The sequence below is a fragment of the Poromitra crassiceps genome, assembly GCF_964638095.1.
Source record: "Poromitra crassiceps genome assembly, chromosome: 8".
Taxonomy (NCBI): domain Eukaryota; kingdom Metazoa; phylum Chordata; class Actinopteri; order Beryciformes; family Melamphaidae; genus Poromitra; species Poromitra crassiceps.
The window spans coordinates 17,296,033-17,368,121 of NC_139629.1; the positions used below are offsets into that span (position 1 = coordinate 17,296,033).

At 46.1% G+C, this 72,089-nt stretch overlaps 3 protein-coding genes and 1 long non-coding RNA gene across 4 annotated transcripts in view; 2 read left to right on the top strand and 2 right to left on the bottom strand.

The window, feature by feature from the left end:
- LOC310780517 (uncharacterized protein) overlaps positions 1-3,882 on the top strand; it is a gene marked incomplete at both ends in the record, with an annotated part of 4,843 nt that extends 961 nt beyond the window's left edge. Inside the window, one exon of the mRNA XM_083641083.1 lies at positions 2,903-3,882. Coding sequence (XP_083497209.1) covers positions 2,903-3,882 — 980 coding nt within the window. The remainder of the gene's footprint in view (positions 1-2,902) is intronic.
- Positions 3,883-4,740: 858 nt separating this feature from the next.
- On the bottom strand, positions 4,741-41,039 carry arsb (arylsulfatase B). The gene is made up of 8 exons (XM_083641524.1): positions 40,594-41,039; positions 39,498-39,684; positions 37,994-38,184; positions 37,268-37,475; positions 31,293-31,536; positions 22,875-22,945; positions 6,516-6,647; positions 4,741-5,508 (listed from the first exon to the last, which is right to left on the bottom strand). Exons 1-8 carry the CDS (start codon positions 40,855-40,857, stop codon positions 5,240-5,242), a joined length of 1,566 nt encoding a protein of 521 aa, XP_083497650.1. The 5' UTR covers positions 40,858-41,039; the 3' UTR covers positions 4,741-5,239.
- Positions 41,040-46,540: 5,501 nt separating this feature from the next.
- LOC310781049 lies at positions 46,541-48,364 on the top strand. The gene is made up of 2 exons (XR_014552946.1): positions 46,541-46,651; positions 47,140-48,364. It is a non-coding gene; the product is annotated as an uncharacterized lncRNA (long non-coding RNA).
- Positions 48,365-48,804: 440 nt separating this feature from the next.
- Positions 48,805-72,089, bottom strand: part of dmgdh (dimethylglycine dehydrogenase) — a gene marked incomplete at its 5' end in the record, with an annotated part of 29,016 nt that continues 5,731 nt past the window's right edge. Inside the window, 11 exons of the mRNA XM_083641349.1 lie at positions 48,805-50,136; positions 50,702-50,836; positions 50,997-51,056; positions 51,583-51,740; positions 51,835-52,052; positions 54,136-54,266; positions 55,916-56,081; positions 57,333-57,486; positions 57,686-57,855; positions 58,458-58,656; positions 60,315-60,563. Coding sequence (XP_083497475.1) covers positions 49,924-50,136; positions 50,702-50,836; positions 50,997-51,056; positions 51,583-51,740; positions 51,835-52,052; positions 54,136-54,266; positions 55,916-56,081; positions 57,333-57,486; positions 57,686-57,855; positions 58,458-58,656; positions 60,315-60,563 — 1,853 coding nt within the window. The 3' untranslated portion in view covers positions 48,805-49,923. The remainder of the gene's footprint in view (positions 50,137-50,701; positions 50,837-50,996; positions 51,057-51,582; positions 51,741-51,834; positions 52,053-54,135; positions 54,267-55,915; positions 56,082-57,332; positions 57,487-57,685; positions 57,856-58,457; positions 58,657-60,314; positions 60,564-72,089) is intronic.

Here is a 72,089-nt window from a genome sequence, read left to right on the forward strand (position 1 = left end):
GTGCCGTGTTGTGTCAAGAGCAAGAGGGAAAGCTACGTGTCATCGCTTATGCATCCCGCACACTAACCAAAGCCGAGAAAAATTATCATCTCCATTCAGGGAAACTCGAATTCCTAGCTCTGAAGTGGGCCGTTACTGAGCGGTTTCGTGATTATTTGATTAGTTCCTCTTGCACCAAAAGCAGCTAATCTCAAGCTCAGAGAGAGGATCAGATCATTGGCCCTGTCATAGACTGCAAACAGTCAGATAAAAGACCTGTGGGACAGCAGCTGAAAGCATTCAGCGCACAGAGCAAGTGTTTACTCCGTGACTGGGGAAAGCTCAACTTGGATGGAGATGGGATACTTCACAGAAAGACTTCTATGAGAACACAACTTGTGCTGCCAGAGCAGTATAAGACAACAGTCTTGAAACAACTCCATGACCAAATGGGACATCAAGGTGTGGAACGCACAACATCACTCGTTCGAGATCGATTCTTCTGGCCGCACATGCAGAGAGAGATAGAGCACTACGTGTCTCAAGCCTGTGCCTGCTTAAAACAGAAAAAGCCCAGTAGAGAAACAAGAGCTCCTCTTACCTCCATTGTCACAACCCAACCATTTGAACTAGTATCCATTGACTTTTTGCATTTAGACAAGTGTAAAGGGGGATATGAATATATTTTGGTGATAGTCGATCATTACACACGCTTTTCACAGGCCTATGCCACAACATCCCAGCAAACATCGTCTTGACCGCGACGTCACCAGACGATAGAATTGTGGTTTGGCATCTACCATCTAAGTCTGACCTTCTCTCCACGTTCCTCCAAAGTAACGTTTAGACTGTCACTTCAAAACAAAAAATATTGATCTCATATTGCTTTGAAAACACCACATGTAGGTGTCTTTTGTGTTTTTGTTGAATAAAATGACATTTGATTGACAATTTACCTGTTGTGTGATCAGATAGTCATGCACTCCACCTGCAATGACGACTTTTATTGAACACCCTTTTCTTTTTTTAATATGAAAACACGTTTATGTCATATAAGTGCAAGTGTCTCTTGCTATGGGCTTGTATTTATCACAAACTTCCTGAATCCTGTGGTATTGTCCCATTTCTCTTGCCGTAACTAAACGCAGTGTTGTGGGTTTTGGATGCTGTCTGCTAAAGTCGCGTTGGTTACATTATCGTAAATGATATAATGTAACCTGTCTCATCGCTGGTTGAAATCATGAAACAGAATTAGCGAGGCAGCTAGCCTATCAATGCAACTTCCAGTAGAGACCGTCATGTCAAAATCCCAAGTGCTCAATGTTAAGTATCTCTATATATGACCAAATCCAAAGTATTTGTAACTAATTCCGTGGCCTAATGGATAAGACACATGACTGCGATGCGCAGGATCGAATCCCCCATGAGGTGCTATCTCTTTTATTTCGATGTAGCAAAAATCGTTGAATCTGGACACGTTGTGGGGAAGTAGAGGAATTACGTCGCTAAGATTTCCATTTGGGATATATAATTAGACCCTGACTAGATGTAGTGGTTTGACGTGCAGCAGACGGTCGTTATACGTGAAAATGTTTGCTGGGATCTAAAACTGCTAAAACTGTTAAAACGTTACAATAATGATTAATACCCCGTTAACGTTACTTGAGCTTACCTTTGATGAAATGTTGGCCGCAAAGAGCAAAGACGTGTGTACTTTGATGGTAGAAAAAAAAGCAATTTTTTTTGCCCTCGCCAGCGACTGAACCACGTCGCACAAATCCACAACCTCCTCCTTTCTTTCTCCAACGGGATTCTGTAAAACACAAGCCAGGCGTGTCTCCTCGTCGGTTTAGTGCAACCGATAGCACAAAAGGTAGGCTATCCGGCACTTTGGCTGAACAAACAGCGTGAGTCGACTCTCAGGCAACGGAATGAACAAGTTTTTTTTGACCGCCAGGTGGGCGTTCCCGGCAGCACGTAACGCCCCTTGAAAGCTATGAATAGGGGGGAAGTCTCGCGCTGCTCAGTCATTAAACTGAGACGCATGAGACCATGAGACGCAACACCGCTTCCATTTTCTTCTCTCGTTTATCCGCCCCTCTACAGGTAAGAAGTTAAGAACGTTGTCTGTCTGTAACATGTTTTGACGGTATATGCACGGTGTTTTATGCTCTCTGTGTTGCAAGGAACACGATGATTGTGAAATATCCGGGTTTAGACTGATCGTAACAACTTTATCAGTAGTAAAACATCAAAGGGTTTGCCGACTGCAGGACCGCGCTAATCAGTCACATAGTATCTGCACGTGTGTGAGTCACGTAGTATTCTTAGTTTGGGCCACATAGATACAACGTGATAGAGACGTTACGTGATTATCACAATGCAGCAGTAACGTAGGTTGTGACTCACGTGACAGTATTTATTGTGTATGATTAAAATACAGCAGTGATGTCAAGGTGTTTCAGGTCAATCGATACAGTGTTTGTTTCATGTCTGTATAGCTAGGCTACTACTGTATGTATGATACATTTAAAGAATAAGAATAATTGTACTTTAGTCTAAGTGAAGGACAGTGCCATTAATAATTTCATTTATGTTGTCGGTTTACTTTAAAGGTGCAATGCAGGTATTTCTGTGGTTTCTTAAAAAGACATTACATAGGATCTACTATTTGTCTAAAAGGCTAAAAGGATGTCGTTTATTGAAGACACAGTATATATTTACATGTGTGTTTTGATAAAAGAGATATATTTAACTATGTGTGTTTTGATAAGAGATATATATGTTTTCTTGTACTTTACTTTCAAAAGCTAAATGTTTATTGATTGTGATAACTTTACTGCTTTTAATTGTTTATTAAGTCATTAAACTGAGATGCAACACCGCTTCCATTTTCTTCTCTCGTTTATCCGCCCCTCTACAGGGGGCGTAACATTCGCTCTGCTCTTCGTGGACCGGATCGAGTCATGGGTCACCTCTATGAGTATGAGCACCGCGCTGGAGCCGCACGACGCTGGCATCGACCCCCTACAGAGCCTCCCTCTCCCTCCCACCAGACCCGAGGAGTTCCTGCTCATGCCCAGCCCGCTTGTCTGCCAGCGTGCCAAGCCATACCTCATCACCATGGTCACCTCGGCTCCTGCCAACCAGAGAGCACGCCAGGCTATAAGGGACACCTGGGGTGGGGAGGTGGAGGTGAGGGCCCGCCGGGTCATGACCTTGTTCATGGTGGGTGTGGCATCTGACCCAGGACTGGCCAAGCTGCTGATAGAGGAGGCCCGCGAGCGAGGAGACCTGATCCAGGGCCGTTTTGTGGACACCTACTCCAACCTGACGCTGAAGACCCTGTCCATGCTGGGCTGGGCCCGCAGGTTCTGCCCTCAGGCCCACTTCATGGCCAAAGTGGACGACGACGTCCTGTTCAACCCCAGTGCCCTGCTGCACTTCCTGAACAGGAGCCGAAACCCCTACGAACAAGGAGACCTGTACCTGGGCAGGGTGCATCTCCACGTGGCTCCCTCTGTCTTTCCAGACTATTGCAGTGGTACAGCCTACGTCTTGTCCTGCTCCACGTTGCTCAAAGTGTCTCTGGCAGCCGCTGCGTCGTCTCTATCCACGCCGCTGCCCCCCGAGGATGTGTTTGTGGGACTGTGTGCCCGTACGGCCGGGGTGCTGCCCTCGCACTGTCTGCTTTTTTCTGGTGGACCGGCTGTGCCGTACGGGCGCTGCTGCTATCAGGCCATGGTGTCCATCCATCACATCCCACCCAGGGAGATGCTGCGCTACTGGGCTGATGTGCATTCGCCACCCCGCTGCTCCTGGCTGAGCCTACGCGCTTCCTTGGGAGTCTGCAAAGTCAAGGCCATGATCGGGACAGCCTTGGGGCTGGAGCAGGAGCTGTGAGGGAGTGCAGACTGCCTTGGAGCAGGGGCTGTGAGGGAATGCCGACTGCCTTTTAGCAGGGGCTGTGAGGGGAGGAGCAGGGGCTGTGAGGGGAGTGCAGACTGTTAACAGTATCTTGCAATGTTACTGTTCCAAGTAGGCCTGTTCATCTGTGCCGTGTGTGCCAGTAGGCTACTGTTAATCAGCATATAAGCGGTATCTGAGGAATGTTTTTGTTTAGTCTACTGGAAGATTCAACTTGTTTTCGTTTTGTTAATCTTTATTAATCGATTTATTAATGATATTTTTCATTTTGTAAAATGATTTTTGTTCATGAGAAAGACCGGCTACCATTTATTTAAACATTTAGGGCGGTTATTTAGTAATATTCTTCATGTCGGCCATCTTTATTTGATTCTTATGTTGATTCCTATCCTCTGCTTTTCTCTGGTGGACCGGCTGTGCCTTCAGAATTTATTCTGCTGCTGTTGTCAGCAGTTGCATCGTCAATAAATACAAGGGAACCAGTTCCATTGACAGTCATACATGTCCACGCGTGGGCATGTATGACTGTTCATAGAACTGATTCCCTGCATTTATTGATGATGTGACTACTGACAACAGCAGCAGGATGAATTCTGACATGTTTCTAGCAATATTATCTGCTCATATTCAACCAAATGCTTCAGAACTCATTGGATGATTGTTAGTTTGTCCAATTACTTTTGGTCCCTTAAAAAGGGGGGGGCATATTTAGAAACTGTTGTAATTCCTACACTGTTCACCTGATTTAGATGTAAATACCCTCAAATTAAAGATGGAAATCTGCAGTTAAAGCACATCCTGATTGTTTAATTTCAAATCCATTGTGGTGGTGTACAGAGCCAAACTGATGAAGACTGTGTCCAATGTCCAAATATATATGGACCTGACTGTTAAGAGAAATATTTCCTTCAAAAGAAATGGCATAATAAGGTTAAGATGTGTAGTAAAACGGTGAATAACACCACTTATTCTTTCATAAAATTTGATTTTCTAAGGCACAATGGCAAGTGATAGAAATTGTAGAAAAATAGTAAATGGTAAATGGTAAATGGCCTGCATTTATATAGCGCTTTTATCCAAAGCGCTTTACAATCAGTAGGTAGTCTACATTCACCCATTCATACACCGATGGCGGCAGGCTGCCACGCAGGGTGCCTACACACCATCGGGAGCAAGGAGGGTTAAGTGTCTTGCCCAAGGACACAACGACAGCAGCTGGGAGGGAGCGGGGATCGAACCGCCAACCCTTGCGTCATTGGCCGACCCGCTCTACCTCCTGAGCTAAAGCCACTTCCACTGGGCAGCCATTGCTGACAATACGCATCATCACCACCTAAGCCCAGGGTCCCCAGGCTCCAGCGGGGCCCGGGTCGCACCCGGGGTCATTATCGGGGAAGGCGATCGGCGAGGCAGTGCGCTGGTGGTGGTGCAGCCGACCGAGGAGAAAATCCACCACTGTGGGGAACTGGTCCGAGACCTCGTTCCTCTCCTCCGGATCCTTTTCGATGTCAAACAGCATCACAGGCTTCAGTGGATCCGCCTCGGAAACATCCCACCCAGAGGCCTTGCCCTTGGCGGGCCGGGGGAACCAGACGTCACAGCCTGGAGGAGATGGGGGAGAGGGGACAATTCAGTTCAGTTCAGTTCAGTTCAGTTCATAGCCCCATATCACAAGCATGTCTCAAAGGGCTTCACATAGCAACATCATCACAGTCATATACTAAATCATATATCTATACACAACATAAAAAATAAAATAAAAACTCTCGTAACGGGACAAGCCCGTCTTTTATTGTCACACGAACACCACAATACATGCATGCGGCCACAACACACATGCTGATGGTGGCCGGTGAAAAGTGTCCTCTGCATTTAACCCATCCAGGCATGTCCTTTCCTCCGAGGGGCAGGCCAGGAGCAGTGGTCGCTCTTTCTTTCCAGCGCCCGGGGACCAACTTCGGATGTTGTCGTCACTGGTCGGATGACGACGACGATCTGATCTTCTGCATGTTTTTAGTGGGCGGGTTATATACGGAGGAACCCCCTGGGGGAGCACGGGGAGAACATGCAAACTCCACACAGAGAGAAAGGCCCTTACGACGAGATAACCCACCTGGGCAGTAGGCACTGAAGATATGGGGGGAACACAACCACAGCGCCCACAGTGTCCCAGGCGAGAATCGAACTCAGGACCTTCTAACTGTGAGGCGACAGCGCTACCGACTGCGCTAGGTTACAATTGGCATATACATACTATACATTTGACTAGATTACAGTATATACATTACAATTACAAACACAGCATATCTTTGGACTGTGCGAGGAAACCCGAGCACCCGGAGGAAACCCACGCAAACATGGGGAGAACATGCAAACTCCAGACAGAAAGGACCGAGGTGGAGATTCGAACCCACGACCTTCTCGCTGTGAGGCGACAGTCCTACCCCACTGAGCCACCGTGCCGGACACTTGAGTAAGCGGAGATAAAGGACAGATGCGTGGGCTAAATGTAACACTTTCAACCAAACGCGCCTGTACAAGGGACAGCGCGTCCGCTACCCCTCCCCTCCTCAGACTAAACATGTCATTATGGGTGAGAGGATACTGACCTGGGTAGCCAGTCAGCAGCTTCCAGTTTGAGGATCGGATGGCCGCGTGAATGGACACATTGAAGGCAGAATTGGCCCGGGAGCCTCCGCTGACCGCCGCAGCCAAAGTCAACCGACGGTCCCTGCCAGGGCCTGGGGAGAGCGGAGGAGAGGGCTGATAATGGAAGGCAGGCGTCCATCTTAAAGAACCGGGGAATCGCTGATGAAGAGGATATTGGACTACAAAACCTCCTCTATGGGTGTCGAGCAGTTAGCGGGCCTGGGACTGAAGCTCAGCGCAAACTTGGGAGTCACAGCCTGGCTATCCAGTGCAGAGTAAGGTGTGAAAATAAATATAGCGGTAAGAAAGAGCTCTTTATTTTATGTCAAATAATCAACAATGAAACGGCAGGAATGGAGCGGTTCATACAGTGGCGGGAAAAAAATCTAATAAAAAAATTACCAAAACAATGCAACCCCTGCTCTAAAAAAAAAACAGAAATAATTGCCCCCGCCAACAGAGTTGGACCTCTCAGGAAGTTATAAACAAATATGTAGAAAACTTTGTAAGGTTGGTCATGGGTTAGGGGTTAGAGTTAGGCAGGGGGTGTAGCTTCTCACTATCTTTTTCCAAGACTTTCAGTGGAAGAAGCGGCCCTAATAGAAACAGAGCTGATTGGTAATGTGATGTTTGAGGTAATTCATTGGGTAAAATGCTTGTCTAGAATTTTGAACGGGCAGATCTCACGTCTCATTCCAGGTCCAGTGATGAGAATGCTGCATCTCCTGATGTGAAACAAGTTGCTAATGTGGGTATTGAGTTCATTCCGTTTTGGTGAAAATCCGACACGTGGAACTGGCATATCTTATATATCTGGCATTGGTGGAGGTATGCGCTCTACTGAGGGCCATCTAATTCTAGGCATGGAATTTATTCAACACCCAATCCAGGGAAGTTCAGGTCTGGAAGAATTTGACCTTCAATTTGACAACAATGGTGGTAATGTGGTCGACTCCGCCAGCTTTCTATTTCTGCCAAGCACAATGAATCATTTGCCATTACTGCAGAAGTGGGAAATCTCTTGACAAGGTCAAGCTGAATGAGGAACAAGTGTCACAGTTACCAAAATGGGATGATTTCACCAGTCTTATAAAAGGCACAAGTAAACAATTAACAAAAATAATGTATTGTGCTCAAGTTAAAGGAGAAGTTCACCCAAAAATGAAAATTCTGTGATTATCTACTGACCCCCGTGCCGATGCCGTGACGTTTTTTAGTCCACAAAACATTTGTGGGGTTTCACAGCAAAACACCGTTGCAGAATTCTCCTAAACATTTCAAGTGGATGGTGACCAACTTTCACACATAGAAAAACAACAGGAGAGGGAAAGAAATATAAAATGCCTCCGTACTGCTCATCTGGTGTAATCCAAGTCCCCACAAGCCCTGAGATGCCAACTTGACTTGAAATACGTCATTTACGTTTTTATCCCCTGCCCTGGCTCCAGTGAAGATTTTGGCTAAAACAGGGTGTAACTGTAAATTATGTCTTTTCAAGTCAACTTGACATCTCTGGGCTTCTGGAGACTTGGAATATGGCAGGTGAGCAGTATGGAGCATGTATGGAGTCATTTTATTTTATTTTACAAATGTTTTCTGGACTAAAAAACTCTACCTGTCCAGGCATGGGGGTGAGTAGATAATGACTGAATTAAAATTTTTGGGGGAACTAATCCTTTAAGAACCTTTTCTTCTGTATTTATTGGACTGGGAGGGTGGGGGGAGGGGGGTGACATGTGACAAAGGTCCTGGGCCGGATTGGCACCCAGGAAGTTGCGTTAATGTGCTACACACCTTAGATCCACCAGGAGGCCCCGCGAGGTACTAAGATCTGAGGGTGTTTCGCAAACGTCTGTCACCTCGTGACACGAGCTTACCTCTGCTCTCTTACGGGAAAACGTCTTCGTGAAGCGAAACGCACATGTCTCAGAAGGGGAGACGTAGCCTTGGAGAGCATTCTCAGGTTCAGGCCGTGGTTGACCCTGGCAATATGGTCCTGATTAGACCGATTTGCAAGTAATTGCTGCCTCCTAACGCTGTCAAAAACAAGTCTTTCCTCACATTCTTTGCATATACACAAATCCCTCTTTATCTCTTCGTGAGCACAACCATCGGTCCCATCGGGGCTCATTTTATAGACCCGATTCCACAGCAAGATGACTGGTGAATTAAGACATTTCCCATTGCAGCGCTCATAGAACCACATGATAAAAGTTTTGACATTGAATGCTTCACCCAATGGCAAGTGGGCATTTTAATTTCTCTCACATGCATACGTTTAGGCTATAACAACAGCCAGACTTACAGAGCCAATATCTATATCTATATCTATATCTATATATATCTATATGGTATATATATATATATACGGTGTATATATATACATATATAGAAAGGTAACACCGGTGTTGTTCTCGACTTGACAGATTCAGGTGTGTGAAGACAACTGGGTGAGCAGGTAGGATGGTCGATGTTTTGGAGTTGTGGGAACATGAGGGTTTGATTTTGTAGCACACATACCGAGGCTTGTTCTGAAGCACTCTGGTCCTACTCTCTCTCTTGAAAAGGGGCCTCAACCAAGGGGCAACCTCCACGGCTGAAAAAGGAAGCTAATGCGTTAGTGCCTTAAAACAGCATTATTTTTAATGGCCAGCAGGGGGCGACTCCAGCGGCAGCAAAAATAAGTCAAGATTGGATGGAAATCAATGGGAGAATGAACCCGACTTCTCACTTGATTTATGACCTCAGTAAACACTTTCCTAATGAGTTGATGATCTCAATCACTAGTTTCAAGTCTTCCTCAATACAGCACAATGTTCATTTTGTCAATTAAGGTCTCATTTTTAGTACAATAGATGATAAAGCAGAGTATGCTTTGGGGCGTGATTGACAGGTCACCTGTCCAGTGATTGTGCAGCTCACCGATGATGGACCAATAGCAGGTGGCGCAGCAGCTCTGTGGGAAACCCCTGGGCCTCCCCCCAGCTGCTTCTGGCTCCCCCCCAAAAAACAAGACTGATGTAAAATAATTCAAGCAACATTTCTTGAGTTAGAGGTTGGGCTTACTTGAATATATTTAATGTGATTTAAGGTCTCACGAGATTAAGAGGTGATTAAGAGAACAAGCATCAAGGGTGCCTGCATACAATTCTTCGACGAGGAAGTGATTGATAGTCTTTGATGTGGTGCTATGATGTACAGAGACATCATAATGTCGAGAGGTTAGCACTGATACAGAGGCATTGTACAGTACAGTAAGCTACAGAGATTACATGTGTGATGAACAACAAGCGTTCAAGGAGGCAGCTGACATGGGAGGACAACAGGACAGGACATGAGAGATTGGGATTTCTGTGAGGTCAGAGGCTATCAACCAGGAACAGGATTAGATTAGATTGAGAGTAGATTTAGGGCCTATGGCCGTGTGTCCATCTAGCGTCTTTTTCCGACCGTTAAACGCTGGAAGTACGCTGGGAAGCACTGATCTCAGCGCACAATAATACAAGGAAGCAGTCTGAAACTAACGTTAGTTCAGTGCGGTAGTAGCTTAATAGCTGACAGCTAACATTAGCAAACAACACACATACAGTGATTTAGCTCAACACTCACCAGAAATATGAAGTGTCTAGCCAATCTGCTCCCACAATTGAGCCTTTATGTCTCTGTTGCGATAGTTTCTCCATATGATTAGTTGCCAGAAAAGGAGCACCCGACACCAGCGTCTTTCTGAAAAGTAAAAATATTTTCAGCTGGAAGCGCTGGGAGTCAGACGAACAAAAACGCCGGAGCGCTCTGAAAATAGACGCTGGGCGCAGCGCACTTTCTCTAGACGTCTGTGTGCGCCCGCATACACTCTCCCCCCATTGGAAACAACTGAAAAAAGACGCCGGAGCTGATGAAAAGACGCTAGATGGACACAGGCCCTATGAGTGAATTATTTGGGTCGGTATCTTTCCATGCTAGTTTCGTTTGTTGAACTGATCATAAGCGGACATGGCGGACACCTGCTGTATCTAAGTAAATATCGCCCAGCTGTGCTGCGCAATTACGCAGAGCCATTCGCAGAAAGGTTGGCCGGAGTGCTGTTGGCTATGCGTTCGCGTGCGTGTCCTGCATCCGTTTGGAGCGTCGGCCGTGCACATCCAAATCGCTATGCATACATACTAGGGATGGGCATTTCTAGCAAAAACACTATTCGAAATTCGCTGGCCAAAGTCGACTTTTAATCGAAATTCGGAAAAAAAAAAAAAAAAGTAAAAAAAAAAAAAAAAAAGTACCGTATTTTTTTTTTTTTTTTTTTTTGTGAGTGAAATGTTGCATTGTCTCCCCTGATTCTAAGTCTAAGGCTTTATTAATTAATAGAAAAAGCTTCTGCTGTGGATTTTTACCTCAAACAAGCATTGCACCACTGAAGTAAAGAACATGTTACATGACATTGACATTTTCGAAAATAAAAAACAGTTTTGACAATCATGAGTGGTTCATTCAATATTTAGTAGGCTGAGGTCTGAGTGCCAAAGGGGTGCCAAAGTCACCCCCTCTCCCTCTTCATGGGATTTCATCCGCCATTCATTTTTCCATAAACCTTGCTTAAAATGCTTATAAAAATTGTTTTACTTGCTCAAACCAAGCGATTCGACTATACTTAGAATCAGGGGAGACTATGCAACATTTCACTCATTTTCTTTTCTTTTTTTTTTCTTTTTTTTCTTTTCCGAATTTCGACTTTCAATAATAAAAGTCGACCTTGATAATAACAACGATTATTCGAAAATTCGAAATTCGATGCCCATCCCTAATACATACGCTCCAAACGGACGCAGGAAGCGTACGTCAGGAAATGCAGCCATCATGCACACGTGAACGAGTAGTTAAAAGCATGTATCTCCGCCAAGGACGTCAGCTGGTTTCCATCAGTGTTTTGACAGGCAGTGTAGCCTACAGTATGGGACAAACAAAATCAACACGCACAGGCTGACTGGATGAATGAGAGACACAGACACTACAAAGTTACACTCATTATGCAAAAATGATTTGGGGATCTAACGGTAAGCACCCCGAAATCTCTCTCTCACACACACACACATCCATTCTTATTTCAACCCTTCACATGAGGACAGGACAATGGCAGCTCCAGGCAGGACCTTCTTCGGCAGGAGAATTCACAAACAGGCTCAAGAGGAGGGAGGAGAGGGGGAGGAAGCGTGGGTTAGAGACCCAGTGAGAGCGGAGGAACAGAAGCGAGGAGAGGAGTAGAAGGGACATTCTGGCTGATTTTAAAGGCTTGGGACCACCACTCCAGGGTTTCTCTCGCCAGACAAGCGAGAAGTTCAGAGACCCTCTGTGACCCATTTAGACGGGACCCTGGTCCTCACATGTGACCCATTTAGACGGAACCCCTGTCCTCACATGTGACCCATTTAGACGGGACCCCTCTCCTCACATGTGACCCATTTAGACGGGACCCCTCTCCTCACATGTGACCCATTTAGACGGGACCCCTCTCCTCATGATGTGACCCATTTAGACGGGACCCCTCTCCTCACATGTGACCCATTTAGACGGGACCCCTCTCCTCACATGTGACCCATTTAGACGGGACCCCTCTCCTCACATGTGACCCATTTAGACGGGACCCCTCTCCTCACATGTGACCCATTTAGACGGAACCCCTCTCCTCATGATGTGACCCATTTAGACGGGACCCCTCTCCTCATGATGTGACCCATTTAGACGGGACCCCTCTCCTCACATGTGACCCATTTAGACGGGACCCCTGTCCTCACATGTGACCCATTTAGACGGGACCCCTGTCCTCACATGTGACCCATTTAGACGGGACCCCTCTCCTCATGATGTGACCCATTTAGACGGGACCCCTCTCCTCATGATGTGACCCATTTAGACGGGACCCCTCTCCTCATGATGTGACCCATTTAGACGGGACCCCTCTCCTCACATGTGACCCATTTAGACGGGACCCCTGTCCTCACATGTGACCCATTTAGACTAGGGATGGGCATTTCTAGCAAAAACACTATTCGAAATTCGCTGGCCAAAGTCGACTTTTAATCGAAATTCGAAAATAAAATAAAAAATGTAAAAAAATAAAAAATAATTTTTTTTTTTTTTTGTGAGTGAAATGTTGCATTGTCTCCCCTGATTCTAAATCTAAGGCTTTATTAATTAATAGAAAAAGCTTCTGCTGTGGATTTTTAGCTCAAACAAGCATTGCACCACTGAAGTAAAGAACATGTTACATGACATTGACATTTTCGAAAATAAAAAACAGTTTTGACAATCATGAGTGGTTCATTAAATATTTAGTAGGCTCAGGTCTGAGTGCCAAAGGGGTGCCAAAGTCACCCCCTCTCCCTCTTCATGGGATTTCATCCGCCATTCATTTTTCCATAAACCTTGCTTAAAATGCTTATAAAATGGTTTTACTTGCTCAAACCAAGCGATTCGACTATACTTAGAATCAGGGGAGACAATGCAACATTTCACTCAAAAAAAAAAGGATGCCCATCCCTAATTTAGACGGGACCCCTCTCCTCACATGTGACCCATTTAGACGGGACCCCTCTCCTCACATGTGACCCATTTAGACGGGACCCCTCTCCTCACATGTGACCCATTTAGACGGGACCCCTCTCCTCACATTGAGAGCAAAGGAGAGGGAGTTTGAAAAGTCATTTGAGAAAATTAACCCAAAGAAGCAGGAAGAATGGCCGAGAGAAAGAGAGAAGAAAAGTAGAGAACTGGGTTTCAAAAGGAGGTTGGGTTAAATAGGAAAGAAAGAACGACAGGGACCAAGAAAGAAAAAGGGAATGTCAGCGTGGAATGTGCCAAAGAAAGCTGGTTGTCACCATGGTGGCAAATGTTTTATACTAAATAATAAAACATTAGGTGGAAGTGTTGCAAGGCGCCGCTGTTCTTCTTATCTTCCAAATGATTGAACAGTCAACTTTGAGGATAATTTGAGGATTACAGGCTCAAGCTGTTAGACGTTAATGTATCGGAGTGTCGTTTCATGACAAATGTACTGCATCAGTGTTTGGACTCGCCTGGCCCAAACGGATGTATTTATTCAAACAAAATCAGGGCTCTCTAAATCCCTCCACTCTGACTCCAGTCAGACTCCACTCTGACTCCAGTTAGAAGAACATGATCAGGCCAGATAAGGTGGCGGCATAATCCTCCACGTTAGTGATTTTCCTCTTTGATCTTCATGTCTACAAATCAAGCCCCGACCGTCGGTTCTGAAAAAATGAAGCCAACACCAAAAACTGCAGTTCCTTTAATGGTCACTTGAGGCTGGCTCCAACAGGGAGTCATTCCCCATTAATCGCCATGTTAAAAGCCCATGTTTACAGCAGAAATAAACATGTTTACAGCCTGGTTAAAAATACGTAACCACAATTTAGCTCCCAACTGGACAGGCTGTTTGCTGCCCACTTCTACTAACTTTTCAACCAGCTAAAATGCGGTCACAACATTGTGTCACAAATTTGTTTAATCTTACTTGATCTTACTAATATAATAGGGCAGGTGGCGGCACACATGAACAGAGGGCGACAACCCACATGAACACAATCAACATCCTCCATCCTGACATCATCAGTGATGTCATAGACATTGTGACATCATCAGTTGTGACATGATCAGTGATGTGACAGACATCAACAGTGATCACAATCAACATCCACCATTCTATGACATCATAGGGATCATCAGTGATGTCAGACATTGTGACATCATGAGTGATGTCAGATTTGTGACATCATCAGTAATGTCGTCATAGACAATGTAAAACTTAAACAGTCTCAAGGAGGCCAGACGATGGCTTCCGCCCCTGTAAATCTGTAAATCAGATAAGAGTATGTCATGAAAAATGTCATTAAGTTACAATTACACTACTCTGCATAAGCTTTTACTTTGAAAATCTGGATACACGCCGGTCAGCCGAAGCCAACGCCTACTATGCCCCACTCTGTCTCTGATTGGCTTAGCCTGATAGTCTTATCCAGAGCTACTCTGGTCTTATCCAATACGAACCAGCCCAGAAACAAAGGGTACGTGTACTGTCCAATCAGAGGCAGAGTAGGACAGCAAATGCCTCGCTGAAATAAAAACATTATTTGCGAGCGGAGTGGGTCGCATCATGTGTGCATGAAAAGAAAAAAGAATCTACTCCTTGAGGATGCTGGCGTCTGCGGCCGATATGACTGGATTTCAGAGGCTGTAATGGATATGACTGTATTTCAGAGGCTGTAATGGATATGACTATTTCAGAGGCTGTAATGGATATGACTATTTCAGAGGCTGTAATGGATATGACTATTTCAGAGGCTGTAATGGATATGACTATTTCAGAGGCTGTAATGGATATGACTATTTCAGAGGCTGTAATGGATATGACTATTTCAGAGGCTGTAATGGATATGACTGTATTTCAGAGGCTGTAGTGGATATGACTGTATTTCAGAGGCTGTAATGGATATGACTGTATTTCAGAGGCTGTAGTGGATATGACTGTATTTCAGAGGCTGTAATGGATATGACTGTATTTCAGAGGCTGGAATGGATATGACTGTATTTCAGAGGCTGTAATGGATATGACTGTATTTCAGAGGCTGTAATGGATATGACTATTTCAGAGGCTGTAATGGATATGACTGTATTTCAGAGGCTGTAATGGATATGACTGTATTTCAGAGGCTGTAATGGGCTGGTTGTTAAAGGCAGAGTGAAGATCCCTGCTTTGAAACTAGAAGACGTCCTAAGGCATCCATATACTGTACCAATCTTCTCATCCATATACTGTACCAATCTTCTCATGCTAGCATGAACGGGACTAAATCATACTCCAAAGTAAGGCAACATTTTGGCGAGAGGAAGATCTGAAATTTGGGTTGCGACTCAATGGCTAAGGGAAATATGGGTCGTGAGGCTAGACCAGTTGAGAACCACTAGTTTAAGGCACTTCCGTGTTTGCTTCACTTTCCAGCGCAGGAGGCTGCTTCTTGTATGAAACACCCTTGTACCAGTTATGAGGCCTAATCAAGCAACAAAAACAAAGAAACACTTTGAACCAACCATCTTCCAACAGATTTCAAGAGTGAAAGCAAACTGCTTTTTCCATCATGTCGACATTGTGAAGCGTGTTGAGACTGTAGCTGTGATTAAGGGCTATGAAAATAAACTTCCCTGGACTTAATAGCAATTAGTGTATTTGAACACATGGCGGCTTTCCTTTGGATCCACTAATTCTCCTCCAAAGTACTAGAAAGCAGGTCAAGTCGCATTCCCTGGCATAGCCCAGCTTCCTCTAAATCACCAAAATGTCTTTCTGCATTACAGAGCAAATCTTAGACGTGACGACACTGCATAGAGGCGGTTTTAACAGAATTGTGTTGCTAGGGAACCGTTTGGAACCTAGCTGATGTCCTGTCAGTTATTGTACTAGCAAACACTGCAACAGGAAGCAAACTGGGGGAAGGGGGGTTAGAATGTTTATGTTGTGGAGTTGAAACCGTCTATAAGCTGAGCTGCCTGGTCTGCCAGAACTTCATGAAACAAGCGCCATGTGTTCAAATCTAAATACGTGCTCGGTGCGTGCATGAGAAGTGAGAGAATTACATTTTTCAACACAAAATGAATATGTGAAGAAATAAAGACGGAGTAGAAACAGACAGTAAAGCAGCGCAGTGGGACATACGTACATAAAGGTGTCTGGAGGTGGACATTCCTCAACCAAATCAATCGACTACAGGCCAGAATTGAAAACCATAAGCCTGAAACGTTGGAGAAGAGATACGGCAGCCCCCCCCCCCAAAAAAAATCCACCGCTGTGCAACTGGGTGAAGAGAACACAATATAAGCGGCCGCACAGTCAGGAGCACTGGCCTCCAACCAGGGCCCCAGCACCTCCTCTGAGATGCTCCAACCAGGGCCCCAGCACCTCCTCCAGATGCTCCAACCAGGGCCCCAGCACCTCCTCTGAGATGCTCCAACCAGGGCCCCAGCACCTCCTCTGAGATGCTCCAACCAGGGCCCCAGCACCTCCTCCAGATGCTCCAACCAGGGCCCCAGCACCTCCTCTGAGATGCTCCAACCAGGGCCCCAGCACCTCCTCTGAGATGCTCCAACCAGGGCCCCAGCACCTCCTCTGAGATGCTCCAACCAGGGCCCCAGCACCTCCTCTGAGATGCTCCAACCAGGGCCCCAGCACCTCCTCTGAGATGCTCCAACCAGGGCCCCAGCACCTCCTCTGAGATGCTCCAACCAGGGCCCCAGCACCTCCTCTGAGATGCTCCAACCAGGGCCCCAGCACCTCCTCTGAGATGCTCCAACCAGGGCCCCAGCACCTCCTCTGAGATGCTCCAACCAGGGCCCCAGCACCTCCTCTGAGATGCTCCAACCAGGGCCCCAGCACCTCCTCTGAGATGCTCCAACCAGGGCCCCAGCACCTCCTCTGAGATGCTCCAACCAGGGCCCCAGCACCTCCTCTGAGATGCTCCAACCAGGGCCCCAGCACCTCCTCTGAGATGCTCCAACCAGGGCCCCAGCACCTCCTCCAGATGCTCCAACCAGGGCCCCAGCACCTCCTCTGAGATGCTCCAACCAGGGCCCCAGCACCTCCTCCAGATGCTCCAACCAGGGCCCCAGCACCTCCTCTGAGATGGAAGTGCTTTGGTCCACCTAATATTAAGTGGTTTAGACAAGAATGAGAGAAGTAAGAAAGGAGTGGGGCACTCACATTACATTACATTACGTCATTTGGCAGACGCTTTTATCCAAAGCGACTTACAATAACACATTTTTGTCAGCAATAGAGCAATCCACTATGTAACACAGTCTATGATAACTACAACTTCTGAAGGAACAGTGGTACAAGTTAGGGTTAGTTTTTTTTTTTTTTTCTTTTTTTACAGAGAGAAAGAAGTTAGATCAAGAAGGGCCCAGATGGAGCCTGAAAAGGTGTGTCTTTAGTCTTTTCCGAAAGATCGGCAGTGATTCGGCCGTCCTGACCGAAGGTGGAAGCTCATTCCACCATTGAGGTGCCAGGGACGAGAAGAGTCGCCAAACGGGATGAGCGACTTTTGAGCCCCCGTAGTGAAGGAGGGGCGAGGCGTCCTGCACTGGTGGAGGAGCGGAGGGAACGGTGAGAGATTTGGAGCCTGACCATAGATTGTAAGTACTGTAAGGTCTGGTGTACTGCCCTGTAAGCCAGAACTAGGGTTTTGAATTGAATGGTCACAAGACCCGTTTCCTGCAAACGTCCCTTCAATGAGTTTAAAGCGTGCACACACACCCTGTCACCAAACGTCCACCGGCTCACATTTCAACGGTGTTGACTGACTGAGTGTCAACACTGACTGATTACAGTTTCAGCCGTGCATCAGCATTCCTCAGATCAAAACAGGTGTAATTTATAGCAAAACACATCCATTCTAAAAAAAGAAAAGAAAAATTACAGTATTTAATCACTAAGGCTTAAAGTCGAGCTGAACCCAAAAATGACTTTTCTTTTCTTTTAGTTCAAATACCTGGGTATCAGTGCACCTATTTAATGATGTATGCAAAAGAAAAATCACAAAAATCGAATTCCTTTAGTTTTTCACACTTTTTCACATCAAAAGTTCATTTTTCAAGATTTCATTGATGATAACACTAATCTACAGTTTGCTGACGTCACCTAGTACTATCAAATTTCAACCCCATTTCAACCAATCATATCACGACATGCAGCTGTCAATCAAATCTTCATTTCAGGATCATTTTCTCTTCCAAATGAAGTAGAAAATGGCGCCTAGTGCCTGTCATCTGGCAGAATTCCTATCCCATAAACGAACTACTAACTTGGCCAATTGCATGAAACATGAACAAAAAACAAAAACTATAATCTCTAAGAATGCAAAGAAATGTAACTGGCTCGTTAAAACGCGCATTCCAGGAATATCGTATTTACAGAAATAGCGTAAAAGGCACGCGCTTGAGAGCATGGTAGTCAGGGGGCTCCCCTCTGAGATTTCAGGCGGGCGGGCACCACCCATGCATCGGATTGTCCGCTCGCTCCGCACGAAGCAAGTGGCTGCCTAGTACTCCGTGGATCCCACTCGCGTAGCACGACAACACGCTGAATCCAACTCGATTTGGGGGTGGAACACGCCATGATTGACCAATGCCAAAGCCAGTCGACAGAATTGTCAAATCAAATCATCGACACGTATATGGTCCGCCTCTCAATTTGTTTTCAGTCTCCGACGCTCGTGCTATTGCATCCGCCTCCGGTTCACTTCGACTTTAACTAAAAACCTGGATACTTAACTTATCCATAAGGTGCCCTCTAGAAAATCATTCTAAAATCTAAAACGTCCTCAAACCTGAGGGATAGTGTATAAAGCAGGGGTGCCCAATAGGTAGATCACGATCTACGGCCCTGGTCAGACCTGGTATTAACATGTGTCTTGGGTGATCCGATCACAAGTGGAGATCATGGACCATCAATAAGTAGCTTGCCAAAGAAAGGAAGAAGAAAACATGCATAAAGTAAATCCCAGTCATATATAGCTAACTCAGTATCTACAGTATTTAACATTACATTATTAAATAATGTTAAATAAAAAATATAATATTGTTAAAATGTGCTAAACTTGTACTTGGGGAGGTACAAAGGGAAAAGGAGTAGTTTGCGACTAGTTTTATTTTTTGTAAGTAGCTCTCATCCTACAAAAAGGTTTGGGCACCTCTGTTAGAAAGTATCTTTGCTGTAAGGGAGAACAACGCAGATACTGCATCAGGTCTTAATGGAATGAAAACAAGTTTAATTCTAATATGAGACAGACACTATGTAAAAAGTGGCTTAGGTTCTCGCCAGTGTCTCCTTGTATAAAACTAGAACTCAAAATTAGTGCATGAAAGGATTAGTCGATTAGTTAACTGACAGAAAGTTGATCGTTTACTATGTTGATAATCGATTAATCATTTTAGTCATTTATCAAGCAACCAAACATTTGCCGTTTCATAAATGCAAAGGTTTACTTGCGTTTCTCCGTTTCATATCATTATCAAATGAATACTTGGCTTTTTTTGGATTGGACCCCAACAGCGGGGCCAGCCCGATAAATGCAAATGTCTAGCTGACTGATGAAGTTTCACCATTGGTTGGCTGTGGCATGTGAAACACCATACACAGTCCAGCCATATACGGTACTAGGTTTTGACGGGTTTTTTTTTGGGTGGCTCCTGGTCAGATATTGTATAGACTAATTGTCTAATTGATTAATTGGGGGGGGGGGGGGGGGGGTTGAACTAAAAGACATTTGATTACAAAATTAAATCTTGAAGAAGGAATTGCCTGTATGCACTGGAAACATGCAATGGTAAACTTGAAGAAACCATTTCTTCCTCAGAGTGTACACATACATACATTTTGTAACGTGACCTTTCAAGTGACACCAAAATAACAGACTCCCACTGATAATACGAGGGGCGCCATGTGAGCCTGACCAGACAAAGACTAACCTTCCAGATCCTTCATCCACACCTAATGCACTCAAACAGCCTTCAAGCACTCAGAATAAACACCGAGTGGACGCCTAGGGCACTGCAGCTATTCTTAGCTCCCCCAGTCTTCAGTTGGGTCAATTGGATTTACACTGACCTCTGTTGACAAATACCTGCTCATACAATGGCCCTTTGATACGTGTGCCCACACTGTGACCCTATTAGCACAATGCGATTATATATTAGTGGTGTTCATGGACAAAAAGCCGTTCTTCACACCGTAAGTGAATTAGCAATGCTATGCTATCAAGTAGTGTGTGGGAAATCTTTCTGTTTGTGTATCTGTGTGAGAGAGACAAAGAGGGGGAAGGAGAAGAAGCAAGCAGAGAGGAGAGGGAGGCAGGAGATCCATCACATGCTAACATGCCTTATCTACTTGAAGGCCCAGACACTCCAAACTGACGTCAAAGAGCTAGCGGGAGACTGCTGCGTCGCCTCACGTCGCTACTCTTTTCCTTGTGGAAGAAGAAAGAAAGACGTGGAGGCAAAAGAAAAGGAGAAACCACACTACTGTAAATGGGTGATATCATACAGCAGGGCTATTCAACTATATTGTTCAGGGGGCCACATTGTCAGAAAGCTAAGCTATTATTATCATCAGCGCCACCACATCTTACAATTTTTGATTTGACTAGATTTAAAAAGTCGCCTAGTCATAGCCTCATGGTCCACGTTTTGATATTTTTTTGTAATGATATTTTTCTTTTCAGACAGAAAAAAAAGAAAAGAAGTTACACATCAAAATCAATCCACAGATGAAAAACAGAAACAGGACTTGATTTTTATCTGCTGATGAAGCACTCTGTGTCATCGAGAGAGGCGGGCAGAGAGACAGAAGGGAGGGAGAGAGAGAGAGAGAGAGAGAGAGAGGAGATTATTTTCTACCCCCCACCAGAACTGGTCCGCGGGCCGGTGTGGCCGGTGTGACAGCGACAGGCTCAAGGGGCTTTCCTGAAGGCCACCTCGTCGTGAAAATATTCATGTATTGAAATGATCAGATGAGTTGAACTTGAACAATGAGAAGAACATTTTGTGCGCCCCCTGTCTTCCCGTGCACCGATTCGCTTAACCAGCTGACGAGCCAATCAGGGTGGTTTCAACAGATCATTGGCCCGATGGTGTGTCTTGCGGCTTTGACACAGCACAGACTGAAGCTCACCTATCAGACCTTCCCAGGGCCGCTCCACCTCAGACCACGTTTACACATCGTTTACTGCCAGCTGAAACATGAGCATGTTATTATTATTATTATTATTATTATTATTATTATTATTTGGCCAGTGGGGCTGAAGTATTGATTCCATGTTTCCAAAGCAGTTTCACTGCAGAGTGTAAGAATAAAGCAGATCAGCCCCACTACTAGTATTAATAAAATGACGCAATGCAACTTTCCAATGCAAGTTGATTTGCATTGCAAAGTGAAGTGATCTCACTCTATTGGCAGGAATGTTCACTCGTTTTAAGACTAAACATGAGGAGAAATGATTGCCACAATGAATATATGATAATGACGGGATTTCTCAGGCTCCATCAGTACAGTGAAAGCACGCACGCACGCGCGCACACACACACACACACACACACACACACACACACACACACACACACACACACACACACACAGAATAAGGGAATCAGGGAGCTGGAAGATGACTTCCACTCCTTCCAAACCCACAAAGCAGATCCTGTGTAGGGACAGCATTTTGCTGAGTATGAGTCCCAGCAGATAGAAACACCAGAGAAGAGCCTTGTCTATGTTCCTTATTCTCAACCTTTTTCATATCAAGGACCCCTCATTTAGTTCCCAATAGGGGACATTAACCCCCATTTGATGAGATTTTGGTCTCTTTTGGTCCCAAATCTGAGAATATGTGTATTGTTAGATCTGATTTGTTCAGAATTCCATAACTACCGTATGTGCACTGTAGGTGGAGACATAACACAGCCATTAGTCTACATTCTCTATAATGTTCACTTCTTGTAAATTAAGTAATGGTGAAATTCAACAAGTCATCGATTTGCTGGGGGCCCAGTAGGACTCCCTGTAGGTCAGGACCCCTGGTGGTCACCGGACCACACTTTGAGAACCACTGGTCTATATGAGTGGTTCTCAAACTTTTTCACGTCAGACCCCTAAACTGACACAAATTAGACCACGGACCTCCATTTGATTTTGTCCCAGGGTCACGCATCTGATAGGATCTTCGCTTTGAGATGTTTTATTACAGAAAGTGTATGAAAACCATGACCAAAATAATCATACATTCTGTCATTGTGTTACTTATGGTTGGAAGTAGAGATGAAACTATATGAAAATTTCATCACGATTATAGTCACGAAAATTATCACGGTTAACAGTATTATTACAGTATTGTTAAAATGTGCTGAAAATGTTCAAAGAGTACTAATACACACTCAGAAATCATTTCATTTCAAGTTTTATATTGAAAACTCAGACCCAAAAAGGACTGATACACTCACTGAAATCGAGGCTGCGCGTCTGCATCTGGGAGACGGTTGCCAACTTTGGTTGACGATGGACAGTATTTACCATGTTTTTCAAAACGTACGGTTATCGTAAGGAATTTTACCACGGTTATCATTAAAACCCGTTACCGTTTCATCCCTAGTTGTGATTATAGTGAAAATAATTGATTCCCCTCTTTGCTGGGGCTGGGGGGTCCCACACCCCACTTTGAGAAGCGCTATATAGTGTATATAATATGAAGTGATGTGGGTAAACTTACATGGAGCGATGTCGACATAGAGAGGGTCAATGTTGTGCAGCAGCTCCAGTCTGGGCGAGGCTAAACCTTTGCTGGAAGACAAAAGCATCACGCCTAGTTACTCTTAAACGTATAGAGACACAGAAAATACACTCACATGTACACCCCCCCCCCCCAGCAAAACACACACACACACACACACACACACACACACACACACACACACACACACACACACACACACACACACAGTAGAATCCACTGGGAGCTGTAAATGGAAACCGCCTGTTGTTCAGCAGGCAGGCAGTCATATGGCTCGACCGCAGTCCACCGCCGAGAGAACCCAGCGCTCTCTCTGACCACAGTGTCTGATAACACAACGAGAATAACTCCCGCTTTCTCCTCCCTGGCTACTGGTGCCTGCACAGGCCTTCTCCTCCCTGGCTACTGGTGCCTGCTTGCACAGGCCTTCTCCTCCCTGGCTACTGGTGCCTGCTTGCACAGGCCTTCTCCTCCCTGGCTACTGGTGCCTGCTTGCACAGGCCTTCTCCTCCCTGGCTACTGGTGCCTGCTTGCACAGGCCTTCTCCTCCCTGGCTACTGGTGCCTGCCTGCACAGGCCTTCTCCTCCCTGGCTACTGGTGCCTGCTTGCACAGGCCTTCTCCTCCCTGGCTACTGGTGCCTGCACAGGCCTTCTCCTCCCTGGCTACTGGTGCTTGCACAGGCCTTCTCCTCCCTGGCTACTGGTGCCTGCTTGCACAGGCCTTCTCCTCCCTGGCTACTGGTGCCTGCCTGCACAGGCCTTCTCCTCCCTGGCTACTGGTGCCTGCTTGCACAGGCCTTCTCCTCCCTGGCTACTGGTGCCTGCACAGGCCTTCTCCTCCCTGGCTACTGGTGCCTGCCTGCACAGGCCTTCTCCTCCCTGGCTACTGGTGCCTGCTTGCACAGGCCTTCTCCTCCCTGGCTACTGGTGCTTGCACAGGCCTTCTCCTCCCTGGCTACTGGTGCCTGCTTGCACAGGCCTTCTCCTCCCTGGCTACTGGTGCCTGCACAGGCCTTCTCCTCCCTGGCTACTGGTGCCTGCACAGGCCTTCTCCTCCCTGGCTACTGGTGCCTGCTTGCACAGGCCTTCTCCTCCCTGGCTACTGGTGCCTGCTTGCACAGGCCTTCTCCTCCCTGGCTACTGGTGCCTGCTTGCACAGGCCTTCTCCTCCCTGGCTACTGGTGCCTGCACAGGCCTTCTCCTCCCTGGCTACTGGTGCCTGCCTGCACAGGCCTTCTCCTCCCTGGCTACTGGTGCCTGCCTGCACAGGCCTTCTCCTCCCTGGCTACTGGTGCCTGCCTGCACAGGCCTTCTCCTCCCTGGCTACTGGTGCCTGCTTGCACAGGCCTTCTCCTCCCTGGCTACTGGTGCCTGCACAGGCCTTCTCCTCCCTGGCTACTGGTACCTGCCTGCACAGGCCTTCTCCTCCCTGGCTACTGGTGCCTGCCTGCACAGGCCTTCTCCTCCCTGGCTACTGGTGCCTGCTTGCACAGGCCTTCTCCTCCCTGGCTACTGGTGCCTGCACAGGCCTCCTCCTCCCTGGCTACTGGTGCCTACACAGGCCTTCTCCTCCCTGGCTACTGGTGCCTGCCTGCACAGGCCTTCTCCTCCCTGGCTACTGGTGCCTGCTTGCACAGGCCTTCTCCTCCCTGGCTACTGGTGCCTGCTTGCACAGGCCTTCTCCTCCCTGGCTACTGGTGCCTGCCTGCACAGGCCTTCTCCTCCCTGGCTACTGGTGCCTGCCTGCACAGGCCTTCTCCTCCCTGGCTACTGGTGCTTGCACAGGCCTTCTCCTCCCTGGCTACTGGTGCCTGCCTGCACAGGCCTTCTCCTCCCTGGCTACTGGTGCCTGCTTGCACAGGCCTTCTCCTCCCTGGCTACTGGTGCCTGCCTGCACAGGCCTTCTCCTCCCTGGCTACTGGTGCCTGCCTGCACAGGCCTTCTCCTCCCTGGCTACTGGTGCCTGCCTGCACAGGCCTTCTCCTCCCTGGCTACTGGTGCCTGCTTGCACAGGCCTTCTCCTCCCTGGCTACTGGTGCCTGCTTGCACAGGCCTTCTCCTCCCTGGCTACTGGTGCCTGCCTGCACAGGCCTTCTCCTCCCTGGCTACTGGTGCCTGCCTGCACAGGCCTTCTCCTCCCTGGCTACTGGTGCTTGCACAGGCCTTCTCCTCCCTGGCTACTGGTGCCTGCCTGCACAGGCCTTCTTCTCCCTGGCTACTGGTGCCTGTCTGCACAGGCCTTCTCCTCCCTGGCTACTGGTGCCTGAACAGGCCTTTCCCTCCCTGGCTACTGGTGCCTGCCTGCACAGGCCTTCTCCTCCCTGGCTGCTGGTGCCTGAACAGGCCTTTCCCTCCCTGGCTACTGGTGCCTGCCTGCACAGGCCTTCTCCTCCCTGGCTGCTTGTGCCTGCCTGCACAGGCCTTCTCCTCCCTGGCTACTGGTGCCTGAACAGGCCTTTCCCTCCCTGGCTACTGGTGCCTGAACAGGCCTTTCCCTCCCTGGCTGCTGGTGCCTGCACAGGCCTTCTCCTCCCTGGCTACTGGTGCCTGAACAGGCCTTTCCCTCCCTGGCTACTGGTGCCTGAACAGGCCTTTCCCTCCCTGGCTGCTGGTGCCTGCACAGGCCTTCTCCTCCCTGGCTACTGGTGCCTGAACAGGCCTTTCCCTCCCTGGCTACTGGTGCCTGAACAGGCCTTTCACTCCCTGGCTGCTGGTGCCTGCACAGGCCTTCTCCTCCCTGGCTACTGGTGCCTGAACAGGCCTTTCCCTCCCTGGCTGCTGGTGCCTGCACAGGCCTTCTCCTCCCTGGCTACTGGTGCCTGAACAGGCCTTTCCCTCCCTGGCTACTGGTGCCTGAACAGGCCTTTCACTCCCTGGCTGCTGGTGCCTGCACAGGCCTTCTCCTCCCTGGCTACTGGTGCCTGAACAGGCCTTTCCCTCCCTGGCTACTGGTGCCTGAACAGGCCTTTCCCTCCCTGGCTGCTTGTGCCTGCCTGCACAGGCCTTCTCCTCCCTGGCTGCTTGTGCCTGCCTGCACAGGCCTTCTCCTCCCTGGCTGCTGGTGCCTGCCTGCACGGGCCTTCTCCTCCCTGGCTGCTGGTGCCTGCCTGCACGGGCCTTCTCCTCCCAATTAAAACAGACCAAATCTGTAAAGCAGGTTGTAAACAAACAGCCGTTTGTGCCGTCGTCAGGGTCACGCAGGGCCGGGGGACTAACGCAATACATGTATGTAAAATACAAAATATGAGTATTCTTATACAGTTACACTTTAAATTGGTGGTATTCTGAAATACAGTCACTGTCTTAAAGACAGTGATTATAGAAGATTACTTCAAGGGATTACTTTGTTTTGTTTTATTTGCTGTAAAATTCATATGAGGCACGCATTTCCCATAAACAGATTTAACAATTTTTGTGCGAGCGACCCCCACACAAGCACGTGCAAGAGATTTTTTGAAGTATTCCAAAAGTAATAGTAATCCAAAGCATTTAGAATACATTACTTAATTTGAGTAATCTAATGGAATACGCTACAAATTACATTTTAGGGCATGCATTCAGAAAATCTGTAGTGGAATATGTTTTCCAAGTAATCCCCCCACCCCCCCGACACTGGGGTCACACTGCTGCCACACGCCGGCTGTATCGCACACCGGGCAGAGCTACAGTCGGCGGTCAGCTGACACGCGTCGGCCAATCGAGTGAAGTGGAGGCTGTGAGTGGTAGTTTGTGGTCCGGGCTAAGCCATGGTTTTCTGCTGCAAGGCCTCAATTTCAGCTCCTTCACTGTGTCCACATTTAGTTGACACATAATGATGTGTCATTCAGACAGGACGCAGTGACAGCCTGTGTGGGACGACACGACACCCAGGTGATAGACAGTGTCTCTGCAGTCATCAAACAGCTATAGGGGTGAGGCTAAACCAGTTCCTCACAGGTCAGGAACACAGCAGCATCAAGCAGGAGGTCACTGGAGCACACGGTGACTGACGGGTCATCTTATTTGCTGCAGATCAACAAATCACTGAAGTTTCGACAGTACAGTGTCTTCTACAGACTCTGAAGAACAAATGAAGACTTTTAAAGATGACGCATGGCAATATATCATATTTCACAAATGCCAAGTATCGCAATATTTTGTGAAATAAACTGTCAATAGCATGCAACATTTATGACACGTTTTTATGACAGTGTTGGTCTGCAACAAATACAAATGATTAAAGTGAGATGAACAGACTGGAAACTTGATCTTTTTAGATAAAAAAGGATTTTTTTTCCTTTTGGGGACATAATTTGCAGATGAAAAAAAAGGTAGTAAATTGCAATATCACAATGTTTTTAAATCATAATAAGATTGTATTGTGACTTAAGTATCGTGATAATATTGTATCGTGGGGACTCTGATGATTCCCACCCCTACAAACAGCTTCATATGACTTGTTGAATTGTTTAATTGTGCTGTTAAAAGTTCTCGAAAACAGTGGCTCTTAATCCTGGTCCTTGCAGGGGGGGAAATCAACTACACATCTTTCAATATATATTATGTATAACATAACTGCTTGTGATAACTTCTCATCAGGTACAGTATGTATTTATGAAAGGATATTAGAGCTGCAACAATTAATCATTTAGTCATCAGCTACTAAATTATAATTGGTTTGAGTTTACTACAAACTCCACTTTTAGTACTTCATTACCCTTATTCAGCTTTTTGATACTTTTTGTACTGAGAACTTGCAGTTTAAGTTTGATACTTTTTCCAACCTTCATAACGAGATCCTATGGAGCCAGCCTTGAGTGTGTGATGTCACAATTCACTGAGTATACAGGCTGCCCTTTTTTTAATAGCTAAATTCACAACTACACGCGTATATTCTACGTCAAACCCTTCAGCTACTGAACTCACAGCGTTAAAATAGAAACAATGTGATTTAGTTTCCCAACCTGTCGCAGCAAACAGAGGGCATCAAATTGGTCCTCAAGATGGTGGCTACAGCAAAAACATTCCCTGAGTGCAACTCATGAACAAACCAAACAACTAATGGATGAACTGATCAAATAATCAACACACTAATCGACAATGAAAATAATGGTTAGTTACGTCCCTAAAAGATGTGTTAAACCTAATTGACAAGCCTTCATACAGTAGTTCTCCTTAGAGACAGAGGAAGGGATGGACACAGGATAAGTGGAAAGAGAGAGAAAGGGAATGACTGATGGAATTTCCTTGTCTTTGAGTTGCCATTGCCACCGTAACAAAGGGCTTATTGAGGGGACCAGGGGTTCCTATGAGGAAAAGACACTCAGGCTCAGGGAGAGTGTGGAGAGCGGAGCGGGAGAGGAGAGAGCAGCCTGTGGAGAGAGGACAGGAGAGGAGAGAGCAGCCTGTGGAGAGAGGACAGGAGAGGAGAGAGCAGCCTGTGGAGAGAGGACAGGAGAGGAGAGAGCAGCCTGTGGAGAGAGGACAGGAGAGGAGAGAGCAGCCTGTGGAGAGAGGACAGGAGAGGAGAGAGCAGCCTGTGGAGAGAGGACAGGAGAGGAGAGAGCAGCCTGTGGAGAGAGGACAGGAGAGGAGAGAGGAGCGGGAGAGGAGAGAGCAGCCTGTGGAGAGAGGACAGGAGAGGAGAGAGCAGCCTGTGGAGAGAGGACAGGAGAGGAGAGAGCAGCCTGTGGAGAGAGGACAGGAGAGGAGAGAGCAGCCTGTGGAGAGAGGACAGGAGAGGAGAGAGGACAGGAGAGGAGAGAGGACAGGAGAGGAGAGAGCAGCCTGTGGAGAGAGGACAGGAGAGGAGAGAGCAGCCTGTGGAGAGAGGACAGGAGAGGAGAGAGCAGCCTGTGGAGAGAGGACAGGAGAGGAGAGAGCAGCCTGTCAAACTCTAGAGCTGGTATCACTCACAAGACAAAAGGCAGGCCTCGGGGCAAACCTGCCACCCAAGAAACGCTTTCATCTGGGAACATTCAAGGCCCGACTTCTGTGTTAAACCCAGTGGGAAAACGAGGGTTTTCCTATGAAGACGCGGAAGTAGCTGGAAAAGCTGTAGTTCCTCGAAAGGGCCACTTGAGGCTGGGTGCAGTAGGCATTCACCCCATGTTAAAATGTGCAAACAGCATTAAACATCTTTGCAGTATGGGGCAAAACGCAGTTTTGGTCTATATAGCTAATTTCACCTTTTCACAACAACTGTAGGGGGGCAATTTTTTATATAACTTGCCCGTTTGGAGTAAGAAAGGGGGAGATAGAAAGGGGGATGATTGACAAATCGCCTGTCCAGTGATCCCGCAGCCTGCTGATGACGGACCAATAGCAGGCGGAGTTGCGGCTCTGGGAAACCACCACGTGAGCTGCGCAAGGACCCCAAGATGGCGACAGATAACACTTTGCTGCAAAACGTGAGACCAAAAAATAGTGGATGGGTTTGTCATATTATTTAGGTCAGTGGTTAAACCCATATAGAGAGCCGCAGGGATGACGTATTTTTGTAGGCTGAATGCGGAAGTCCCGAACTTCCTGGTTCCACACTGTTTCTGTCTATGGGATTTTTGAATGGGTTTTTGGCGATATGCTTCAAATAATGTCTGTGGGCAACGCAAGTTTAATCAAACGCGAACCAAGGTTCAGCGGGATAATCTTCACACATGAGGACCACTTTCATGAGTTTTGTAGCGTAAATGCGAGCCCTAGAAGTAAAATGCTCGAGCTAAGCTAATCCTGAACTACACACTGTCGCATAGACCCCTTATACAGCTTGTCAACATTGAGCTGCGCGCGCAACGTGTAGGCAGAAAACCCTCAGCCCAGCATTCACAGACAGTAAAAAAGCCCCGCTGTCAGGACTGCTCTATGCCCATCTGCAACACACAGTTATATTTTAGTTTTAAAATGCAGTTCTCGGCTTACTACCACAGCTTGTCGCCTAGTGATAAGCAATGTTATGCATCAAAATTAACGTTGTTTAATGGGATATGTCTTACAGACCCATACGCACTGGCGCTGTCAATTGGCCAAGCCTAGTCATACATATCGTGCATTCCTTTATAACTGGGGATAGCGTAGATAATTATTCTGTAACTTGCAAAGATATATTGTTATGTTGATAATGCACACAACTCAATAATGACATTATGTAACGTTACTTGGTCGTTAACTAACCGAGCGATGTGGCTGAGCAGCCTACAGTTTCAGGCAGCTTACCTGATTATGAAATGAGCACTACAAAGTCGGGCATTTTTAATGATGTCCTCGTTCCAATCAGTTCAACTCAATAATGACATTATTTAACGTTACTTGGTTGTTAACTAACCGAGCGATGTGGCTGTTACTAGCAGCCTACTACAGTTTACCTGATATGAAATGAGCGAGCACTGCAAAGTCGGGCATTTTTAACGATTTCCTCTTTCGGCTTGCAACCAAAGACACCTACAGTTAGCATTAAAAGCAGTATGAGTTGACGGGATTCGGTAAAACTTTAGTCCTTGCTTTGTTGATAGTGTAACAGACTGTTCAGTGTTGTGTTGTGTTCTATTGCGTGTGTGCGAGGCTGTGTATGTTCCCTCTAGTTGCGGAACAGGATATGTGGGGAGAAGCTTGTATAACGTTACAGCCTGGCTCTATCGTTTATTATTTTATTAACCAAGTGTGAATAGGCGGACCCGAATACTCTGCTACAATAGCTTTCCAATTCTGGCATCGCACTGCACAACACGAAGACATGTCTTGCTGGAATAGTTTCACAGGCACTGGAAAACTACTTGAAAGGGCTGCGCGGAGTCTGTCTTTCTGCCTCCGTCTTGCGCATCTGACGCTGTTTGTTGTCATTGTGACGTAGGCGTATAAGGGGTCTATAGGCTTCACGTCACGTCAGCACTCAACCTGGACTGTTGTTGATGTGTGCACTGATTACCTCGGGCTGAACGGGGCTGAACCCCGGGCTGAACCAGGTGAGGGAAAGAGAATTTCCGTGTTCGCCCTTTGAAGTGGTGACGTTATTGACGTATATATCCACATCGACTCAGCAGTGTAGTCTCATTTAGCCGTTTGCTAGCTAGCCGCCCGTTTAACGGCATGTAAAAGCTTCAAAACTCATAAAAGTGGTCTTCATGTGTGAAGATGATGTTACTAAACACTGGTTCGCGTTTGATTAAGCCAGCGTTGCCCAGAGAGATTATTAGAAGCATCGCGCCAAAAACCCATTCAAAACTCCCATAGGCGAAAACTGTATGGAACCAGGGGCGTTAGCATCGATGATTTCCGGACTCGTTACTGCGGCTCTCTATTCTTGCCTTCTGTCTTCTCCAGTCACGCCCCCTGCTCACCTGGTCACGCCCCCTGCTCACCTGTTCACGCCCCCTGCTCACCTGTTCACGCCCCCTGCTCACCTGTTCACGCCCCCTGCTCACCTGATGCTATTCCACACGTTAAAGCCGTCCAGCGGCTTGGTGCCATTGATGCTCCCCCCCGCCAGGCCGACCAGCGTGGGCAGCCAATCAGAGATGTGGATGAGGCCGCGGCTGACGGTCCCGGGTCGCTTCAGGAGCGGGCCGGCCACCAAGCCCACCCCCCTGACCCCGCCCTCCCACAGGGACCACTTCCTGCCTCTCAGCGGCCAGTTACTGCCCCCGCACAGCGTCTGGCCACCGTTATCTGTCAAACAACCACAGGGAGAGAATGGAGTTACTCTACAGGAAAGGGTCAATTGGAGCAGGTTAAAGGATACATAACTGGCAAACAATCGCTAATTCTCCATCATCAGTAAAAAAAAAAAAATAGTGTTTCAGATGTGTATCTGCTCTCTGGTTAATGTAAAGAGGAAGTATATCAGGTTCTTTAAATTGACTTCCAGAAGAAAACAAGCAAACAGCAGGTTTATGTTGTAATGTAAACACTCCTCTCTCTCTCTTCAAATGTTCAGTGCTTTGCTACTAAGCTGTTTTAGTTTTTAGTTCAAAGGACTGCAGCCCGTACAACCAGTAATACAATCTACTTTTAGTGTCATTTGAATGAACTGGATCATCATGATGGGAAAGACTGGGGACTTGTCAACCTACGACGTACAAGTGAAGCTTCCTCAAACTCGTTTGGCATGAAAACACCGCCTGTGAAAAGCCGTGTTCTTTCCTTTTATACAAACTTTGAACATGAGTACACCAATAACCAAAAGACCACCACGGCTGAAGTAATGCATTCTGGGTAATTGTCGTACTTGTGTCAGACAGTGACGCAAAGTAGATCTTGCCTGCATCCAACAAAATGGCAAAATACTACAGTACATAGTACATACATAGGATCAGCAAGGCAGTTTTTAAGACATCAACCGACTTCAGCGCATCATCCGCTGCGCTGAGAAGATAATCGGATGCAACCTGCCATCCCTCCAGGACCTGCATGCAGCCAGCACACTGAAGCGGTCTGGCAAGATCATGGCTGACCCCTCCCACCCTGGCCACAAACTCTTTAAGACACTCCCCCACGGCAAGAGACTGAGGTCTGCCAAGACCAGAACCACCCGCCACAAGACCAGCTTCTTCTCAACCGCCATCAGCCTCACCAACAAGGCCCGGAAACCCCTTCCGCCAAGGACCTCACAAACAACCCCCCCCCCCCCCACACACACACACACACACACACACACACACACAAACCTCCTCCTAAATTCAACTGAACCCCCCTCCCCATAAAACTGTAACTCATATCTAATTTAATGCCTGTCTAACTGGGACTGTAAATTCATGTAAAGTCCCTGCACATTTAATGCCTATTTAACTTAGCCTGTAAATTTCATGTACATTCAATGTAAACTCTTATTTAACTCTGACTGTAAATTCATGTAAATCCACTGCCTATTTAACTCAGTCTGTAAATCTCATAAATTCATATTTATCATCCACAGAACACTTCACCACTCATGAACATATTGTATATATTTACTCGATTTGATTGCACTTGCAACTTTGTGATTGTCTTTAGTTATCTTCCTACTTCTTATCTCTGTATATTGATGTGACCGCTACGCTGCATACAGACACTAAGACAAATTCCTCGTGTGTAACTTGCATACTGAACCAATAAAAGTGATTCTGATTCTGAATAAGACAAGGGTTCTGGCTTTATGTCCACGTTGAGGTGTGTCAATAAAGGTCACACGATGACACGCATGCGCGCGCGCACACACACACACACACACACACACACACACACACACACACACACACACACAGACACAGACACACACACACACACAGAGAATAAGTGGGTCCAGTATAAACACAATTGACCAATCACTTGTGGGCAGCGCTCTGTCTGAGGAGTAGAGTATCATGCAAGTCCAGGAGGTAGTCTGTTCTGGAAAGACTGCTCCCTTATGCCTTTCCAAGCTGCTTCAAGCCTCTGTCTGTATGCCAGTGATCTCCTGACTTCCCCCCCTCGCTCTCTTTCCCAAGTCTTTCTGTCTCTATCATCTGCTTACAGTAAAGTCCCAGTGAGACCGTCAGTTTGCAGAACATTTCATCACAAAGGAATCTCACGATCCTCCAATTTCTGGATTCGTTTGTTTTCTGTTCAAATGGAGCAATACTGAGAGACTACAGTGCTCGGCTATGACGAAACTGTCAATTATGAGCCAGAAATCTAAGTAGTACTGTAAGAAGGGATGAGCCTAACGACGGAGTTTCTCAATTCATCGATTAGTAGTTTGGTCTATAAAATGTCAGAAAATGGTGAAAATGTCGATCAGTGTTTCACAAAGCCCAAGATGACGTCCTTAAATGTCTTGTATCGTCCACAACGCAAAGGTATTCAGTTTACGGTCAGTAAAGAAACCATAACAAATATTAATCTGAAAACTGTTCAAAACAGTTATAAGATGAACTTAATAGTTGACAACTAATCGATGCAACTAATCGCAGCTCTAGTAGTAGCTGACAGTTATCCAGGTAAATTAAGGTACATGAGGATTTAACCTATATTTGGGTTATAGGACGAATCAGCGTGACGTCACTTGCCACCCAGAAATGCAGAACCCCGCGGCAGTTAATAGTATGAGTTGTGTCAAACAAACGTTAATATCTCAAAAACTATACATGACATCGCTTATATTTTGACATTCTGAGTGAGAGCAGAAGTAGCTCAAGAGTTTGATGTATAATACATGCATGTCGTGTTAAAGTTGTGTGAACTGTCGCCGTTTTGAAAATGTGAACAGCGTTAACTGGCTATAGAGTCAGACACTCAAGCCTGGCGCCACTCGGGCTCCATAGGGTTCCATTGCCGTTGCCACCCCAGTGACGCGGTTTGTTTACCAAAATGCTGCTCGGCTGATCCCTCGTATTATGTCACATGGACACTGGGCCATGATAGGACATAATAATCGCTGCATCCCTTTGATACATAAGCAGGAAGTGTTGTGAGCGTTTGGAGCAGCTTCCCCTCCTGTCAGCAGAGTCTGTCTGGCACATGGCAGCATCTGACAGGACTTTCCATTCCCAATGTTTGGAAGAACAATGAAACGGGGCCACCTACCGCAGCCCACCACAGGCATAAAACACCACACTTTACTTTCACAGCATTGTTCCTGCCGTTCTAATTAGCCTGCAAAACCTACACCCCTAAAAATAACCCGCTCTGCTTTCGGCGTTCAAAGAATTTACCTCAGATGCAACTCGTTAGAAGAGTCCCAGATGTGGGAAAAGTAAGTGGGCGGCGACTGGGATCAAGCTTTAGATATGCTCAGATGCCGCTGCTGAACCTGCCGTGTAGCGTTAGCGTGTAGCCGTGTAGCGTCATTGATATCAAGCACTTCTTGGTCACCCTTTTTTCTTTTTCTTTTTTTATCAGAGATATTTGAGTTTTTATTTTCCTCTTATCTTTCGTAACTTTCTTTTATCCAAAAACCATTATAATTAAAACAGATTTCAACCATACTGAGACTTCACTGGTCTATGATGTGAACAGATTTTCAGAAATGTTCCGATTTTTCAAAAGGTTTCAGGTGGCAATGATCCTAAGAGAAGCTCTACTAGATCGAATACAAGGAAATACTGATCTCTAGTGGATTCTCAGGGTATTGCTATGGCCATTTCGATGCAACCAGCCCTGGACTGGTATAGTCTTTAAAAGAAGGAATCTCATCTAGCAAATGTAGGTCACAGCTTATTACTAAATAATACCAAATATCTAGAGGTTATTTTTGAGCATGACCATCAAAGCAGTGTTCCAAAACGAGCACACAACATATTACAGTAGTGCTCGTTCCCGGAGATGTTTACCTGATTATCCTCTCTCCATTCCAGTGAGGTGGCGCACCGTTAACTGGAACGGTTTTTAGAAAGGAATTCATTTTCCAACTAGCGCACAGCTAATTCACAGGTGGCGATTTGAACATGTCAAACACTGGCGTTCAATTCAGAATGTACCTGATGAAATCAAAACAACAAACTACCGTGAAGCCATTGTTCCACAGCGCAGACTAGCCATTGTAAAGTGGTGGTTTGCAACACCCGGGCAGTACCGCAGCATTGCGCGTTTGTTTGGGGCTGATGTGGCAACTGTATGTGTGCTGGTGCGACAGTGGTTCATTTCATTCCCCATCCGGTTCATAACCAATGAGAATTGTTTGTCCCGCAGTGTTCCCCCCCCCCCACGGGGTACGGTGGTGCAGTGGTAAGCGCTGTCGCCTCACAGCTCGAAGGTCCTGGGTTCGATTCCCACCTGGGACGCTGTGGGCGCTGGAGTTGTGACCCCCCCATATCTTCAGTGCCCACTGCCCAGATGGGCTATCTCGTCGAAAGGGCCTTTCTGTGTGGAGTTTGCATGTTCTCCCCGTACCCCCCAGGGGGTTCCTCCGTACATAGCCCCCCATTAAAAACATGCAGAAGATCGTCATCCGACCAGTGATGACAACATCTGAAGTTGGTCCAATGATGGTCCAATGAAGGTCCCCGGGTGCTGGAAAGAAATAGCGACCACTGCTCCTGGCCTGCCCCCTGGAGGAAAGGACAAGCCTGGATGGGTTAAATGCAGAGGACATATTTCACCGGCCACCGTCAGCATGAGTGTGTGTAGTGGCCGCATGCATGTGTTGTAGTGTTCGTGTGACAATAAAGACGGGCTGCCGTCTGAAATCGTCTGAATCTGATCCCCCCCCCCCCCCCCTCCCTCCCATTTTCTCCCCAATTGTACTTAGCCAATTTTTCCCGCTGCTGCCCCGGTCGCTGCTCCACCCCCTCTGCCGATCTCTGGGGAGAGCCATAGACTAGCACCATGCTTCCTCCGACACATGCGCAGTTGCCAGCCGCTTCTTTTCACCTGACAGCGGGGAGCTTCACCGGCAGGACGTATAGCACATGGGAGGATCACGCTATTCCCACCAGTTCCCTTCCGCCCCGACCGACCAGAGGAGGCGCTAGTGCAGTGACCAGGACACTTACCCTTAATCTGGCTTCCCACCCGTAGACACACAGTCAATCGTGCCTGTATGGATGCCCGACCAAGCCGGAGGTAACACGGGGGTGTGAACCTGCGACCCTCGTGTTGGTAGGCAGGGAATCTGCCTGGTTGTTAACAACCCGGGTGGTGCCATTCACACTGTAATCAACCCTTGTCCGATCCACCTCTTGAGGTGCCGAGTTGGGCAACGGGGGGTAAAGGTGCGTTCACACCGACCTATTAAAGTTTTTCGCTGGCGTCGAGTTTACATACAAAGTCAATGCAAACGAGCGATTGAGCGTATATTCGCCTGGGAGAAAAGTCGCTGGGCGTCCGAGCGGCAGAGACAGAGCGATGGGGAGAAAATACGCTCGTCGCCCCAGATGAAATATCCCAACTCGAGCGAAAATACGCTGGCATCAGTCGCTCGCTGTTCAATGCTGATTGGCTGCCGTGTGAGAGCGAGTCAAGCATCACACTGGCTTGGAACAAACCGCTGGTTTATTGTGTGGCAACAAACCGCATTGACAGCTGATTGACAGCCTGACAGCTGACATGAAGTGAAGTCTGTACTACCGGTATGGAGCTCGCATTAGGAGCACGCTGATAGGCTTTAGCTTGTAAACAATGACGGTGGCTCGTAGTGGACAAATATCATGACATTGCGTAACGTTACAGTATATCCCCCACATGTCCGTCATTTCGTGTGCCTGTTGATGAGCGATTTAAACAGAGCGACAGAGCGATTCCAAAGGGTTGACTTGAGCGACAGAGCGAAAAATAAATATCTCGGTGTGAACGCACCTTAACCCTTTCAAACAAAATCTACCTGGGCATAACCCTGATTAGACCTCGGTCTGAAAGCGTATAGTGGCTAGGTGTCTGTTACCTTTAGATGAGCAGTAGATGTGTGGTTTACTGATTATAATGCCAGTCTGTCAGTGGTGAATACCTGTAGAGAACACCAGGACCGTGTTGTCCCAGAGGCCGCTCTCCTGCAGAGCCATGGTGATGTTGCCCACGGCCTCGTCCATGGCTGACACCATGCCAGCGTACTGCCTGCGGTCTCGGTCTTTGATGAAACTGTAGGGGGCGACATATCGCTGTGGCACCTGCAGGGGGGCATGGACAGCTTGCAGCGCCACATAGAGGAAGAGGGGCTGAAATATAAGAACAAAACATCCAGATATGCTGACTCGATTTGTTATTACCGTATATTATACGGCGTACAACAATAATAACAATAACTTATTTTAGTACTTACAAAGTGCTTTACAAAGAGAGATAATAAAAATGGATTAAGATTGAGCAATAAGTAGGACAAAGATCAATAAAATTTAATTAAATACTTTTTAAGACATAGTTTAAAAAATTAGTGGAGACTTTCGGGGGATCACTGAACAAATTGCCTAACTTGCTAAGAGAAATCATGCTATTTGGCACCATCATTGGGTCATCACACTGCCACATCATACTTGTGGTACTGCACAGAGGGTTGTGTGACTTATTTCTGAGAATGACTCACAAATGTGTTGCAGTGACGTTAAATCGACACCAGATGTCCCCCTTGTCCTTTGTGTATTCAAAACGTCCGAGTCATGCCTCGGACCTCTGTGTCAAATGATCAGAGGATGAAGTCTACTGCTCTAGACTGTGGGATTGTGTATGTGTGCGTCACCTTGGCGGGGTCTTGTTTGGCGATAATGCTGACAGCCCTCTGGGCGAGCAGCTCAGTGGAATAGACTCCTTTGTATTGAGTGGCGACCTCCTCCCCATCCCTTAGGTCCAGTGCACAGCGGGACACGTTCAGAGGAGGAACAGGACTACAGCGGACATGAGTGAAGTAATCCTCGCTGCCTGTCAGGTAACCTGGAACACACAGTCAACCCCAATATAAAAAAAGCAATATGCATTAACAGAAACTAGGGATACACGATGGATATATCTGCAATCATATTGCTATCTGCCGCTGTCTGCCCATTTTTTAACATATCAGGCATCGACCCGATGTTGCAATGTTATTGGTTATTAGCATCAGCTAAATTTTTCACAATGAGAGGAAACAATGCAGTAAACCTATGATTTATGGGCTTTTAAAATGTTTGGGAAATAAAGAAATGCATTACTTTTTCAAATTCACGGTGTTTACACGGTTTTTTTAGTATTACAAAATGTGATTATCATAGAAATGTGTTTCTATACAGATCATATTGACATCTGTAAATATCGGGTATCAGCTATAACAGCAATGTTAATATCATTATCGTTCAAAGCAGATATAGCTGGGGAGCTATCAGCCCGCACACTCACTGGATAAAAAAAGTTTTAGGTGCAAGGCACAAGAGTTTCAATAAGTAGTAGAGAAGGAGCCAGCACTCGATGATGTCCTTTTGAGGGTTTTTATTCCTGTTACAAGGTACAGCGTACGCGTTTCAGCACGTAGCCTTCGTCAGCGTTGACGAAGGCTACGTGCTGAAACGCGTACGTTGTACCTTGTAACAGGAATAAAAACCCTCAAAAGGACATCATCGAATACCATTATCGGTATCAGCAAAAATGTTCATATAGGTGCATCCCTACCAATATCCGATATTTTCCAACTCTTTTGGTTGATTGCTGATGCCCATACCAATATATGTGGGCATTTTCCCCCCACCTAATTTCAGGGAAAATTAAGTCTCTCCGGGAGCGGAATCATCATTATGCCTACTCTAATCATGATGGCCCACTGGCACATGCAGACATAAATACGTTTTTCAAAATGTACACATTCACTGGGCAAAATAAGAAAACCTCTTCAACTTAGGTTATGTAAAACATGCTTTATTTATATTTATGTAACATTTTCTTTCAAACAAAACTGTAAGATGCATCCTAGTTAAACAGGCTTGGATGATGCTCTCCCTGAGACAATCCTGACGATAGCCACCACAACCAGGGCAAATTTGACATATTTCACAAGTTGCAAAACAAATCATGTAATCTCTATGCACAGTGATCATGTGAAAGTAAGTGCATTTTATTGGCCTGTCATATCGTCAGAATGTTCCGTTTTTCGGGCCAATGCCGATAAATCATTTTAAAGACATTATCGGCCGATGTCAATAAAGTGCCGATATCATCGTGCATCCCTAACAGAAACAGTGCATCTTGGAAAAACTGGGGTATACCAATATACCAACCGAAATAGGTGTCGAAACCGCGACGTGTGGGCAAGCAGTCTTTCTTGTACATGCCCAGGTGCCACTTGCCCACCATGTGCGTGCCGTAGCCCGCCTCCTTCATCAGCTGGGGCAGCAGCTTCTCGTCCAGGGGAACGCAGTAGGGCTGACACGGCCAGATGATCTGGTGCTGCATGCCCGTGTGGATCTGTGCAGCAATCACAGACTCAGAGTTAAACTCCAAGCACATGTGGTTAGGCAAGAGTGTAGAAATAGGACAGGGCGAGGTGTTGTAAGATGGAAGCAGCAGCAGCAGAGTAGCAAAGGGGAAAGTAGGGGGTAATACAAGTAATGCACATGAGTTAAAAAAAAAAGCTTTTTAAGAAACAAGTACTTTTCATGTGCCTTAAAAAAAATTACTTCCACTACTATTCATTACCAGGGATGGGGATCAAGACCCAGACCCGGGTTCCAAATTTCTCAAAACCTGAAAACCATACTCTGAGCTTATCGACTAACGGGTCCTATAACGTTACGTTATGCCCCGAGACATGTCTGTGTCCCAGTTCAGGCAGGGTCTGGAAATCCCCATGCCACAAAGTGACCAGCAGTCTCTTCAGATGGACATGGGCACTTCAAGGACTTAAACCTTACCTGCTGTGTGTGTAGAAGACCAAATGTAAACTTGTAGAATGTGTCAGTCAACTGTTAAGGAAATTCATGTAAGGTTAAATAAAATTGATGTTAAGGAGATAATCGTGTAACCCACATTGCCTGCTTGTTGCTTGATGCTTGACTAGTCTCAGCTACTCTATGGTTAGAGAGCCTTGTTAAGTTTAATAACCGTGGAAATTGTTAGCTTTCAAGTTTAACACACAGTATTTTAATGAAATCAATGAGAGCAAGCAAAAAGAAAGAAATCAAAAAGACAGGATGGCGTAGCACTGTTTACATTAGCATTAGACTTTTTTTTTTGTCATCCTGGTTGTGGGAGCCATTACTGCACTGGCTAGCCCTAAAATATATTAAAATGGAAATAAACCAATTTTTATGGGGGCAATTGTAGTTTTACTTCATGTTCAGTACTCTACCCACCACCACTAGCAAGGCTACATACCTGATATCTGCCTGTCATGAGCTGGTTTCTGGAGGGAGTGCAGAGCGGCTGGACATAGTAGTTGTCCAGGCGGACGCCAGTGTCGGCCAGCTTGTCCAGGTGTGGCGTCCTGACCTCAGAGCCGTGGTAGCCCACATCATGCCAGCCCAGGTCGTCTGCCAGGATAAACACGATGTGCGGCGGCTGTTTAGCCGATAACGGCACGGGAAATAATAGCAAGAAAACAGCTCTGATGATACTGCGAACCGACACTACCAAAGCCATTGTTGCCGACTTTTGACTCAGCGAAGCTCATTCAGTCGAGAAGAGAACTAACTTGTATGGAGTAAACAAGGAAGTCCGGGGCTGCGACTGCGAGCCGCGGTGGGAAATGCACGGGCATGGTGCAGATACTGAGATAGAGCATGAGTAATAATCACTATCTGGACTAATCAGTCGATTCAATGTAGGCCACGCTAGATCAGTAAAAATATGCTATTATTGCTAACCAAACAAGTCTGCACTCTGCAGATCAACTGCAGAATAGATTGAAAACACTGGCTAAAACTGCAGCAGCCAATCACGTGAATGTACGGATGCCCGTACTGGCCATGATTAGGATTAACCGGAACTGTAACTAACTACCTTTGCAACCGACAAATGGAGCTCGAATAGGTGGGTAAAACAGAGAGGGGTTGTTTAATACAATATAGCAGTTTATTTTTTTATATATCGTCTTTTTTTTAAACTTCTTTCGTAGCGTGAATGTCAAATTAATGTGATCCTGTTCTACATATTCCGATACAGTAGGTGGCGGTAGCCTATAAGTTCGTATTGCAATGCGCCAAAAAACGCAAGGAAGAAGAAAGTACTTCCTGGCGATGAATTCAACCCGAGATTGACGCGTGATTTCTAACCCCACATAGGATAAGCAATAACCACGCCCTGTGGCGCCGGGGCGTGATTTCTAACCCCACATAGGATAAGCAATAACCACGCCCTGTGGCGCCGGGATTGGCCAGGAGCAACACTGGAGGGCACGCAGCCCAGCGATTTCATGAACCAACTGAATAGCTCTTGAGAACGGACAGCGATTTCGAGAGCGGACATTGAAATTAATTATGGTCACCTTAGCATAGTAATAATAAGCATAATAATTGTAATCTACACAATGTACACAATCTACAAAAACATGCAATAGTATAAACGGTGTTGTGTTCACGTTCATAGCTCATATAATATAATGTATCATATTGTAACGTGTTCAGGTAATCCAAGTATTACCTGTAATGAGATGTGCAACCTAAGTGTCTGGATCGCAGCTAGGAACTGATGTGTGTGGGTGTGTTCCTAGGGGGAAGGGGATATATGTGACCAGCGGCCGGGGCGGAAGCCAGTCAGTGCCATGCGGGCGAGCAGACCGGTTGTTATGGGTAGAGCTAGCGGTGTGAAGCTAGCTGCTAGGAGCTAACGAAGCCTGTGAATAAAGACCCTGTACCAACTACAACTCTCCGTTCCTTGGCGTATCACGGATACGCTACATTGGTGCCAGACAGTAAAGCGGTAACGCCTCTGATTCGGCCGAGAGGGGAGAGGGTGAGGAGGAACGACGGAGAAAGTGCGGAATGGAGCGGCTAAAGATGAAAAGGGAGGTGGAAGAGTCTGAAGCCTCGGTGTATCCGGAGAATAGGGGGGAATACAGACGGATGAAGGAGGAATACAGACTGATGAGGGAGAACCTCGGGCGGGAGGAGAGCGGAGCCGAGCCGGGCCCCGCTGGCAGACAGGTGGGGAGTGACGAGGCTGAAGCACGGCACGCGACGGCGGGGGATGGCGCCCGCAGAACCAGGAAGGACGTGCTCGTCCCAAAATACAACGGTAAAGGCGAGTGGGAGGCATACTGCAAGCAGTTTGAGGAGGCTGCAGAATGGAATGGCTGGACGAGAAGGGAGAGAGCCAGCCATCTCGTGATGTCCCTCGAGGGCGAGGCTACGGCGTGCGTGTCGGCAATAGCGGATACAAAGGACTTGGATGTGGTGATGGGGGCCCTGCGGAGACGCTTCGGACGATGTGAAGAGCAGGCCATCGTAGCCGCGGAACTGTGTAACAGACGCAGACGGCAGGGTGAGTCGCTGCGTGCACTGGCAACAGACATTGAGACTCTCAGCCGGCGCGCATACAGCCAGCTACCGACGGAGGCGCTGGATGGGTTAGCCCTAAGCTACTTTGTCCAGGCCATCGAGCCACGGGGTCTAAGCCAGAAGGTAATGCTGGGACATCCAAAAACACTGGGAGCAGCGCTGGAGTTGGCGCTGGAGATAGAGACAGTAGAAGGCTGGGATAAGAGCAGCGGCATAATGGAGGCCGCCCCAGTGGTGAGAATGGCAGCGGAGAGCCAGCTACAAGAAGAGCCAGCGTGGAAGACGGCCTTGGCAGAGCAAGGCAACATGGTGAAAGAGCAAGGCAACATGGTGAAAGAGCTATCTGAGTCGGTGCGCCAGTTAACAGAACAACTGCTCCGAAGCGCGACCCTGCAGCCCACCCCACGAGACAATACCGGGGCCAGGGGGCCCGGGGCCATGCGCTGCTGGACCTGTGGACGCCCCGGGCATCGGGCCAGAGAGTGCCGCGGAGGAGCGTGGAACCAGGGAAACGGCGCGGGGCCCGTCTAAGAGGGGCGAGACGGGCCCCCTACGTCATATTCCCTATGGCCACGTCACCGTTGGAGGGGGCCCAGCGGTACAGACGGGGAGGTGGGGCGTCGCCTTCCCCCGAAGCAGACGACATCGCCGGCGCTGTCAACATGCAGAACGGGCCGCACACGATGAACGGCTGCCATGTTCAGGTCCGCCTGCAAGGGAAGCCCTGTGTCGCCCTGGTGGACACGGGGTGTACGGCAACGCTGGTGAACTACAACATGATGCCAGAGGGAGCGCTTCTGGAGCAGCCAGCGGACCAGCTGCTGAGGACAGTATCCGGTGAGTTGATGCCGATGAGGGGAAGGGGGTCCGTGATGATAACTGTGGGGGGACAGACAGTGAACTTTCCGGTATGGGTAGTAGAGATGGCGGGGCCCTGTATCTTGGGGGAGGACTACTTGACGCTAAACCAATGCACAGTAGACCTAGGGAAGAGCACACTGACGTTTGCAGGGGGGCCGGTAGTCCAGATGGGTCACCCTCCCACCGCTCCAGGGGAGCAACCAAACGTCAATAACATCACTGTATACCGCGTCACAGTTGAGCACGGGCCCCACGCGGAGCCGCAAAAGAGACTGTGTTGGACATGTGGAGAGCCGGGCCACGTGGCGAGGTGGTGCAGAAGCGGTCCCGGGAGACGGACCGGGTATGCGGGACAACGACATGGTCAGCAGGGAGCCTGCTGGGCATGCGGCGAGATTGGACACCTGGCTAGAGAGTGTCAAAAGGCTGTCGGGGACCGGAGGGCAGCGGGAGAAGAGAGACGTGCAGGCGGCGGACAGGTGAGACTCTGCTGGACTTGCCGTTCGCCTGGGCACTTAGCCAGAAACTGCACTGCGCCCCCCACGGTTGCTGTGCGGAAAGCCGAGGTGGAGGAAGACGAGGAGGACTGTCCAGATGTGGATCTGGAGGACGACAGAGCGACCATCAAGGATGTCGACGTGAGTGAGTGGAAACGCAGGCAGGCGGAGGACGCGGAGATCGGTCCGGTGCTTGCGTGGGTGGCGGCCGGACGCCGGCCCCCTGTGAAGGAGACTCACATGTTTTCCGGTGCCACGAAAGGACTGTGGAACATGTTTTCCGACCTGCGGCTAGATGAAGACGGGCTGTTGGAGAGAACAGAGCACGGGGTAAAAGGGAGGCAGGCGGTTGTACCCGGTTACCTGCGAGAGTTGGCGCTTAAGGGGGCACACAAGGGCCCTGGTTCCAGTCATTTTGGGCCCGAAGAGACACTCACCCGCATCCGTGCACATTTCTACTGGGGCAAACAAAAGGAGGATGTGCGAAGATACTGCGATGCGTGTGAGGACTGTGGGGCACAGAGGGGGGACCGTGCTGACTTACACTGCAGTGCATGTGTTGACTGTAATGTGCTTCAGATGGGACAGAAGCTTTAAAAGGGGGGATGGAAATAGTGGTTGAAGTGGGATAATGTGAGTAAGAAAAAAGGTTTAAATGAAGGTAATGGAAAAAGAATGATGTAAATGTTGGGGTTGTTGTCGAACTGAAATTATATTGTGTTGAATTTAAATGAATGTGTGAAAAAGAAGGAAATAATGAAAACTAGACATTATGGAGTGCCTAATGGGAAACTAGACATTATGGGGGTACCTAATGGAAAACTAGACATTACGGAGTACCTAATGAAAAACTGGACATTATGACGGGGGTGCTGAAAAGAAAAGACTGGTTGTTGGGGAATTATAATTTGATGTGGTGATGGGAAAAATGTTGTGTTGGTGTGTTTTGGTACAGGGGGATATGTGTGGGTTGTGGGTGTTAACGTGGGCGTTAACCTTATTGTTGGGTGAGGAGTATGTAACGTGTTCAGGTAATCCAAGTATTACCTGTAATGTGATGTGCAACCTAAGTGTCTGGATCGCAGCTAGGAACTGATGTGTGTGGGTGTGTTCCTAGGGGGAAGGGGATATATGTGACCAGCGGCCGGGGCGGAAGCCAGTCAGTGGCATGCGGGCGAGCAGACCGGTTGTTATGGGTAGAGCTAGCGGTGTGAAGCTAGCTGCTAGGAGCTAACGAAGCCTGTGAATAAAGACCCTGTACCAACTACAACTCTCCGTTCCTTGGCGTATCACTGATACGCTACAATATCGTTAATTTCAAGCTCAATTCTTACCCAGAGAAAAGGTACAGCACTGAAAATGTAACAAGCAATAGTTTTTTAAACATGTTTATTTTAAAAGATGAAAAACCCCAGGTGCTTTGAGATACATCTAATTGCAGCCAGCGGCGCTGCAATTAGATGATGTTGGGTGCTTTAGTCCCAAGCTTCAATGCTCCTGGCCAATCCCGGCGCCACAGGGCGTGGTTATTGCTTATCCTATGTGGGGTTAGAAATCACGCGGCGCCGGTCTGTGTGCTAGGCTTGTGCAAAAAGGTTATTTTACTCTGAAAAACGGTCACCGGAAATGTTTATTGTTGCTCGTCTTATTGTTGCTGACGGTAGAAGCATGTCAGAGAGGGTCACATGTCATGAGCGCAGAGCAGCAATTAAAGCATTAAGCTAATTCACAGGGATGCAAACTAGTCGCCTTTCGCATCCCAAAATAGGACGCTTAAATGAATGATTTTGAGTGGTTTTGTGTCTGCCCTGGTAGATCTGTCACCTTTTTCGCTCCGTGAGTTTGCATCTCTACGCCAGCTAGCTGTCATCAGTAGCATCGCAAAGCAATGGCGGAGCTGCTACAGCTTCCCTCAGGAGTGTGGCTGCAGGTGTTTGGATATCTCACAGAGGCAGAGAAGTACAATGTTCGGACATGCTGCAAGTATTTCAGGGACCTTGCTGACCACCCGTCTCTGTGGAAGGACAGCGTCGCGGTTCTGAGGGTTTCTTGGCCCAGTAACGTTATTGGGGAACCATTTGAACCCTACACACGTGAATTCTGGGCCACTCTAAGCCGTAGGAGAATCCGCAGTATTTTTGTGACAACCGACAGAGCGAGTTACTGGGAGCAGGTTGTCCAATGGCTTCCACATGTCACCACAGCCATCATGGGCCGTGCATCTAAAAAAAACGTCCACTTCTTACACAAGCTTCCGAACTTGAAGCACGTGGAAATGTGGGGCCGCATGTACAGCTCCCGGGGTCTTACGCACCCACCTATCAGGATAGATGGTTGCATCGTGTCTCAACCCCAACAGCTGACTCGCCTCAGCATGCACTATGTTGAATTCCCCCCTCCAGCGAAAGACTCCTTCGTTGCGGCTGTCTCACAGTTTACCAACCTGACATGTCTGGTCTACCAGCAGATAGGAGACCATGGCGACCTGGCTGAGATCTTTCTGTCCATCGTTACCTGCCTGCCTAAGCTGAAGCATCTCTCATGGTCTATGGGTCCTGCACATCCTTTTCTCGTTGACAGGTACCGTAAACTAATGAAAGTAAAAGTTCTTGAGTCAGAAGTTCGGCTTATTTGAATATATTTAATATGAATGTTAAGGTCTCATGAGAGGAAGAGGTGTAACAAGCATTAGAGTTCTTTGAAGAGGAAGACGATGATGTATTTTATGTGATGCAATGACGCACAGACAGCTCAGCTGACACAATAGATAAGTTGGCGCTGACACAGAGGCATTGTACAGTACAGTAAGCTGTGGTCACCATTCATGGAGGCAGTTACATTTCTGACAGTGACATGGGAAGACGATATAGACTGAGATTAGTGTTTCTGTGAGGTCGGAGGCTATCAAACAGGAACAGGATGAGAGCAGATAGGTTGAGTCGTTTTACAGTCTTGAGGGAATTATTTGAATAGTTAAATATTAAAGATGTGCTTATGCAATTATGTGTTATGTGTGTATGTTATTAAGTGAATGATTAAGGGTCTCATGGTAAAATTTTTCACATCAGGTACTGTACTCCCTCTCATGGAAGCCCAGCAGCATCCTCAGGAGGAACCGGTGGATCTACTGGTGCTGCAGGCTTGACCAGTCTGGAGCTGGTTGGCTATATGGATCCTTTGCTGCCACCAAACGCAATGAAGATCTTCCCTAACCTGCAGACTCTAGCTGTGTTCCACAAGCAGTCACACACAGAGATGGATGTAACATGGACACATGAAGAGCGCTGCCCCTTGCACACATGGCTGAGTGACCTCCACCGACTGACCACCCTCCTCATTGTCAAGGGTCCGCCTGTATGGCAGTATGCACCTGCTGTTCCAGCCACAGTGACAAGTCTGACCCTGGCTGTCGAACATTCAAACGAGGACATAGACTGCGTAGCAAAGGCAGTGCCAAATCTCCTCCACCTTCACCTGGACCCCTGGCCCTCAGAAGACACTTTTGATTTTACTAACATCCCAAAAGACTTTCCATTGCTCGAAAGCCTCAAACTGCGCTTATTTGACAGTTTGTGGCAGCAAGTATCTTCTGTTGGAACAGATGAAACAATAGAACATTTTTTAGGCCTTGGCTGTCTGTCGAAGCTGAAACACTTAGGGATTCTGGATCATGCTCGATTTCCTGAATTTCTAGATTTCACTAAGCTTTTCCGAGCGCTCCAAGCCCAATCTAGGAACAGAATTCAGGTCACCACCACTTGCCCTTACAACAGGGATAGTATGTTCAACATACCCTTGCTGGACCATCTCTGTATTTGCCCGGCGTACTGACTTACTGTCTTTAGCAGGTCAACAAACTGAAGACAGACTAGACAGACTATTTGACTAAAGAAGAGCCTATCAGGATCAACCGGACATCTGGGATTTTGATTTTCAAAATAGTATTTTGAGTTAAAACCTCTGCTGAATTATACTGTTATTTACATCAGGCCGTAATCTGTAAACTTCTAAATAACATGGTGCTTCACTGAGTTGTATTGTATGTAGGCTATTTTCTTAACCATATATTCTCAAATTGTACTCTCCACAGGCTGTCTTGACAGTCCACCACAGAGGTTGCGTTATACTTTCTCATTGTCATTGTGACAGACGGTCATACAAATTTCAGTCATTTCTATTGTTACCTGTGTTAAAATGGCAGCATTCAGATTTTTCTGTCATTGTAAAAAAAAAAAATGCTGTAAAAGACAAATATTTGGTAAACGTGACCGCTGGTGGTCCACGATCAGAACTCGATGCAATGTGTGATTCAGATATAAATCTGGTAATACAAAGCCACTTCTAAAATGGAGAATACCTATGTTGATATGTGTCAGTACATAACTTTAAAGGGGGGGAAACTGGGCAGAACTTTTTTCAGCCTTTTTGTTCGGTTTATAAGCAATGAGTATTGCTAGACATCCAACAGCCATACTTTTGAATCACTGCTATCTGCGATGTTTGTAAGGCTGTTTATTCACATTCATACTATTAAAATAGTTTATCACTGCCTCATTGTGATTATATCTTATCGCTCTATAATGTAGCTACTTTGTAATCTACTGTAACTATGATGCACTTGCACTTTAATTGTATGTTTGCACATGTTTGCACTGTCTTGTGGTACTACTCATTCATACTTTTGAATCACTGCTATCTCACTCACACACACACACAAGAACAGCTAACAAGAGTCAGAGCATTGCTTTTAATTCCAAGGTTTTAAATGTGCACCAGTTTTCTTACAAATTAGGTAAAAAAACACATTTATATATATATAAAAATACGTTGCTTGTGCGTCTTTTCCATTTGGTTATCTATTGCTTGTTAGTTTGATAAAGTTGTAATAAGACCAATATACTCTTAAGACTATGCAAATTATAGCATTGTCACTGAATCTCTTATTACCTATACCCATTCATAAGCAAGCAGCATTTGTTTGACCTTTTCTGTTTGAAAAAGTATTGCAAAAGTAAAAAAAATAATAAAAAAAATACCCAAAATAAGCGTATTGACACGTAAATTAAATTTTTTTAGAGGCAATTATTGGTTCATTGAAAAATGCTGTTAAGACAGTTTGCTGCTTGGACGTCACAATTGTCTTTCAAAAACACATAATGGTTGGACGGACTTAAGACTTGGTTTCTCAAATGAAGACTGAGGATCTGAGCAACTTCCTCCCCATCCAGTGACCAGGCAGACAGAGGAAGATGTGACGACGCGTGTCACTGTAAACAGACCACAACCATCACATTCCACACGGGACGAAAACAGCTTCCTACATGGAACACATGATTTTTTTTCCACCACCACTTCAGCCTTTTTCTTCATCACAGTCCCCATAGAGGAGCACGGGAATGAGTCCTAAAACCTGGAAGCAAGCACTTCCTGGTTCCTTTGACTCATAAGGCAATGGGTTTTTTGTATAGAGATTTGGGTTAAATGCCTGAAATAAGGTCTGCGGTTAGTTTATGAAATGGCCAACTTTGTGTTCAGCAAGATAATCTTCACAAATGAACACCTTTTCATGATTTGTGAAGCGTTTTCTGAATATCTCTATTTAAAAAGAAAATTACGCTTAATCGCAGTTTCATAAACTTTTGTTAACCACAGACCTTATTTCAGTCATCTAACCAAAATCCCCATACACAAATCCCATAGATTTCCAGATGAGGGAACCAGTGAGATGCTAGAACTTCCGGGTTGGCCTACAAAAATACGTCATCCCTACGGTACTCTATTCTGAGTGCGACGGTTGGTGATATTAGTTCTTAATTAGCTTGTGTAGCAACTGGTTCGAGGGCCGATCGCCCTTATGCTTTGCCCTTGGCTTTCTTCTGCAGCCGGGTCCGGGTGGGCTCGGTGAGGACCAGCGGCTCTTGGATCACCATGCCTGGGTACTTCCTGCCCAGCAGCTCCACCTCCACCTTCTGCCCCACAGAGCAGAGCTCCACAGGCAGGTAGGCGAAGGCCAGGCTCTGTTGGCTGCTGTAGCTGTAGGCTCCGGACGTGGTGTTGCCCACCACCTGAGGGGAAACATCAGGGACATTTGGTCATTAAAGATACCCAGAGAACAAACAGGTGCTGAGAGTGAACATTGATTGATTGATTGGTTGCTAATCATTATTTACTCTGTTCAATGTCGATATACGGTTCTCTCTCAATGAACGCTTCTCAAGTGAACAATTTGGAATGACTCAGCAATTTTGCATGTTTCCTTTCCTACGAGAGGAGCGTCCATGGAGAAGATAACATTGTCTTGTGTCTTATGAGAAGACCAAGATTTACATGTAAATGTAAATCTTATGAGAAGACCAAAGACTAATGTTATTTCACACCAGCCACCGTACCGGAGGAGGGGGGCTAGAAGTTCTGTATAAGTGGGCAGAGCTGTTTTGGATCTGCGCACATTACTTTGAGATTCGATCATGGCATTGTTGTGACTCTGTGTACAGATGAACTTTTTCATGGAATAAATCCTCCTTTATCCACTTTCAACGAGCAACTGATTTATTGATGAACCAACAAGCATTTCTTTCCATCACAGTGCATCCCTAAATCACAGCAATAAAGAGTGGTGCTGCTGCTAACCTTGCCATTGAGCCAGATAGTCTCGTTGCCCTCGGGGTCGACGTCGTCCGTCTCCACGGTGATGTAGGACAGCTTCCTCTTCAGGCCCTTGGCTTTGAGCTCCTGCAGGGCTGCCTTGCCGATGAAGTCAGCAGGCTGGACACACACAGACCAACATCATGCCACGTTTATTCACCTGAGGTCGTCATGACTTTATTCATACAGTAGCTATACAGAAGAGACACGCCATGCAAACTTGCATCTAAACCATACAGCAAATCTTTATCACATATGAACATAATAGATGAATGTTTACCTTGTTTAGTTTGATGAAATAGTCCAATCCAGCCTCCAGAGGATTGGTATCACAGTTCATCTGCAAAGACCAACAAGAACATCCCCCTTCTTAAGCTTTGCATTGCGGGGGTAGGGGGGGGGGGATTGTCATCCATAGCCTATGCCAGTGGTTCTCAAATGGGGGTCCTTGAGGGGGTTCCAGGGAATCCCCAGCCAAAAGGGGGGTAATTTATTTGAGCTATAATTCCATTCATAAGTAACACAATGACTATTTTGGTCATGGGTTTTATACACTTTCTGTCATAAAACATCTAAAAGCAACATTTTATTATCATATGGGGGACTGTGGGACAAAATCCTATCAAATGGGGGTCCGTGGTCTAATCTTTGTCAGTTTAGGGGTCCTTCATGTGAAAAAATTGGAGAACCACTGGCCTATGCTATTCAAATCCTTTGTGTGCGTGTGTGTGTGTGTGTGTGTGTGTGTGTGTGTGTGTGTGTGTGTGTGTGTGTGCGTGTGCGTGTGTGTGTGTGCGCGTGCGTGGGTGCGTGCATGCATGCATGTGTGTGTGCGTGTGTGTGTGCGCGCGCGTGTGTGCATGTACCTCCGCTCCCCAGCCTCTAAAGCCCTTCTCCAGTCTGAGCGAGTTCATGGCATAGGTGCCAAAATGATCAATTCCTTCATCTTGTCCTGCCGCCATGATGGCCTGGTACACTGCTGCCATGTTCTTCTGTTCAATGTACAGCTCCCAACCCAGCTCGCCTGGGGAGCACGCACACAACTTATGTTGTTAGGAAAACAGCTGCATTACCTTTAGCAATTGTATCGTGTGTTGACTCTTTAAAGTGTGCAGTACCGGTGTAGGAGATCCTGATGGCTCGGACGGGGAGGCCACCTAGCTGGATGGACTTGCAGTGCAAGAACTTGAATCCTGCGTCACTCAAGTCAGCATCTGTCAGTTTCTGGAGAACCCGACGGCAGTTTGGTCCGGCGACACCCAGCACGCCCATATCTTCGGTCACATTGCTGATGTCCACGTCGAAGCCTCCGTCCACAGCTTCTGTCTCTATCCACCTGGAGTGGAGTTCAAATCAGCAGAGAAAACATTTCAGCGTACAACAAGGGAACTTGTTTACCCAGAAGTTATCCTCATTTGAAGTTCTCCAGACACAATGGTAGAGAATATATTGCATCATTACTGGAAAGTATGTATTGTACACTTAATGCATTTCAACATAGACAAATGCATTGTATACTATTTGATAGATGCACGTATCAGTTATTTTCCATATTAAAAATACATATTTTACTTAATATTCCCCAATCTTGCACAATCAGTGATTGCGCATTGCATTCTGGGATTGATTCCCAAGCCTAACTGAAGTGGAAAAAATATAGCATTAGTTATTGCATTAGTTATCAAAAGAAGATCACATAGAATAGTCTAAATGTGTGTGACTCCCAGAGTCAGAATCCCTTCAGATAGATCTATTCTGAAGTCAAACAGCATATCAAGCTATCTTGGCTCAGTTATTGAGTGTCTATGGCAGTGATAATCAACTTGCGGCCCGTGGGCCACACGCGATGGAATTGCATTTTTTTTTTTTTTTTACAGTGCACCTGAACGCAACATGCAAGATACCCGCTGAATAAGTGTCCAAATGTTCATGTCATTCTGGCCAATACTCCACTTCTGTTATAGCATTTCAGTATGGAATATGGAATATCTTTCAATAATCTATGATTTAGCTGCTAAATTGTCAAATACCGCCATCTGCTTGCTACCCAGTACCCAGGCACTTATGTACAGTATGTACTTAACCTAACTAACTTAACCTAACCAACTATCCGGTGTGCACAAGATTGTCTAAACTCTGACTAAAGACTAAAGACTAAACTCTGGCTGACACCCCAAACACCTACAATCCGCTACAGAAAAATGTATATTGTTTGTTTATTAACTGGCCCCTGACCTTCTATCATTTCACAAAAGTGGCCCCCGGGCAAAGCAAGTTGAGTATCTCTGGTCTATGGCATCAAATAACATAATCACAATTCCATAGGCATCTAGGAATTGCGTGTAACTAAGCAAGTAAACTGGGTGGGGTGGGGGTTCCAGGCTTTGTCTGAGGGTCGAGGGGAGGCCCGCAGTTTCAGACTTCGAAAACCCCTGTTCTAAACAATGTGCCCAATGTAACTTTCAGGACCTGCTGATCTGCTACCACTTGGGGTCACTGTGACGCATGAAACGATAGACTCCCTCAGGCTGTGGGTGAGAGGACTCTCGTGACATGTGCTGCTTCCTGATTGGAGCAAATGGAGGGGCGTTGTTTTTAACAGCTGCTATTAGGATTTAGGTTTCTGACAAATAAAACACTTAGTGTTAGTTTGTGGTTCAGCCGGTCAGATCACTGTTATACAGCACAGCTTAGCCTCAACTGCTTTAGTTATGGAGTGTGTGTGACTATGAACTGTGGAGGGCTTTGCTCGGCCATGCATCCTGTGTGTTAGGTACAGGGGAACTGAATGTGGCACTGTTTCTCTGCTGGTGTGTGTGTGCAGTGTGTCCCATATGTTAACATTTGTGCAGCCCGCTATGCTAGATTTTGCCACGCAAGTGGATTTTTGTTCAAGCTAGATTTATTTTGGTGCACTAAAATAGCATTCAAACCTGGCAAGTCTATAGACCGTCTAGTGTAGTAGATGAAGTCAGAATTCATGCATCATTGAGAGGGAAAGTTTAAGACATACTTACACACTATACTGTACAGGTGATAATTAGGTTTATTGTGTCCTAAACTAACAAACATCAAAAGACATGTACTCCTGTCAGTGCCCCCTGACCAAGGCACTGGAGTTGGTCCCCGGGCGCTGCACTGCAGCTGCCCACTGCTCCTAGTTCTAGGAAGGTTCTTAGTAGAGGATGGGTCAAATGCAGAGGATGAATTTCCCCATGGGGATAAATAAAGGATAACTTAACTTAACTTAGCTTAGCTTAACTTAACTTAACTTAACTTAACTTAACTTAACTTAACTTAACTTAACTTAACTTAACACCAGATGTAATAGAAGTAGAAGTGAACTAAAGCTAGCCTAATTACAGTAGCTTATAGTATGGTGAGAAATGTGCACATGCAGACGGTTGGATGCATCTCACCTGAGGTCATGCAGCTCTGAACCCGAGCCTGTGATAAGCAGAAACTCTCCTGGTGTCAGCTGGGTGATGGTGACCTCGGCATAGACTCTCCCGGTGGGAGTCAACATGTGGCTGATATTAGTCAGGCCCACCTGAAAGCAAACAGGGACAAAGGCAGAGGGAGACAACTTTCAGAGGACATAATGTCCTGCACAGGGAAGTGTCTTGAGGAATGGTATTGAAAGTTGTCGTAAAAGTATGAATCATTTTACATTTGTAGCAGCGTTCAGACACATTTTCAATGAAAGAAAATGCCATACTTTTTCCAGACCTTGATTTGTTTTGAAGATTTTGTCTGGTGTTCAATATGATTTATGCAGATGGACATCTTGCCCCTGCTAACTAGTTCATATCACTGTATAACCCTAACCCAACAAGCCCCCCCCCCCCCCCCCCCCCGCCACACACACACACACACACACACACACACACACACACACACACACACACACACACACACACACACACACACACACACACACACACACACACACACACACACACACACACACACACACACACACACTCACTACCTCCTCCTAAACTCAACTGAACCCCCCTCCCCATAAAACTGTAACTCATATCTAATTTAATGGCTGTTTAACTGGGACTGTAAATTCATGTAAAGTCCCTGCACATTTCATGCCTATTTAACTTAGCCTGTACATTTCATGTACATTCAATGTAAACTCTTATTTAACTCCGACTGTAAATTCACTGCCTATTTAACGTCTATTTAACTCAGTCTGTAAATCTCATGTAAATTCAACATAAATTCATATTTATTATCCACAGAACACTTCACCACTCATGTACATATTGTATATATTTACTCGATTTGATTGCACTTGCAACTTTGTGATTGTCTTTAATTATCTTCCTACTTCTTATCTCTGTATATTGATGTGACCGCTACGCTGCATACAGACACTAAGACAAATTCCTGGTATGTAACTTGCATACTGTGGCAATAAAAGTGATTCTGATTCTGATAGGTGAAGATTGGTCTTCAGAGCAACAAATATCGGAATATGAGATGATTGGCAGGGTTCCTACATGGTTTTCATTTTAAAATTCCCTATTTTTCTCCAGACCCTATGTTCTTGACTGGATGTGATTTTGGTGCAGAGGGTATCTTTATAATGCATGCTGACAGCGGCTGGGTAATAAGAGCATCCCTCTATCTGAACATTATACTTCACATCAACAAAAACTGGACTCAAAGTGGCTCTACAACATAAAAGCTATAATTATGTGTGTATCATACCTGAACTGAAACATTTCCATACTTTTCTAGACATTTCTCTTCATTCCCAAACTATTCAAGACCTGGAAATTATCAAATTAATTTTTAATACTTTCCCAGACTTTCCAGACCTATGTAGCGTAGGAGCCCTGTACAGGTACAGCGAGGTGAAAATTAATTGATGAGTGTTGTACCTTGGGCATGGTGTTGGAGCGTATGAGCGTATAAGCATATGAGCATTGTACCTTGGGCATGGTGTTAGAGCGTATGAGCGTATAAGCATATGAGCATTGTACCTTGGGCATGGTGTTAGAGCGTATGAGCGTATAAGCATATGAACGTTGTACCTTGGGCATGGTGTTAGAGCGTATGAGCGTATAAGCATATGAGCATTGTACCTTGGGCATGGTGTTAGAGCGTATGAGCGTATAAGCATATGAGCATTGTACCTTGGGCATGGTGTTAGAGCGTATGAGCGTATAATGAACGTTGTACCTTGGGCATGGTGTTGGCGAACAAGCGGTCCAACAGCTTGTGCGAGTCCTTCCCCTTCACTATGAACTTTCCAAACGGCGTCAGGTCGATCACGCCCACCTTCTCCATCACCAGCTTACACTCCCTGCCCGCTGGTCCGAACCAGTTGGTACGGCGGAAACTGGGCCTGGGGCACAGCGCAAATGCCATGTTATTTTCTCCTTTGGCTCTACTACCTAACGGAGTAGCAAATTTTCCAAATTTCTTCTTGCCATTGGCTTCAATGCATAATGCATAATTGATGAAAAAATATGACTAATACATAACATTCTAATGCAATGAATTGCTTGTAAGAGTTAAGGTTGTTACATCATATAAAATACATCGCATTGCACACAGCTGGGACACATTAAAGAAACACTGGTAGGTGATAAAACCGTTGCATAATGAGAACTGGGCCCGCCATATACAGCCTATATGTTTACACAAGGTAAATTCCATGTCACAGATAAGACCAAAGTAAGCCACGCCAATTGATTCTACATGCCAGGTTTGGCAAGACCCCAAACACTTTTCGGCTTATCTAAAGAAAATATATGCTAACAGCTTAAAATAATGTCATGGTTCATAATGACAGAATCAGATTCTTCACATCGCTAAAAGTAGTGTGTCCCTCCAGCACAGTTGTCTACATGTGCTGTTGAATATTAGCAGCTGTCCTGATCCTTCAGCGTAGTCACTAAATACTGCCATTGTGCTGTTGCTTGGAGCAAACTCGTAAACTATGTGTGGTGAGCTCATTTCAGCACCGCTTCTCAGGGCTGGCTGATATATTTACAGGATGGCGGATTTACTGGGCGATCTGCGGGATCTGTTCTTCTCTGCTTTATTACCAGCAGATACATCTGGACCACAACCCTCCCCGACATCACACAGAGAGAACATTGCGTCCTTGAACATTCCCTCTTACTGGTTCATACTTTACTGTCTTGCACTCAGGGAGATGATACGGTACACTGGCTTTAGATAGCCATGCAGCTGCAATTCTATGTTGTATTTTTCCACCGGAAACAAGTGGCCGGCTTTCTCCACTGCTGTGTGGCAGCACAATAGTTGCGCATGATCACTATGTACTCATTACCCCCACCACAGATGGCGATAGGGAGTATGTAGAATGGTAAGTGGTTGCGGTGTGGCTCCAGAGCAAGAATGTGTGATGCCTGGCTTAGAGGGAGTGCAGCAGCAGTCGGCCAATAAAACAAAGCACAAAAGACAGGAGGGAGGCAGGAGTGAAAACCGTTAGGGAAGCTCGTTAAGTTGTTTACAAGTTGTTTGTTCGTTTGTTGCTTTTTAGTCGTGCGTTAGTGTGTTGTTCTCGCCGTAATTGAGCTATGGGTGGGGTCTTGCCAATCAACCCAAAGCTGAGTGGTTGTCTTACTTGTATCCAACGTCGTCTCCAGACTTGTAGAACCAGTGAGGCTGTTCCCAGCCAGCGTGGAAGCCCATGGAAGCCTTGTCCTTGAGCAGCTCATACACGCCACTTGTGCGGCAAGTTGGGCGGCCGGCAAAGCGCTCCTCCTTCGGGTAACCCACTGGAGAGACGGACAGAGGAGGGAACAGTATGTGAGACGGACAGAGGAGGGAACAGTATGTGAGACGGACAGAGGAGGGAACAGTATGTGGTGACAGTAAAAAAAAGTAGATGGGATTGTGTATTCAAGGATGAACTTTCATTGACTCGGTTTGCTTTAGGGAGAAAGCAGACTTCTTCTCCTCTTCTACTGCTCTTACCCACATTGTTGTAGCCATAGGATTCTCTGGCTTTGACACACATGTAAGGTACGTCGGTCCATTTTCCGTAGCGGTTGGGGTCACATTCGATCAGGTCGTAGGGAGGTTCTCCAGTCCGAATCCAATCACTCAGGAACTTACCAATACCACCGGCATGGATCACTCCATACCTGGACACATGAAGTCCATGCATTGAACGTTTTTCAAGTCAGCCACAATCTCCTACTGTGCTAACAGCTAACCAAATCCCTATCCTGCAGATTCCAATCCTTCCACACCAACCTGTAATATATTACTTTTAGCAATAACTCAGTAATCTAACTTATTACCAATAGGATTTCAGTAATATTATACCAGTTACTTTGTCAAGTAACACAAGTTACACATTTAGTTACTTTGATTTGATTTGATCAAAGGACATATTTAAATAAAGATACAATCATTTCCTAATCAAATTGTGTGTTTTTATGTAAATAACCACTATAGATGACAATAGCAAAGGAAAAGGATAACATTTAAAATTTAGGATGGTGTACACTGACTTCAAGACGGTTTAAAATTTTTCTGGATCGTTCCGGGACGGCGATGTCATTCTGCTACTGCAGTTATTTTGGTGAAAGTAATCAAAAGTACTGTAATAAATAACAAGTTACTCTACATAGACAGTACTATTGTAAAGTAACTTATTACTTTCAAATCAAATAAAAGTAACTGGTAATATGTAGTATATTACATTTTGAAAGCAACTTGCCCAACACTGTTCCACACATACCCAAATCCAATGGCAGTCCAGTAGTTGCGTGCTCCCTGGTGTGGCCCAACCATGGGCGAAAGGTCAGGGGTGTAGGTGATTGGTCCAGACACAATATTGATAATGTCAGCATTCTTCAACACAGGGACCATCTCCATGGCCATCTCAACATGGTCCATGATCCTGTCGAGGTCCGACTCGAACAGCTCCTTACCGAAACCTGCGGCACACACACATACAGCGTCAGAAGACCGGTAGCAAGGCAGGCAGGAAGACAAGCAGAAATGTTAGTTGTTGAAGAGAGACAAGTTAGTTGTTGAAGAGAGACAAGTCACATAGGCCCAGATCTACAAAGAGTGCATTTGTATATTTGTAAAAAAAAAAGAGTAAGGCAGGAAATTTGCTCCAGTTCTGCTTTCGATTTATCAATATCCATTAGGTCAATAAATACATTTTAGGTAACTGTCAAAATAAAGTATATATGAGGAAAAATTGTGACCAAAAAAGAAAAGATAAAATAAGCCAGGTAGGTAGTACCACTTTATTTGGATAGTCCGCCTAGAGAGAGTCTATGGATTATTTGTCACATTTCAACAGCTTATTAGTTGAGATTCAACAATTCAACTGTTTATTTAACAGATGTTTAACAGATGATCTATAGAGTATACAGTAAAATGAGTATATCTATAGAGAATACAGTACTGTACAGTATGTGACAATTCATGCACATACCTACACTACAGTAGGTGCAGGCAGGTGTGTGGAACCAGAAGTTTGTTGAATCTCAACTAATAAGCTGCTGTTGAAATGTTACAAATACTCTGTAGACTCTCTGTAGGCGCACTATCCAATTAAAGTGTTACCAAACCACTGTCATTCTCAACACCTCAAAGTGCATAATACATTTTGTTAAAAGTGCAAACTTTCTGTGCCACGGTTACCTGTATAATTTAGCCGAGCAAAATGTTTGCAAGCGCGGAAAATACTAAGCACACATGCAAACTTTAGTGGATCCAGGCCACAGAGTTCTGCATGTCTGGCAGACATGGTAAGAGAAGGAGAGCCAGCACACAAAAATGTCCTTTCGTTGGGTTTATTCCAGCTTAACACCAGGTACCTGTCACCTGTACTGGCAGACAGACAGACAGACAGACAGACAAGCAGACAGACAGACAGACAGACAAGCAGGCAGACAGACAGGCAGACAGACAGGCAGACAAGCAGGCAGACAGACAGGCAGACAGACAGGCAGACAAGTAGGCAGACAGACAGGCAGACAGACAGACAGACAGGCAGACAGACAGACAGACAGACAGACAGACAAGCAGGCAGACAGACAGAGGGACAGACAGACAAGCAGGCAGACAGACAGACAGACAGACAGACAGACAGAGGGACAGACAGACAAGCAGGCAGGCAGACAGACAGACAGGCAGACAGACAGACAGAGGGACAGACAGACAAGCAGGCAGACAGACAGGCAGACAGACAGACAGACAGAAAAGCAGGCAGACAGACAGAGGGACAGACAGACAAGCAGGCAGACAGACAGAGGGAAAGACAGACAAGCAGGCAGACAGACAGACAGACAGACAAGCAGGCAGACAGACAGACAGGCAGACAGACAGACAGACAGACAGACAGACAGACAGAGGGACAGACAGACAAGCAGGCAGACAGACAGACAGACAGACAAGCAGGCAGACAGACAGGCAGACAGACAGAGGGACAGACAGACAAGCAGGCAGACAGACAGAGGGACAGACAAGCAGTCAGACAGACAGACAGACAAGCAGGCAGACAGACAGACAGGCAGACAAGCAGGCAGACAGACACACACACACACAGACAGATGAGCAGAGAGGCAGGCAGACAGACCTGGAGGCACGCCATCTCTGACCCAGGAGTCCTGGAGTACCATCTTATCCATCTTCTCATACGGTCCAAACAGCAGACCGTCTCTTTCCTGACGCAGATAGTAGGAGCCCTCCAGGTCTCTGATCACAGGCAGCTCAGTCTTCAGGGCCTTCACCTCTGGCACTGTGGCTGTCACTACGTACTGGTGATGCACTGGGATGGTGGGGTGCTCGAACCCAATCAACTTCCCCACCTCCCGGGCCCAGAACCCTGTCAACCCAAATATACAGTAAGTCTTACATCAATTAATCAAATCATAATAACACTGATTTCTTTTTTACACATGCGTTCCTACGTACTGTAACCGTTGTTTCTGTTATTAAGTTCACAAATAATGACTGCAGTGTCCAATACATAACATGTCATTTATGAAACGGAGTAGTATTTTCTTTAAATGCTGGTTGCAATGTAGGTTGTCTGTCCATCTATCCATCCATCTTCAACTGCTTATCCGGGGTTTGGGTCGCGGAGGTAGCAGTTCCAGCAGTTGGAAGCTGTATTCACTAAAAATACGTAATTAGCATGGATGTCATCCACAAGTGATCAGAAAATGTCCTGTGATTTTAAGATGAACTGAGACTCAACTGAACTGCATGTACAAATACAGAAATAAACACATGCACAAACAGATTCAGACACAAATAGACTCTCTCTCTCTCTCTCTCTCTCTCTCTCTCTCTCTCTCTCTCTCTCTCACACACACACACAGACACACACACACACACACACACACACACACACACAGACACACACACACACACACACACACACACACACACACACACACACACACACACACACACACACGAGGCTATACGCCCAGTTTGGCATGTACCTGTAAGCTGACATTATAGTGTTGATTTAGTGGCTGTCGAGCACAGGAAGGCAAAGCAAACTTAAGAATAGAAGCTTTTACAAACACTCCAGAATGCTCTGTTGTTTTATCATCCCCGCATTTAGAGGACGACAACAGAGGAGCCCATAAAGGTCTAGTGAGTGAGATGTATAGTAACGGCTGGGGACCTTCTGGGACTGTGTCCTGGCCCCCTGGTGGTCCCCAGACGCCACATGGGGAACCACTGCATATAGTAAGAAAGCCCTGAAGCAGCGGTTCAGAAAGAATGCTATGTCGGGGCTGTGTATCCATCCTGCTTTTCATTTCAGCCTGAGGCTTTGAGTCTTATATGTTCTTCACCAAGACATCATTCAGCCTGAGGCTTTGAGTCTTATATGTTCTTCACCAAGACATCATTCAGCCTGATGCTTTGAGTCTTATATGTTCTTCACCAAGACACCATTCAGCCTGATGCTTTGAGTCTTGTATGTTCTTCACCAAGACATCATTCAGCCTGATGCTTTGAGTCTTATATGTTCTTCACCAAGACATCATTCAGCCTGATGCTTTGAGTCTTATATGTTCTTCACCAAGACACCATTCAGCCTGATGCTTTGAGTCTTATATGTTCTTCACCAAGACATCATTCAGCCTGATGCTTTGAGTCTTATATGTTCTTCACCAAGACAGCATTCAGCCTGATGCTTTGAGTCTTATATGTTCTTCACCAAGACACCATTCAGCCTGATGCTTTGAGTCTTATATGTTCTTCACCAAGACAGCATTCAGCCTGATGCTTTGAGTCTTATATGTTCTTCACCAAGACACCATTCAGCCTGATGCTTTGAGTCTTATATGTTCTTCACCAAGACACCATTCAGCCTGATGCTTTGAGTCTTATATGTTCTTCACCAAGACACCATTCAGCCTGAGGCTTTGAGTCTTATATGTTCTTCACCAAGACACCATTCAGCCTGATGCTTTGAGTCTTATATGTTCTTCACCAAGACACCATTCAGCCTGATGCTTTGAGTCTTATAAGTTCTTCACCAAGACACCATTCAGCCTGAGGCTTTGAGTCTTATATGTTCTTCACCAAGACACCATTCAGCCTGATGCTTTGAGTCTTATATGTTCTTCACCAAGACACCATTCAGCCTGATGCTTTGAGTCTTATATGTTCTTCACCAAGACACCATTCAGCCTGATGCTTTGAGTCTTATATGTTCTTCACCAAGACACCATTCAGCAACAGTGGGAGAGGCAGATGATAACTGAGTGAAATGCTGCTGTTATATAATTGAAATGACTGTAGACCACTGAGGCCGACTCGCCTCGTACCACGTGTGAAAATAGTAAAATAATGGCGGCTGGGAAGCTTCTTGAGAAATGCCTTTACAATGACGACACATCAGTCATCTGTTGGAAAAGGTTTGTGGAGCCACGATGACGAATGTAACTCTGTGTTTGAGCTCCTAAAGCAGACACAATGCAAATCCACGTGCACTCCTACGGCTTCAGCGCATTTATCTTTGCGTTATAGTATGATGAGTTGATGCCATAAACTCAGGCGTGTCCAAACCTTTTTGAATGGGGGGGCCAGATTAGATCATGTGAAAATACCTGGGGGCCAGATGCTTCCTCTCACATCATATATGGGTTATTTAAAAAAATCTCATATGATACAATTGTACTCGGAGGATTTTGTTTACCGTGTGAAAACATTAGTTCCGCCTGCGTTGTCTCTTGTCTTTTGCTTGTCGACAAACAGAATGATAGTGCCGTCATCGTAAGGTGAACGGAAATAAAACGCAAAGTGAACTTGCTTGATTAACCAATACTGTGTGGAGGGCCACATGCCGGTATTTTGAGAGACAAGCCGCGGGCCATTTAAGATCGGTCCGCGGGCCACAATTGGCCCCCGGGCCAGACTTTGGTCATGCCTGACTTATAGCATAGCATAGCCTCAGATGGCATACACACATTGCAAACGTAGCAGCTCTTCAGTCACACAACACTTTGTGAGTCACCGTAACCGTAACATCAGTGAGGACCTTTGCCAACTCACTGCTTGGTAGTGTCAGGCCACAAACAGCTGAAGCACAGGGAGAACATATATTGGAACCCTTGTTTGATTTCTACAGCTATCTTCTGTTGGGTTGCTCCAAGTGTGGTTATAATACACAATACAGTGATACTCAACCCAATGTGGCTCCTTTATGGGTAGTTGTGGCTCTTTTAAGTCCTACTTAAAATAAACAAATACAAATCTAAACAAACACTGATATATACAGTTGCTGTACAAAATGAAAGTATCTATTGCCAGACAGTCCAAATATGCTATATGGTATTAATTTGGATTGTTTTCTCAAATGTTTGTAACAGCCTGCATACTGTAGCAGCAACGATTTACAGTAATGGTAAAAAAATGGTAAATGGCCTGCATTTATATAGCGCTTTACAATCAGTAGGTACATTCACCCATTCATACACCGATGGCGGCAGGCTACCACGCAGGGTGCTGGCACACCATCAGGGGCAATTTGGGGTTCAGTGTCTTGCCCAAGGACACTTTGACATGCGGACTGGAGGAGCCGGGAATCGAACCACCGACCTTCTGATTTGTTAGACGACCCGCTCTACCTCCTGAGCCACAGCCGCCCTTACAGTAAGCATAATGTATATCTATTCTATACTGTAGGTATGTTTTAGCATAACACGTCCTTTCTTTTTATATGAATGCTCCATGTCGAAGCTTTATCCTGAGGCAGCGGGTGGGGTGGGGGTGAGGTCCACATACCCTGCATCCAGATAAGGTCCCAGCCAGGCAGTTTGGGCAGGAGCTGAGCTACGGAGGAGTGTTTTGACCAGCATGTTTACCTGCACACAGGACCGATTCACTGGGCTTCCCAGAAATATTGCTCTAATGAATGGACTGCACAAGTTCAAATAAAGGTACTTCTCAAATAAGTTCTGCCATCAGCTGACTACACCCAGGGCCGTAACCAGGCTTCCGAAATAGGGGAGGTCCAGCAAGGGGAGGCGGATTCTGAGTTTTTTTCCCCCCCTTTTTTAGCCATATTTAGAGTAATATATCATTTTAAATCAACATTAGGATTATACTGTTGTGATGTCATTATTCAGTATATTCTCTTTCATGTCACCACCTGCTCAGCTCTCCTGTCAACATAATTGTAACTAACAAACACAAACTGTTTTAGCCAAATTCATATCAAAATGACACCTACAAACACAGGTACACAACCCAAGCCGTACACAACACACAAAGTCATCATCGATAATAAAAAAAACATACAGAGGGACATTTATTTATTCCTGATAGGAACGATTGAAAAATAAAATAAAATATATTATGTTGTTTTTAACTTTACACCACCTCTTTTTGTTACTTATTGGGTCATGAAACTGAAACCATGCATATAGCCACCTGCATACCTGACTTCGGGAGCTTGGCAATTGGCATCATGCATGATTAGCCAGTAGCATCCCAACGTGTCACACAGGTAACATTACTTAAGAGACAGACTAGACACTTACTTTCTTGGTTGTTGCTAAAAAATCTGTCAGTGTCACTCACTGTCTGTCGTTCACTCGCTCACTGTCTCGCAGCTCGCTCACCTTTCAATTATCTCGCCAGGCAGACAGACAGTCATCACTCACCACCATGCTGCTGCTCTCTCGGAATCAAGTTACCGCGGAGGCGGCGTCAGATGACTTCCTGCCTGACCTGCCTTTCGTTTCAAAATAAAAGCGATCCCGTATTTTTCATGCTTTTCCATGCAGATTGTTTTATAAAAAGAAAAAAAAAATTCTCTCTGAAATATTAGGGGAGGTCCGGACCTCCCCGTCCTCATAGCTAGTTACGGCCATGACTACACCCACCGTTAAACTCTGTCTGTGTCTCTATGCACCTCCCTGAGTTACATCATAGTAAAGGCAAATTATTTCTAAAAGGTCCTTAATTAAAGTAATTTTGTCCTATTGGTGAATACTGGCGTCCATTTTTGTGTCAATGAAATCAAGAGAATATAGCACATTTTATGATGTGGACACTTAATTCAGTACATGAGGCTGCATTATGCAACACAAGCCCTTATCAAAGAATGTGCATTGATAAGAAGTGACAGCGCGCAGCAGTAGCGCTGCGCCTCCGCCATTTTGGCCCCTAAGGAGACCAAACCTGTCTGTCTATATGGTGAAAACAGCATCCAGTAAAACGTCCCACATACAAAGGTACCTCTGCCAGTTGAACAATGAAGAAATATAATACATTTGCATACTATTCTAACTATTTACTTATTTATTTATTCAATCTATGAAAGAATAAAAGCAGAAACATGTAGGCTTAAACATGTTCTGAAACATTCATTATGAATTTCATTTATTAAATAACAAATGCAGCACTTTGAAATCATGCGTTCAGATTTACAAATTCAATTTACTGATTCATTTATTTACTTTTAAAAACATAGGCTATATTTATCGATGAAAGCTCGGCTCCAAGTGTCCTCACATAAAGCTTACATTGCTGTAAAAATTAACTGACTACAACAGTATATATCCAAGGGGGGCTGATTTTAGGGGCCAATATGGCGGCGGTGTTGCTTTGGCGCTACCACAGCGCCTCTAGCGGCTGTTTCCAAAAATGCATCAGTGTCGTGTCGGCTCTTTCCTCCCACGCTCTTTGCCCTTCTTATGGAAGAGCATATTATAAACTAGCACTCGCACAGGGGTCAACCGAACCCCCTCCCCTCTTCATTAATGAATGGGTCACAAGGCCAACACGGCCCAACTGGTCCTGTGGGGTGACATTCTAGGAGCCCCTATTCATCTTATGTTCCAACGCAGGGGTCAGCCAATTACTTCCTATTGTGTTTACACTTCCTGTGACAGTACAGTAATTATATTGTGTTCATTGTGTTAGCCTAATGAGAATTAAGCTGTGTGCAGACTCCTAAGAGCCACCAGTTAGTCAGACTAGTTTTGAACGGGAAGTTGTAACACAACAGGGTCAAGTGGGCGGGGCTACATAAGGTGAATAAGCTCCCATTTGTCAGCGGGCTAAACACAATGCTACACACCAACAAGACGTGGGGGCATGGATATACTGGCTGGAGGCCTTGTGGAGGAAAGAGAAGAGAACGGGTGATAAAGTAGTAGGGTCTCTATAGGCTCATTACACAGCAACCTTTTGAGGTGGTAAAGCAGGAAATAACACAGGTGTAATCATTAGCATTAATGAGGGCACCTGGCACTGGAACCCCTAAACAGAATGGAAGCATAATTAATGGCATTAGCGTACAGCTGCTTTACTTCCTGCTTTTACCACCTCAAAAAGGGTTGCTGTGAAATGGGTCCATAAAGGAAGACGAGGGGATTTGAAGCTACAGCAGAGGGGAAAGCAGGAGAACAACGGCCGAGACGAGAGGAACGAGGAGAACATCTGAGGGGTCGGGGGGCAGGTCATGTTCCAGGCTGAACAAGGGAGAGAAAGAAGGAGACAGGCAGAGACAGCGCTACACCACCACACCAGCACCTCAGGATCTGCTCTGCCATCGTTAGGAAGTTATATCGGCAACCACAAAGCAGCAGCATCTGTTGTAAATTTAACCCCCCCCCCAACACACACACACACACACACACACACGCGCACACGCGCACACACACACACACACACACACACACACACACACACACACACACACACACACACACACACACACACACACACACACACACACACACACACACACAGACACAAAGGAAAAGCAGTGGCCTTGAAGTCTACAAATAGCTTTCCTTGCATAATTTTTTGGCAGCCTACAAGAGCCTCAGATAGTGACGCCTTTACGTTGTAAAAGTGGGCTTGTGGCTGGAGGGTCACCGGTTTGAATCCCCAGACAAGCTCGGGAAACCGAGGTGGGGAAAGTGAATAAAGTCATTATCTTCCCTCCATCAACATCTACTGTTAAGGTGCCCTTGAGCAAGGCACTTAAGGCCCCAGAATACTCCTGTGGGGTTTTCTACTGGTTGTAGCCTACTAGCAGCTGGAGTGAACATGTGCAACTCTGTGTGAAGCTGGGCCCTGCTGGAAAAAGCATGCATACTCAGCAAACTTTGGATAAATACAAATTATTTAAAATTTGTTTTAAGAAAATTACATTCAAAGTGCCAACTACGACAGGGGCAATGTTGATGCAAATAAACAAAGCTAAACGTGTAACTCATGAACATCAGCTTGAAGAGAAAAGTCCCATGGAAGTTTTAGCCTCTGGGTCTAAACGTTTGTTCTCTTTATCTAATTGATAAACAAGTTAAAACTTCTGTCGGGAGGTGTGCATGTGCTGCTGCCTCAGGATTGGATGGCATCTGATCTGTTGGCCTGTTTGGATTGGCTGAAAGGGATTGGATTGGCAAAAGGCCAATGAGGCCGACCACATTAATGCCTTCAGCCCCACTAGACAATGTACAACTAGGGAGGGATAAACTCTGCAAGAGAACGTGAATGCAGCTGTACAGCGTGTTCTCTTCAGGGTCTATATACAGTAATGCTACCTACAGGCCTTACTGTACCCAGTTTACTGTACCCACTTCCTGTCAGGTCATTTTCACCAGTTTATGCGCTGCAGCAACTGCCAAGTATGATCAAAATGCACGCACATCTGCATGTCATTCATATGTACAGTATATTGATTTAGCAGATGCACTTACTATTCATTTGTAACTGATTGGAACTGCAGAACATTTTGACTGTCTGGAAAGAACTTTTGCAGGACGCTTGCATAACATCCTCTAAAGGCCGACGAGAGAGAGAGAGAGAAGTGGGAGATCCAGGCAAAATTCCTGAACCTTGCAAGATAAACAGCAGCAGCAGGGGAAGGAGAGCTTCTGCCAACAAAATCCCCCTAGAACTGGTATGACCCAGTTCAGGCCAAATAACCCCTTTCTCTGAACTCTGCCAGCACTGGCCTGCTTGCTCAAAGGTCCCTAGTTGTAGGGTGTCTACAGATACATTTCATTTATTGACCAATGAGTAGAGAATATGTCTGCATTGTGTGTTGGCAATCTTTTTTGCACAAACCTCATGTCTCCACTGCATGACAGTTTTGGTTGTCATAGTTCAAACAGCAGAAATTGGGAGTAACTAAATTGCTACTAACGAGGTTTAGCTGCGTCTCTTTTTGTCTGGGAGTACAGAGCAGACTGCAATGATCATGACCTGAGAGTCTCATTTTAGCATGGGACGTTCTACCTTGAAGCAGAGATGCTCACAAGTCATTTTTTGCAAGTCCAAGTCAAGTCTCAAGTCTTTGGTCACAAGTCCAAGTCAAGCCTCAAGTCTCTATGGATGAGCGTTCTATCATCTGCTGCATGTCATCCGGTCTGCTTAGAACACTGCATAGCTAAAACTAAGCAATTCAAAGCATGTACTGTATTATCCTCAGTCCTTATCTATTAGAAGAACACAGCGGCAGCAATGATTAGAGATGACATTAGTAGACATTTCCTTCATGTTAATGCACCAAAAAAAAAGAAGATAAAATAAAGAAAAATAAAGATTGTTCACAAGTCCCAAACCTTCAAGTCCAAGTCAAGTCTGAAGTCTTTGAGGACGAGTCTTAAGTGAAGTCTCAAGTCACTGTGTGTGTGTGTGTGTGTGTGTGTGTGTGTGTGTGTGTGTGACTTAAGTGCAACTCAAGTCCAAGTCTCAAGTCCAAGTCCCCATCTCTGCCTTGAAGACCCCTGCTTTAAAGGACTTTTATTTTGCACTTTATCCATCTTCTGCTATTGACGTGATCGCTAATGCGATTCATTGAATGTGCAGAGACAAACACTAGGGGCAGAGGAGAGGGGGAGATCATTCCAGATCAGCAAGTAGTACTCACTTCCTATACTGCTGCCTACCACTGCAAAGAAAGAGAGGAACATACTTCAATGTAGCCGAGAGTTTACCATGTTACATACATATTGAAACGTCAGCTCGACGAGGGGGTCCAAGGGAGTCCCCAGCAAAATGAGTCAATTGTGTGATTTCACTATGATTCCAATGACTGAAAAGTTAGCCTATTAGCCCTCGTTTACACCATACGCCAAAGCCACGCTGAAGTCACACTGAAGCCAGGCGAGACCGTTCACACCAGCCGCACACCACGCCACGCTGAAGCCACGCTGAAGCCACGCTGAAGCCACGCTGAAGCCAGGCGAGACCGTTCACACCAGCCGCACACCACGCCACGCTGAAGCCACACTGAAGCCACGCTGAAGCGATAGCTCCGGATTCTGTTCTATTTTCCAAGCTTGCAGCGCGCTGAACACCGAGCTGCCAGGCATGAAGTCAATGCAAGTTGTGGGCGGGGGGACAAGGCGCGAGGCGCTGAGGAAAAGAGCGTGCTTCTTGTGTGACCGGTTTAGCGTGACACTCAACTGCTGTTCAGCTCTGCTTCTGAATAGAACAAAGGCTTAGGAGATCATGTCATGGATATACTGTACTTTGGTCATAGCTTTCACGCTCTTCTGTTATCTCCCCATCTACATTATTGTAGGCTATGCTTTTGCTGTTCATGCCATCAGCTGCAGTGTAGCTCTACAGCGCGCACAGAGAGAGGGCTTTGACGCCTGAGTATTTTTTTTATTTTTATAAATTAAGTGCTAAATGTGTGTGCTTAACAAATCAGCCAGCTACAGATAGATCCGCCCATATGATCTATCATTTTTAAAATGTCACATAACACAAATGTTATGTCTAAAAGTTGCTGTTCAGTTCATAACAATCGAGAATTGAGCAATAGCTGCGAATAGTGTCCTCTAGAGAGAGAGTGGCGTCGACCAACATTAGCCAATGAATAGCCAAGAAGGGGTCTCGTGCTACTTTTGAGTGCTAAAATAAAGCTGATAATGTAATGTAAAAAGCCCTTTCAAAGTACAACACAAACTGTCCATTTTGCTATTGGAGTGAATGGAGATGTCCCCACTCTACATGGCTCTGGCTGCGACCAGATATGTGAATTTGTGTGACATCATACACTCCATTGTGATGTCATCCACTCCATTGTGCCAAACTTCAGCCTCCTAGGGCGAAAACTGTGCCCGTTAAAGGGTGAACTTTTTGTGGATGGACCAACCGACCAACAACCAACCAACCAAGCAACCAACAACCAACCAAGCAACCAACAACCAACCAAGCAACCAACAACCAACCAACCAACCAACCAACCAACCAACCAACCGAGTGACTTATAGAGCTGCTGGCCATGCTGGCCGCAGCTAAAACATTTATGAATATCAAGGAAATTTGTCAAAATAATGGAAAGAAAAACTTCCACACTAAATTACAGGTATTCACAGTATGCTAAATGAAAATCTGAAAATCACTCAGGAAAAGTGCGAGAGGAGTCCACAAGCGATCGGGAGTCAATGCGAGGCACCGTGTATGAGTAGATGCCGTTAATGTGTGATTTCAAGCGTTAATGGTGAGCTTAGCGCATATTGAAATCAGTACTGCATTGTTGTTCGTTGGACTATCAACAGTCAACACCAATCTTGGTGCAGTCCTGTGTTGTCACTGATGTGCTCTGTTTTAAGGTCATAGGCCACTGTGAAGTGGACATCTGATAGATTGAATTTGGTCAAAATCTGATTAGCTAATAACTAGCGTTTTTTTTCAAATGTCAAACCAAATTATAACTTTGTTCATGCATGTCCATCGACCATGCATACCAAATGTGGTGTTATTTGGACTTACGGTTCAGGAGAAGACTTACAGAGGTTTTCCAAAATTTACAAGATGGTGGACAATCTACCCAGATGGCCCTTTTGGGTCCCAATTGCAAATTTGTTCGGTGTAACAAAAAACAGCGACATACCCAGTTTCAAGTGTCTAGGTTAGTTAGGTTAGCTAGTGTGCTGCATAATAGCGCCCCCTGTGGCCAAAATGTGACAAAGGAACTCTAAAACAAATGGTACCGGCACCACATTTGTTTTAGAGTTCCTTAGGCGTTTGAAAGGCCCGGACTCTCGTTCGCATTCAGGGTTTGTTAGAGAGGTTTGATCGTGGAGCCCACATCCACTTCCATGGGGCCCCGAGTGAAGTCCAACTCCACTCGACTCCACTCGGGGCGATCAAGGGGACCCTCTCAGGGGTTAGTCAGTGGGTTCAAATAACCGGCCCGTTGGCATTCTTGTAATCTTGTTGCGTACATTGCCACAGGCATGTCTATCAGAACATGATCTGATCTTTGAGCACTTCCGAGTATCTCATCTGGTGACATGAAGAAGAACCTTGTGCCTTGAAGCAGCCTTGAACTCTGTTTTCTTATACTGTATATAGCCTTGCCGGCATTGGGAGTGTGACATCACTGATGATGTCATAACTCACATCTCTCATCCCCGCTTGTTGATGTCACACTGTCGGTGATGTCATAGATCCAATTGTGATGGCATCGGTGATGATTGTCCGACGATGTCATGTTGCCCATAGTCTGGCATTGTCTGCTCTGGTTATGACATCTTGGTCGGAATTGCCAGTGCTATGTCACAGGTCGCATTGTGATGTCATTGTCATTGCCCATTGTCATTGGCGCGGTGATGATGTCATCACTCTCGATAGATCCAGGAACATCCCCTAGGGACCTAGCTGGGCGCAGCGTAAGCTCCGGAGAGCGGCCAGCGAATTGGCATTGAGGCGAACCCTTTGTAACAAAGGCATTCCTGAGATATCGCGTTAACGAGCTTGAAAATTGCGTTGGAGAGGTCACAGTGACCTTGACCTTTGATCACCAAAATCGAATCAGTTCATCCTTGTGTCCAAGTCGACGTTTGAGCCAAATTGGAAGAAATTCCGTCAAGCCGTTCCTGAGATATCGCATTAACGAACTTGGGAA

Bases quoted from the DNA above. Each gene is read 5' to 3' on its own strand.
- arsb (XM_083641524.1), bottom strand. From the start codon at position 40,857: ATGGCTTTGGTAGTGTCGGTTCGCAGTATCATCAGAGCTGTTTTCTTG. The intron at 37,476-37,993 runs GTGACGCACACA...CTTATATTTCAG, and splicing joins CCAAACAAGACCCCGCCAAG to CCCCTCTTCCTCTATGTGGC. The intron at 6,648-22,874 runs GTAAGTTTACCC...CGCTCTCCCCAG, and splicing joins CTATGTCGACATCGCTCCAT to GCCCTGGCAGGGACCGTCGG.